General features: G+C 47.9%; 1 protein-coding gene and 1 pseudogene across 1 annotated transcript; one reads left to right on the top strand and one right to left on the bottom strand.

Annotated features, from left to right (window-relative positions):
- The first annotated feature begins 32,092 nt into the window (after positions 1 to 32,092).
- On the top strand, positions 32,093 to 35,389 carry LOC146206803 (uncharacterized). Its single transcript, XM_084575656.1, has 3 exons — positions 32,093 to 32,520; positions 33,252 to 33,401; positions 35,263 to 35,389. The coding sequence occupies exons 1-3, from the start codon at positions 32,093 to 32,095 to the stop codon at positions 35,387 to 35,389; spliced, it is 705 nt and encodes a 234-aa protein (XP_084431782.1).
- Positions 35,390 to 36,368: 979 nt separating this feature from the next.
- LOC146206802 (uncharacterized) lies at positions 36,369 to 38,803 on the bottom strand (annotated as a pseudogene).
- Between the last annotated feature and the right edge of the window lie 33,286 nt (positions 38,804 to 72,089).

The raw sequence follows: 72,089 nt of genomic DNA, 5'->3' as shown, positions 1-72,089 counted from the left end.
CACCGCGGGCGACCAGTGGAGTTTTATGGCAGCTGAGCGGCATATAGTAGGCGTGCAGTCCGCGGCCGACCATCAGGTTTTTCTTGCGTGCGGCTAATCGGGTTATAAACTCCCAGGCCCACATACGCCCGAGGTTAATTCAATTGTGTAGCTTGATAACTTGTTTAGACCCACTTTCGATGCTGCCTTGGGGCAGTTTTTTGCGCACTGCGACGACGGCCAGCCTTCGCTGGTAGCCTTCAATGGAGCTCCCATTCACCAGTTATTTAATCGCACCGGTGACTTCAAATCCAGCAGCTCGGAACGATTGATAAATTAACTTTTTGGATCACAACCTTCAAGCAGCGCTCCAATGAGAACAAAGGCGGATTGAGATGCGCACTTGGGATGCATGGCGGACAAGTGGTTTAGACGGCAGCCGCCTCCGATGATTTTCGCAGTCGTGATAAAGGGAGTTGGGCTGATAATGAAGATTTGTTCGTAGAGAACTTGCGCCTCTGCGCAAATATCCTTTCATGAAGAAAGACTACTGAGCCGCGGTACTGTAAAACAAACCAGAATGTAATAAGGTGCATTGTTTGCCTATGACACCAGAGATAAACAAGGAATTCATGAAATAATAAGTTCTTCTCTATTGTATGACTCTTCTACCGATTCCCCATTTCGTGTGCAGTATATGCAATGAACAAAGTTTTCTCACAAAACAGTCAGTCAGAAAAGAAGTTGTGCCGCTAAATAATAAGCCTGTAGCACTTAACTTTTCATTGTTGAAAAAAGCCCCAGCTTTAGCTTCGACCTCGGCAAAGTCCCGTGAAGATAGAATTATCTAATGCCATATACTCGTGTGGGGTGCCGTGGAATAAACATCAAATTACATATTAGCAACGATGTTAGCGAATACATGTTAAGCATGGCACTTGATAGTTTGGTAAAAGCAGCTCAACTCCGAGCACCTCGTGGCGTGTCATACCTGTAAGATTTAAGGAAATTAGGATTCCAAAGCCAGTTAAGCGTTTACCCCTCTCTATCCGCCCCATCGTTCTGACGTCGCGCACGTTGGTAAGACTCCTGAGCGGTTGGTTTTTACTGGCCTCTCTCATTTTCTCGAGATGACAGTCGTGCCCATAATTCACGTTCTGGTGACCGTCGATCGCCACAAGGCCTCAGGTGGCGGGTGCTACAATATGTTTTCGACCTCCATGCCGGTCGCCGTCACACGGCCGCATATGTACCATTTCCGCTTTTCAATACATTAAAGAGCAGCTGCATCACTTTTCGAGAATTTCGCGACTTTCAAGGATTAAAATCTACATAGGCTGTAGGTAACGCATGTAAAGTGTTTTTGCGCTAGCATTCAAACTGATGGCGTAATCGAAGATTAAACCTTGGGCTTCTCCTCAAAGCACTAGAGCTTTGCGGAGAAGCTTGGTGATGACGTCCCGGACGGTACTATTTGTGCAGCCTCATGTCTGAGGGCCATCTTTTTCGGCATTGCTGGACGCTGCGCCAGTAAGCCGCGCAACGTCTCTGTCTCTGATAAAGGAATGCCTGCCTGAGCTTTAAAGGAGTTAATTTGTTAACCGTGCAGAACGTTCTGAGTTTAAAAACTATACGAGAAACCTTTTGCACTCGAGCCTATCGTGCGACATGCCTACACTTGTGGAAACGTCGCGAGGGTTTTTTTTTAATGGGCAGCCGTTGATCTTTCTCTCTTGAGCTTTACGGCAATTACAGTTTATAGAAGGAACCCAGGTAGCACAAAGTGGGCTATGGAGGGTGGGCCCCGGTGGGCCCGATGTAGGCAATGCAGGACAGCCCCAGTGGGCTCAATGTGGGTGCTGCAAGAGGGGCCGACGTAGGCCCGAAGGGGGCTGTCGACAAAGCCCCAATGGGCCCCACCAGGGGCCGATGCAGGCAGCCCTTGCGAGGCTGCCCACATTTTTCCGGCATTGTTAAAAGGGCACATCCCGCCAACTACCCGTGATGGTCCTACTTTGGACCGATTTGGGCAGCCGCTATGGAGGAACATTTTTTTTTTATTTCAGTTAGCCCCTCAGATAATGACATAGGACCAATGCGGGTTCTATAGCGCTAGCCTCACTTGGGCTTGCCCACATTATTCTCATAGGGGTCCGACGCAGGAAATTGGTGGAAAGCCCTAGTCCAAGTTTTCCCAATCAATACCCTATTGCAAAAACCAGTGCCACTGGGTGCCAGCGCCCCAGCGCCATACCTGATTATGGTCCCAGTATTACGCTGGAAACTGGGCGCACTGGGACGCGTCATACTGGGACGCTCCGCACTGGCGGCACTGTTCGCACGGAGAAAAAAGGCGTGGCATAAAAATTAAAAAGTAAAAAGTAACGAAACAAGTTAGACACATAAAAAAACCTAAAAAAAAGTAAAAAATAGAAACAAAAAACGGGTGCACCAAGCGCGCCTCGAACTCAGTCCCTAGGCACATATCAATCACTAGCTATGCACGCTAACCACTCGACCATACCGAGAACTGGATTTTGTTGAAACATGTTTGCATTTCATGTCATGACCAGCATGTATAAGGTTGGGACTTCGTGTTTCGCAGTCTACAGGCCATTGCTACCGCTCTAACAATTGCAACTTCTTGATCATTTTAGCTTGCTGACTGCTCTCACGACTTGCAACTAATGTTCTGGGTGCCTACGCGCGCTATTTTGTGCACTGGAATCATTTTAACATGTGGAGTTTGCACCGCTGGCAAATTTACCAACGCCGGCTCTTGGGTGGTGCTCTGCTACCGTGGGCGTAATTTTTGCTGAACACGGAGCTTTAGTAGGAGCCTTCAAGGGAAAAAGTGCGACCATGCTTCAATACCGGCAAGCGCTGCAGCGATGACCCTAATTGCGTGTAACTAAACCTTATTTGCATGTAAACATTGCAGGAAGCGTTGCGATGACCGAGGACTCGGATGCTTGATACGCAGAGTAAGAAGGAGCGCAAATGCTTGAGAAACACGCCAAATATTATGTATTACAAGCGCTGTATGTTGTTGCTTTTTCTCTCATGGGCCCATCGCTCGATAAACTACTCTCTTCCTGGTTTTAGTTTTTCTTTCTGCTGTTTATACTGGGCCGTGGTGCAGGCTACGCTCGCCTGCGATTGAGCCCGCATTGAACATTTTGGCAGTAATCATTATGTTAGAGTGCCCTTAAGATCAGCTGTGAAGTTGGTTATGCATGGTAGCCCACATTATTCAATTCCAACTTTAGTTGTGCGTTAATCACCAGTGTGTCATGAGATCGAGGCGCGGCGGTCGTTGTCTCTCTCGAAACGCTCGAAACAACCTTTGGAAACATGGAAACTCTAGAAAAAAGATACCGCCTTTGTTTTCTTACAAATGCGCAACGACTTCGCAGCAAAAAGCGCTTGCTTGAACCATATTTTTCATATGCCCACCGATGGTCGATTGAAAGTACGCTGTTGCCGTGTTGGCCCCTGAGGGATGCTACTCCGGCTGACGCCGCAGGCCGCACCGGCTATACTGGGGCACTGGGACCAGTGCGGCCCCAGCGCACATACAGCGCTTCTCCCAGTGCATCGCGGATGCCAGCGACTCACCCAGCGTCAAAAGGCTAATCCCAGCGTTTTTCTTCCATCGCACCAGTGCAGCCAGTGTCTTCCCGTTACTGCTCCAGTGAATATCGCAGACCTCCAGCGTGCCCAGCAGATCCAGTGCAAAACCAGCGCGAAAATCTGACTGGTTTCGCACTGGAGGCGCTGGTTTTTGCAATAGGGTATTTATACACATAATTAAGTAATTATTTTATACATGTCTGCACTTTCTAAACCGCCACAATATTAAATTTTACAATAATTCATAACATTCATCTAGCCGAAATGACTTCATGTACGTCTTGTTCAGGCTATGAAGATGTGCGTTCTGAACAGCAATATTATGCTGCGAGTTGCAGGCTGTCCAAAGCAACCACATAAGAGGCAACAGTTAGCAATCAGTTTGTTTTAGTATTTGTAGCGCAATTTGCATGAGCACGAGAACTAAAGCCATGTAAATTTCTAATCGACTAAACATGGCAACAACTGTTATACAAATCATCTATAATAGAAATTTAGGGCAACATCTAAGGCAAATAAAGGTTGGAAACAATGATTACGCAAAGGCACGCATGCCTTCTAGCCCCGTTACGGCCGATGTGGGACCTACAGCGGTTTTGTGTAGGCAGCCCCAATTGGGCTGGGTGTTGGTTTTGAACCTAAATCCCACTTGCTGTTGCACGTGCCTTCAAATTCCCCACAAGGGACCAATTTTAGTATCATGCGGGCCCTCCCGCCTTCCAGCCCTATTACGGCCCATGTGGGATTTAAAGCAGTTTTATGTGGGCAGCCCCAATTGGGCTGGACGTTGTTTTTGAACCTAGAGCCCATCTGCTGTTGCACGGGCCTTCAAAGTCCGCACAAAGGACCGATTTTGGTACCATGCGGGCACATCCGCCTTCCAGCCCCATTACAGCCTATGTGGGACCTAAAGCGGTTTAGCTAAGGCTGCCTCATTTGGGCTTCACGAGGGCTTGCCCAAATTGAGTCCTTATTCATATTTCACCTGCCCTCAAGTAACCTACAAGGTACCGATTGGGCAGCACGTGGGTATGTCCGCTTTCTTGCCCCACTACGGCCGATGTTGGTCCCACAAAGATTTAATGGGGGCGGCTTCATTTCGGATCTATGAGGGCTTTCCCATATAAAGCCCACATTTAGGTTGGATTGCCCTCAAATATCCGGCAAGGGACCCTTGTGGTCTGGGTGCAGGAATGGGCTCTGCATTAGCCCAAGAAACGGCGCTATGGGACCCATGCAGGAGGAGCAGGGGCAAGCCTAAATGGGGCTTGCCCACTTTTGCCCCATCGGGGCCGATGCAGGTTTTATGATGGTTGCCCCAGCCCCACTTGCCTACATCGGACCTACTGGGGCCCCACATTCTATGCTACCTGGGAACGGCTGTGTGCACTGTGCAGTAGCTACTAAATAACGAAAGGTTTAGTACTCTCCTTAAGCTTTGACAGACCAGGGCAGCACCTTGGGCATGTTGGTTATGCATATGTGACCGAACAACGCCGAACAACCGGGCAAGAAGGAGATAAGAGAAAAAACTCAGCACTTGTCTTTTTCTTGACCCGCTGTTCTGCGCTTTTCTGGAACGAATTTGACATACCGCCGCCGTGAAACTGTTGGGCTGTGATCTCTGGTGACTGCAACGCCTTCTTTAAACAAAATAGGCATACTTTGAGGTCATGCAAGCCGCAGGCTTTAAAAAAATTCGAGCTAAGCAAAAGTAAAATGAAAAAATTGTTATTGCTCTGTCCTTACAGATATTCAAAGGCTCCTCAGAACTTCACTGAATTATTGACAGCGAGATAATGCCAAAGCTCCACTAGAGCCATGTAGCACCTTATAGTGCATGATACTGAGCTTATGTCTCGCACTGAAAGCTCTTAGATTATCATATTCAAGTAGCTTTATACCCACGCTTGTTAATACAGTGATAGCCATAAATTGAATCTATGGCATCATGCTCACATGCAAGGCTTCTGATAGACGCAGGGTACATGATGTAGGCTACAGCAGAAACCTGTACCTGGTTATCTTACAAGCATTTGTGCAATTGATACATTTAGTGTTGGTTGGTTGGTTTGTGGGGTTTAACGTCCCAAAGCAACTCAGGCTATGAGAGACGCCGTAGTGGAGGACTCCGGAAATTTCGACCACCTGGGGTTCTTTAACGTGCACTGACATCGGATACATTTAGTGTGTTGTAAAAGTTTTTGTGTTCTGTTTCCGTATGGCAACGCTTTCCTTATTGAAGGCTAACATTTGGCTTGCTACAGCAAAAGCCTGTACCTAGTCATCCTAAAAACAGCACCGCAGTTGGTGACTTTAGTGTGTTGTTGAAGTATTTGTGTTCTGCTTCTATATGGCAATTCGTTTCCTGTTGAAGACTAGTATGTGGCTTCATTAAATTGTTCCAGATGCCATTTGCTGTAGACGATTTCGTAGGCCAACATGAAGCAGCACTTTGAGCATGGATAAACTGTCATCCATGGGGAAAAACAGCAACATTCCTTTGCATTCTCATTTATTTGCTATGGCTAAAAGTGAGTATTGTACCATTATCTATATTAATAATATTGATTCATGATTGTCAGTGTTGAAGTTGTTAGAGCGTGATGATTTTAAGCACACAGGACTTCCCTTGGACAGTAATGTTTCTAACTTGTTTACATGTAGGATGTAGAACTGGTTTAAACAATCTTTATACAGCAAATTCCTGTTACATTGCCCACCATGTTACTTTTTGGCATTGTCCTTTGAAGTAAATAGCTACTATTTTAGGCTTACATGGTCGTCCACTCTTAGCTTAAATGGGAATGTGTAGCATGAAGTTTGCGAAATGGTATTGCATCCGTCACAGCCGTGCATCAAGGCTTAGTGGCTTGGGCGTAGAGGAACCAGCAACTCCAGCTTAACGTCATCTGCCTCTTTGCTCCAGTGTGCACCACCCAGGTAGCACAAAGTGGGCTATGAAGGGTGGGCCCCGGTGGGCCCGATGTAGGCAATGCAGGACAGCCCCGGTGGGCTCAATGTGGGTGCTGCAAGAGGGGCCGACGTAGGCCCGAAGCGGGCTGTCGACAAAGCCCCAATTGGCCCCACTAGGGGCTGATGCAGGCAGCCCTTGCGGGGCTGCCCACATTTTTCCGGCATTGTTAAAAGGGCACATCCCGCCAACTCCCCGCGATGGTCCTACTTTGGACCGATTTGGGCAGCCGCTTTGGAGGAACATTTTTTTTTATTTCAGTTAGCCCCTCAGAAAATGACATAGGACCAATGCGGGTTCTATAGCGCTAGCCGCACTTGGGCTTGCCCACATTATTCTCATAGGGGTCCGACGTAGGAAATTGATGGAAAGCCCTAGTCCAAGTTTTCCCAATCAATATTTATGCACATAATTAAGTAATTACTTTATACATGTCTGCACTTTCTAAACAGCCACAATATGAAATTTTACAATAATTCATAACATTCATCTAGCCGAAATGACTTCATGTACATCTTGTTCAGGCTATGGAGATGTGTGTTCTGAACAGTAATATTGTACTGCGAGTTGCAGGCTGTCCAAAGCAACCACATAAGAGGCAACAGTTAGCAATCAGTTTGTTTTAGTATATGTAGCGCAATTTGCACGAGCGCGAGAACTAAAGCCATGTAAATTTCTAATCGACTAAACATGGCCACAACTGTTATACAAATCATCTATAACAGTAATTTAGGGCAACATCTAATGCAAATAAAAGTTGGAAACAATGATTACGCAATTGCACGCACGCCTTCTAGCCCCATTACGGCTGATGTGGGACCTACAGCGCTTTTGTGTGGGCAGCCCCAATTGGGCTGGGTGTTGGTTTTGAACCTAAAGCCCACTTGCTATTGCACGTGCCTTCAAATTCCCCACAAGGGACCAATTTTGGTATCATGCGGGCCCTCCCGCCTTCCAGCCCCATTACGGCCCATGTGGGATATAAAGCAGTTTTATGTGGGCAGCCCCTATTGGGCTGGACGTTGTTTTTGAACCTAGAGCCCACCTGCTGTTGCACGGGCCTTCAAAGCCCCCACAAAGGACCCATTTTGGTACCATGCGGGCACGCCCGCCTTCCAGCCCCATTACAGCCTATGTGGGACCTAAAGCGGTTTAGCTAAGGCTGCCTCATTTGGGCTTCACGAGGGCTTGCCCAAATTGAGCCCTTATTCATATTTCACCTGCCCTCAAGTAACCTACAAGGGGCCGATTTGGGCAGCATGTGGGTATGTCCGTTTTCTTGCCCCACTACGGCCGATGTTGGTCCCACAAAGATTTAATGGGGGCGGCCTCACTTCGGATCTATGAGGGCTTTCCCATAAAAAGCCTACATTTAGGTTGGATTGCCCTCAAATATCCGGCAAGGGACCCTTGTGGTCTGGATGCAGGAATGTGCTCTGCATTAGCCCAAGAAACGCCGCTATGGGACCCATGCAGGAGGAGCAGGGGCAAGCCCAAATGGGGCTTGCCCACATTTGCCCCATCGGGGACCGATGCAGGTTTTATGATGGTTGCCCCAGCCCCACTTGCCTACATCGGACCCACTGGGGCCCCACATTCTGTGCTACCTCGTGCATTGAGGCATAGTGATATAGAAACCAGGAGCTTCTGTGTCACATCTGGTTGTTAGTAACGATGTGCAGATGCGCATGGAGGCAAAATGGCTGATGTGTAGAGGAACCAGGAGCTGCTGCTTAACTTCCTTTGCCTCTTTACTACGGTGCACAGCCGTGCATTGATGCTAAGTGGCTTGTGCACGGAGGGCCCAGGAGCTGCAGCTTCACGTCTGCCTCTTCGCTCAGGTACGCGGGTGCGTATTGAGGCAAAATGGCTTATTCATACAGGGACCAGGAGCTGCTGTGTGGCGTAGTCTGGATATTTGCTATGGTACGCACCCGCACATCGAAGTACAATGACTCATGTGTAAAGGTACCATGAGCTGCTGCTTCATGTATTCTGCCTCTTTACTATGGTGAGCAGGCACGCATCAAGGCAAAGGGCTTATGCGTAGAAGGATCAGGAGCTGTTGCTTCACATCTGCAAAGACACGCAGCTGTGTATCGTGGGTGGTGGTGGAAAACATTTCCATCAGATACCAATGCAGGAGGTCACGCACTAGCTGACCTTGAGGGGGCCTGCCCTGAAAAACACAAGGGGTCCCTAGTTCGGGACCCCAGTGGCGGTAAAGGGACTAGAGGCTGCTACTTCACGCTGTCTGCCTCTTCGCTACGGTGAGCAGCTGCGTTGGACGCAGTAGCATCTCGAAACGTGCATACCACGCACCCGCATGTTTAGCCTATGAGTGGACGACGTTGTACCTGCTATAGCTATATTATGCATAGAATAAAGCAAGGCCAAGTTGGATAAATTATAGCTCACCTCCTATGTTGCCAGCAAAGATAAGCCTCTCCAGAAAATCAGATGCATTTACTGTCGTAAGATCCTTATTCATATACATGCTACAGACAAGTCAGATTCTTAATTCACCCTCAGAAATGCCAGACAAGGAACCAAGTATGCGTCTGTAATAGCCAGCTTGTTCTCTCTCTGCAGACTTGAGTCAGATGTGTGTTCCATCGCTGTGGATGGGACAGGTGTGAAACTGAATTAAGCTTGCAACAAGTATGGTATTGTAGTTTAAAAGCAAAATGGTACTAATAATCGTAGCCCCCCGTAGCCTTTATGCCCTTTTAATAGTGTTGCCAGACACTGAATTATTAGTTTACTCTGTATTGTTTCTGTCTAGTTGATGTGCAGAGATGTATTACTTGAAGTTGTAGACTGTACTTAGAAACATTGTAACGTTATCTGATGTGTTGTTTTCATCTCTTTAATAATTTCTGTAAGGGATCGGTGGGTATGCTAGGCACCATTAGGACCGTCTACTCTCTTTGGGTCACTTGTTCAAAGCCCAGCTGCGGCCGTCTCCCACTTGCCCTCGGGCAGGAGTCAGGAAGACGCGTACAGAGAGGCAGCTACAGCAGGGTCTGAACGGAAACGTAGGAAGAGAGGGAAAGCAGTCCCTTCTTCCGAGGACTTTGCGGTCGCACTCGAAGACGCGGGGACAGGAAGTTTGTTCTCGTTGCTGCGTCATGCAGGGGGCTCATTTTTATTTAAGGAGCTTCACGAACAGTATACACCGACGACCCCTTAGTACGCTGACTGGACCCATCGCCCGGAGGCAGCGCACCTTTGAAACGAGCGCCTGTTTTGGAAGGATAGCATATCGTTCAAAGACCAAACACTGCCAGGCTGAAGGGTGCAAGGTCCTCTTCCTTGACGGGGAGCCCATAAAAGTGACAATTATTCGGTGCAGGTGCGCTGAGTAGGTCTCGGTGGCGATTCCAACCCTGAATGCCAACAATGGTTGGAGATGGCGGCGTTGAAGCAGGGCAAGTGTGTAACAGTGATGGTATGATGCGGCGCGGAAGGACGTGGTTTGGCTCTTCTGATGTGGTCGCAATGGCGCTGACTCGGGCGCCGATAATTGCCCTGTAAAAGGAGCTGCCAAGGGTGCCAGCTTTGGGCAATGGTTGCGCACGTGAGACTTTGTTTTGATGTGTTTTAATTTTTTTTCCTTTTCTTTCCTAGGGGAGAGATAGTTTGTGTAACACTGCGAAGGCATTGGCATGGCATGTGGCCTATTGAGCCAATCATTTCGAGGTCCATTCTCTAAATTCCGTTTGTTGTGAAAAAAATTTGTTGTCCCTTTTGCATTGTATGTTTTAGGGAGAGGGTGAGGAACCTTATGAAAATGGAAAGACATGCCAAAATGTTTGTAAGCCAGTCATGTGTGAGTTCGTTGTTATTGGGGGAGGAAAAATGTAGGCCGAGTCCCGAAGTTAATGAAACTGGGCCCCGTAGCCTGGAGAACTCGTTCTGAGGTAGATTTTGATCCCTTGCCTCTTCGGCATTGATCATGCTCGTTTTTTCACCTGTTGTAAATATGTATATTGCTGTATAATGTTTTCAGTTCACTTTCCTCTCAGAGTGCAAGTTGTTGCGGCCAGATGCAGTAAATTCACTATTTTCATTTCTATATAACATACCTTTCTGAAGATGGTTAGCTCTGTTGTCCAATCCTGCAAGAAAGCAGCAAATGGCTCCCAAATCTTTCACAAAACTGTGTGATATTTTTAATGCTAAGTGTGGCTTGCTATCACAAAAAACATGTAATTGAGGTAGCTTTCCTTTGCCCCCCCCCTCTTTTTGTTCGTTCAAATGAGGACCAGCCGACACTAACTCTTGCTTTTGTAATGCCCTAGCCCTGCCTTAAGGCAGTACTCCAATGTCAATACCATCCATACTGTCTTTTATACACTTATTACTAATCTCTTACCCAAGTGGTGGCTTATACTACGGGGGCGAAAGTCTCTGGACTGTGTATCTGGAGATTTTGGAATAGAATCGCGATGTGAACGAATTGTGACCTTATTTCTCTTGCACACATGAAAGAAGTAATGCAACTTTCATGTCTACAAGTATGGTCCGAGATTCCTGGTCGTTGCGAAAGTTATGTGCTTTGATTGCAGTTTGTGTGCTCCACACTCTTTTGTCCCCGATATTACATAGGGGCAAATTATGGACCGTCCTTGGACAGGGGCAGTTTATTTGGCCGCCACTACCCTCCCCCTTAAATCAGGTACAGTGTGTCTTGTGAACAGCTGGCAGCATCTATACAGACCATAATTTTTTTTGTAATTTGTGGTGCGTAGTTGAGAAATCCTTGACATACATGCACAGCTGGTTGCCTAATTATGCAACCATATTTCAGTAACTATTTAACATCCACTGAAGTATGGTCGCATAATTTTGGCAATAATTATTTAACATCCGCGGCGTCTCGCATAGCCTGAGTCGCTTTGGGACGTTAAACCCCACAAAACCAAAACTATTTAACATCCATGCTGTATACTGCCGGTAATACATCAGGAGCTTGTGGTTGTCAGCTTTTTTGTGTGTTTTGTGTAACTAAGCCTTGCTATTGTAATGTCCCATATAGCGCTGTGGGTAAACAAATAACTTTACTTTTAACCCTTGTAGAAGCATGAAAACTGCGCAATCACTGCGGCGGGCTCTGCTTCCACATTGGGCTTAGCCACATGTGAAATATCTATCTTTATTCTGCTGCTGCAGCTTGCATGTTATCAGTTACACTAACATAAGTTACTTCGTCACAGCTGCCATAGGCGACACTCTCTAGACGCTTGTAGCCTCGATGTTGATGTCGATATACCCCTGGCATGCTCAGGAGTATCTTCGGAAAGGGTACATAGAAACCAGCGAAACATTGTGCAGTTTACAGAACAAAAAGGTAACAATTTTAAATGATGTTATTATTGATCACTTGTTTTCTAAGCAGGAACAATAACTTTAGAAATTTGCCTGTTAACCACTGAAAGGTTTCCGCCACCAATGCGTACCTGTGTAATACTGCAATGCTCTGGATGTGCTTTATGTTAGTATACAGCATCCTTTATGCTTAGTCCCTTTGCATGTGCACTGCATGTCTTGGGCATTGCTGAGGGCTCATAGCAGCAAACATTTATAACATGCTATGTTTGATCACAGTGGCATGTTCAAAAAGACGGCATAAAAACATTAAAATACTGAATGCCAGATTCTGGTGAAACTACGTTTGTATCTTCTGGTATTCTGCATGGGTTTTACGGCAGTTATATGGCCTTTCTATATAGTATGTGACCGTTCTGAATGGAGATGCACGTATACAGTGCCATCTGCACAAAGCAACTGAGGGAAACTGGCAGTCGCCCTTGGAGATGTGTAATCAAAGTTCAGCACACATAACTTGAATTTCATTTTCTCTTCTATTGCAGGAGGAGCCCAACCTGCTCTTTCCAGCTTAGGCCTGCAAGACCAGCAACAGCTGATCGAGCGAATGCGCAGGATAGTAGCGGCTCCTGGAATCCCGGCCTGCGGAGGCTGCCCACCGTCGAGCTCGATCATCTCTTCGCTAATTCCCAAATATTAGGTTTAAATAAATGCATTTTCCTGCTCCACTTCCGCAAGAAAAAAGCTGTCACGGCCAAGGATCGTAAATAAATTATTCAAGTAGATTCTTATACAGCAGTTGGCCTGCATTTTACCATGCCATTCCGTCTATTTTTTCATGCAGCTTTAATGTCAATATTTTTGGTGTAGACTATTTATTTATGCAGTTTTTGCAATGAAGCCTAAAAAAACGAAAATGCTGTTTTGAAACCTCACATGCTGGTATGCCTATGTACTTCGCGTGTTTTCAGGAATGGTGCATTTGTGTAAAGCTCAGCTAGCATATGTGCCTCTTTGGTGGAAGTTTTCATTGCACACTGCTGTTCAGTGCTTTGTTGCGTGACAGTAAAGCCGAGGAAACTTGAACTTAATGCATATTCTGTTTGCTTTACTCTCACAACAAAGGCATAGAGCACTAGTATGTGATTGAAATTTCCATAACACATGCTTGGTGAGCTTTACATGAATGTTATTGGCAAGTTTTTACACCAATAGCGGGCCCTGCAAGCAAGTTCTGGTAAACGTCCGAATGTCCGCCTCCGGCTCTCTGTCGGACGTCCATGGGACGCGATCCGTATCCACGAACGCTGGTCCGACGGACATCCGCTGTACGTATATCGAACATAACTGGATTTCCATCGGACGTCCGTCGGTGGTCCGTCGGACGTCTATGGCCATCTGGGCTGCGTCAGCATGAAGACTCCCGCTTTTGTACACCACGGCAAAGTCATATTCCTGTAACCGGAGGGCCCAGTGTGTGAGGCAACCACATGCGTCTCGAATGTTCCGCAGCCAACAGAGTGAATGATGGTAAGTTACGATAGTAAACGACGTCCATACAAATATGAATGGAAACACTGCGCAGCTAAAACTACAGCCAAGCATTCCTGTTCGGTGACTGTGCAGTTTCGCTCCGGCTTGCTCAGGGTACGACTTGCGTACGCGATAACATGCTCTAATTCATCGTGTCGTTGGACAAGGACTGCCCCGAGACCAATTCCACTAGAATCCGTGTGAACTTCTGTCAATGCAGCAAGATCGAAGTGACGTAGGATGGGTTTCGATATTAACAGAAACTTCAGTTGACGGAATGACGCGTCGCAGTCTGGTGTCCAGTCAAAAGTGTAGTTTTTGTTGAGAAGGCACGTCAATGGGTAAGCAACGTCAGCAAAGCGATGTATAAAGCTTCTAGAATATGAACACAGCCCATGAAAACTTAGCAACTACTTCACTCTCTGCGGGGGTTTAAAAGACTTGTAAAACAGGTATTCGGCTCTGATATGTTCAGCGCCTAATGCTCTGAAGAGAACGACAACCATGTTCAACGCGCGTGACGGTCAGGAAAGAAAACGACAACGAAGCTCTCTCTCCGACGCTCGGGCGTGCGCTTACAGAAGTGCAACGACTGATCGCAGAACGCTCCATTGACTACTGACGGCGCAGCGCCCTGTTCAAGGACTCCTATTACAAGTGGTGGAGGTGACAGCAATCCCCTCAACCTGGAGCTTCGCAGCCGAGCGTTGCCTATCAATTCCGCGATGCCTGAGACCGCCAACCAACCGCCAACCCCATCGCCTGTCATCTGTCCCAGTGCAGCGCGTCAGCGCGACCCAGCCATCTTCAGCGGCACCGATGACACGGATGTAGAAGACTGGTTGGCGTCGTATGAACGCGTAAGTGCGTACAACAAGTGGGACGACAACGTGAAGCTCACAAACGTCAATTTTTATTTTAGCGACGTGGCCAATCTATGGTTTCGCAACTATGAGAGTGGCGTCCCTACCTGGGAGCCTCTAAAGACCAGCCTGACCGAAGTTTTTGGCCGTGCCGCTATACGTAAGCTTCGCGCCGAGCAACGCTTGCAAAGTCGGGCACAACAAAGCGGCACAAACCGGCGAGAACTTCACAAGTTTCATAGAAGATGTCGTCGACCTCTGCAAGCGCGTCAACCCTACCATGAGCGACGCCGAGAAGATCGGGCACATTATGCAAGGCATTGATGACGCCTTCCACATGCTCGTCGCCAAAAATCCCCAAACTGTGTCCGATGTTATCAGCTTCTGCCAAAGCTTCGATGAGCTGCGTAAAAGGCGGCTTTCCACACGACGTGCTGGCCTTCAGCAGGCCACCCTTTCTAGCTTGGCTCCCTCCGGAGACGATGCCCTGGATCAGCAGTCGCTCAGTCAGCAGATTCAACAGTTTGTTCGTTAGGAAGTCGCACGCCAGCTTTCTTTGTCTACCTACCCCCCAGCACCTGCGCCTGCGCCGCCGCTCAATCCCACCCTTCAGCGTGTTATACAAGAGCAGGTCGCTGAGGTTCTGCCTTCACCTCCTCAGCAGCCCCTGGTGGCGGCTCCTCTCACGTACGCTGATGTTTTGGTGCGGCCACCACCCCCTGTCGCCCCTGTATACAGCCGGCCTCCCCTCCTATACGAGCCTCAGGGAAGTCAGCAACCTCAGCAGCCTACAATCCCCCCTTATCGTCCGGTTCAACGCCGTCGATTACAGTCACAGCATTCCAACCCCTGGCGCACACAAGACAACCGACCCACGTGCTACGCCTGTGGAGTCGCCGGCCATGTGGCTCGTTGGTGCCGCAATCGTGGCCATCGCCCCTACGACTATACACGTGAGATACACGTGAGCCGATGTACAATCTTACCCCGTCCCTCTCGCCCGTGTTCCCTGAGCCTCCTCCGCAGTCCTCTTCAAGTTACGATCGCCGATCCCACCGCTCGCCTTCACCTGGCCGTCGTTCCCGTTCTCCGATGCCAATCAGTCGTTCACCCGGAAAACTAACGGCCGCAGTTCCGGAGGCAAGAACTGCGCCATCAGGGACTAACACAAGACCTGTTTCAGTACCAGCCAACATTATTACCGTATTCATTGAGGGAGTTCCTGTCGAAGCGCTTGTCGACACTGGCGCAGCCGTATTAGTTCTTAATTACACCCTCTGTCGCAAAGTCAAAAAGGTAATGACGCCGCTTCCTACCATTTCTCTTCGCACCGCCAGCGCTCAGGACATTCGACCATTAGCCGCCTGCACCGCCCGCCTTGTCATCGACGACGTTCAATACACAATAGAATTCCTCGTCCTCGCCCGCTCATCACACGACGTCATCCTTGATTGGGACTTCCTCTCCAATCATAACGCCATAATAGACTGCGCCCATGCTCAACTTGAGTTATCACCCCTCAGTGCCACTTCTTTCGATGCATCCGCTGCTGCTGCCGCTACCGTGCACGTCGCAGAGGACACCAAAGTTCCGCCTTTCTCCTCAGTGCTTGTGCCTCTTTATTGTGCTGCTCTTTCTGACGCCACTGTTATCTACACACCCTCGTTACGATGCGCTGACCAAAAATCCGTGTTGCTGCCCCATGCTGTGCTAACAATTTTTCGCAGCTCAAGTGCTATTTTTGTTTGTAACCCGTGCCCCTGCCCAACTACTTTGCTCCGTGGCCAGTCACTGGGTAGCGTTGCTTTGCTCGATTCCACTCCCACCTATCCCTTCATCGATAACACTGCCTGCCTTCACATCACCGCCATAACGTCTCTTCCTGTCGCCACTCCATCTTCCCTCGAAGTTTTCCACCGGTCCATCGACGCCGGCCTGACGTCCTTACAAAGAGCCCAGCTTGTCGCCATCCTACAACGTTTCGCGGCTTCGTTCGACTCCCAGCAACCTTCGTTGGGGCGCACAACTGCCGTTACTCACCGCATTGATACCGGCACGCATGCCCCCTTGCGCCAGCATCCGTACCATGTTTCAGCCGCCGAGCGCCGCATTATTGACGAACAGGTGACTGACATGCTCCAGCGCAACGTGATCCAACCGTCGCACAGCCCTTGGGCGTCTTCGGTTGTCCTGGTCAAGAAAAAAGACGGTTCCATCCGATTCTGTATAGACTATCACCGACTGAACAAGATTACGCGCAAGGACATTTATCATCTCCCTCGTATCGACGACGCCCTTGACTGCCTGCAGGGAGCTGAGTTCTTTTCTTCAATAGACCTGCGTTCCGGCTATTGGCATATGCTGATGGCAGAGGCCGATCGCCCAAAAACCGCTTTCCTCACACCCGATGGGCTCTATGAGTTTAATGTCATGCCATTCGGACTATGCAATACCCCTGCCACATTCGAACGCATGATGGACAACCTACTCAGAGGGCTCTAATGGCACACTTGCCTTTGTTACCTGGACGACGTTGTCATCTTTTCGCCAGATTTCCATCTCACCTCCAGCGCCTTGAGACAGTTCTGGGATGCCTGACCGACGCTGGCCTCCAATTAAATTTAAAGAAGTGCCGTTTCGGAGCACGACAGCTAACCATTATCGGGCATGTCGTCTCCAAAGATGGCGTTCTTCCCGATCCGGCAAAACTGCGCGCTGTGGCAGAATTTCCCAAGCCAACTAATGTGAAAGAACTCCGCAGCTTCGTCGGCCTCTGCTCGTACTTCCGCCTCTACGTTCGCAATTTCGCCACAATCATCAACCCTCTCACCAAGCTTTTGTTCAGCCACGATCTTTCAGCCTGGTCTGCACACTATGATGATGCCTTCGCGACACTCCACCACCTTCTGACGACTCCGCCAATCCTGCGTCATTTCGACCCTTCTCCCACGGAAATCCACAGTGATGCCAGCGGCGTCGGCCTCGGCGCAGTACTTGCTCAGCGGAAATCTCGCTTTGATGAGTACGTTGTCGCTTACGCCAGTCGGACCCTAACAAAAGCTGAAGCAAACTATTCCGTCACCGAGAAATAGTGTCTCGCTATCATCTGGGCAATAGCAAAATTTCGCCCCTACTTGTATGGCCGTTCTTTTGATGTCGTCACCGGTCACCACACCCTCTGCTGGCTGTCTTCTTTGAAAGATCCTTCTGGTCAACTGGCCCGTTGGGCTCTGAGGCTCCAAGAATACGACATTAACGTCATCTATCGCTCTGGCCGGAAACATGCCGATGCTGATGCTCTCTCACGTTCTCCATTGCCGTCTGAAGCCACTCCTGCTATATCCGTTCTACATCCCACCGATATGACTTCCGAGCAACGCAAGGACGCATAGATCGCTTCACTCCTGGATGTTTTATCTGGCCGCGCTTCACGACCTCCTGGCCGCGCTCTCCGTCGCCAGTCTCACCATTTCGCCATCAGAGACGAGCTCCTCTACCGTAGGAATTACCTTCCGGATGGTAGAAAGTGGCTGCTTGTAATTCCGACCCATCTGCGCTCTGTGATTTGCTCCCATTTCCACGACGATCCCCAGTGTGCCCACGCAGGCTTATTGAAAACCTTCACTCGCCTGCGATAGCGGTACAACTGGCGTGAGATGTACCGTTATGTTCGTCGGTTCGTCCAGTCCTGCCAAGAGTGTCAGCGCCGAAAACACCCACATCGCCTGCCCGCCGCTCCTCTGCAGCCGCTGACCTGCCCAGCTCAGCCCTTTGAGCGCATTGGAATCGACCTGTACGGCCCGCTTCCTAGCACATCAACAGGCAATCGCTGGATCATCGTTGCAATTGATTATCTCACACGCTACGCCGAAACGGCGTCTTTGCCACCTGCTACAGCCCAAGACATTGCCTCCTTCATCCTCCATTACATCATTCTTCGCCACGGGGCTCCCAAAGAATTGCTGAGTGACAGAGGTCCCGCCTTCCTTTCTGAAGTTGTCGAAGCTGTTCTTAGAGAATGCAAAATCGCTCACAGCGCCAACTCCGCGTACCATCAGCAAACAAATGGAATGGTTGAGCGTTTTAACCGCACCATGGGCGACATGCTGGCAATGTTTGTCGCTTCCGACCACTCCAACTGGGACCGCGTTCTTCCATTCGTCACATTCGCTTATAACTCTGCCACTCAAGCAACCACAGGATTCTCGCCATACTTCCTTCTGTACGGTCGTGAGCCCTCTTGCACCATGGACACCATTCTCCCTCACCGACCGGATTCTTCCGAATTCACGACTGTTTCACAAGCTGCAACTTTGCTGAAGAATGCCGCCAGCTTACCCGGTCCTTCACTTCTCACTCTCACCAACAGCAGAAAACCACACGAGATCAAACTGCACTTCTTCCTACTTACCGTACAGACTCTTTGGTCTGGCTATGGGTGCCTTCCTCCAGTCCCCGCCTTTCATCCAAACTTCTGAGCAAGTATTAGGGCCCCTACCGTATTGCTAAGCAAACATCCCCCGTCAACTACCTCATCGAACCCCTTACGCCATCCACTGACCACCATCGCCGCAATCGTGAAATAGTACACAATAACCGCCTGAAGCCTAACTACGACCCTGCCATCGTCACATCGCCATAATCCGCCAGGTTGGCGTCTTTTCGCCCGGGGGAAGTTGTAAAACAGGTATTCGGCTCTGATATGTTCAGCGCCGGATGCTCTGAAGAGAACGACAACCATGTTCAACGCGCGTGACGGTCAGGAAAGAAAACGACAACGAAGCTCTCTCTCCGACGCTCGGGCGTGCGCTTACAGAAGTGCAACGACTGATCGCAGAACGCTCCATTGACTGTTGACAGCGTAGCGCCCTGTTCAAGGACTCCTATTACAGACTCAACAGCGGCCGTTTTCTGGGGATCCGGCATTACACTATCGCCATTGACAAGATGACCTAGCACCAAAGCTTAGCGCTCTCCAAAGCTGCATTTTTTCGAGTTTAGAATTAGGGCGGCGTTGTGCAGACAATTCAAGACGCGCACTAGACGGTCATGGTGTTCTTGGAAGGGCTTCACAAATATGACGACATCGTCCAGATAGCGAAGACAAATGTACCATTTTAAGGCACGCAAAATTGTGTCCATAAATCATTCAAATGTGGCAGGCGCATTGCACAGCCCGAATGGCATAACATTAAACTCATAACATTACATAACATAAGACTTGGTCGCTTCCGAGAATCAAAGAATCGGCCCGTTATAGTTAAGCTAGCCAATTACAAAACAAAGTGTAACATCCTCTCTGCTGGGCTCAAGTTGAAAGATCTGCCGTATTCAGTACGCGAATATTACTCGGCGCGTGTTCGATTTGCCCGTGGAAAACTATTTGCATATGGGCAGCAGAGCTCTTCTAATTTCAAGATGCGCTTTGACAAGCTTATGATTGGCAATAAAGTGTACATGTATGACGATGACTCCGACTCCGTGCATGAACTAAAAACATAGCAGTCACCGCGAAAACACCGGCACCCGGTCTCGCCGCCATATCAGCCTGTTCAAGCTCCCACCAGTGCACCTGCGTGTCGAACTATGTCTGTCGTGCTCGCAAACGTTCATAGTTTCATACCGAAGAAGGAAACTGTGGAAACTATCCTAAAAGACAATCAAAGCAATATTGCGGTATTCACCGAAACATGGTTGACTCCGGACATCAGTAATGATGAACTGCTTGACGACATGTCATCTTTCACCGTTCATAGGCTCGACAGGGCCGGTTGTAGGGGCGGTGGCGTTCTTGTACTGATAAAATCGGTTATACATTCCTTCACTATTGATGTTACATATCACCATGAAATTCTCTGTGTAAACCTTTTGCCTCCCGGAAGCACAAATATACTGATTGCCTGTTATCGCCCACCGGATTGTGATACCTATTTTACTAACGATCTGCACTTGGTCCTTCTTGATTTGAATTTTCGCTTTCCTAACGCCAATTATATTCTTTGTGGCGATCTTAACTTTCCAGATATTGATTGGATGAGCTTATCTGCATTCTCCTGCTGTTCTAAAGATTTTATTGACCTCGCTCTTATGTTTATTCTTGCCCAAACTGTAAGCATGCCAACTCACAATAATAACACACTGGATCTAGTTCTTTCCACCAATCCTGATTTGATACGGTCAATGCAATGTGTCAGTGGTGTGAGCGATCACCCAAATGCTGCTATTTGACTTATCCTTCCCAGCCTCTGTTCGACAGAAATCCATAAAACACATACGTAACTACAGGCGGGCAGACGTGTCTGGTATTAACGAAGAGTTAGAAATATTTTACCATTCCTTCCGTGAAACTGCCTCTCTAAAATCTGTGAACGAAAACTGGCTATTATTTAAGCACAATCTTTTATCACTCATTCATACGTACGTTCCTCTCGTTTCTATTCGCGGTAATACAGAAAACCCGTGGTATTCGAACGCTTTGAGTAAGCTATCCCGAAAGAAAAAACGCCTTTTTCGTTCAGCGAAGACATCACATTCTGAACTTGAATGGGAAAAATATTTTACTTGCCTGAAGGAATACATACAGCTTTTGAGACAATCAAAGAAAAAGTTTCATCACCAGGACCTACTCTGCATTCTTCGTACCAGCCCCCCAAAATTCTGGAATATTCTTGCACCTACGCGTAGTAAAAGCCATAACATTTCCTTAGTTAATCACGACAACTCCCCAGTGCCGATTGATCAGTGTTTCGATGTCATGAATTCATACTGCTCTTCTATTTTCACTCGAGAACCTACCCTGAACACACCCAACCTACCTCCTTTAAACTTTGCTCAGATGCCCCCCCATTCACATCAATTCTGAACGAATTGAAAAATTGATCTACAGCTTAAAGCTGTCAAGTAGCCCTGGCCCTGACAATATACCTGCGAAGGTGCTTAAGTTCACCAAAGTTATTTCCAGCCTTATCTTTCAGATCATATTCACCCAGTCCTTAGCAGTTCGATTCCGGATGACTGGAAACTAAGTAGAGTATCCCCAGTGTTCAGATCAGGAAACCACTCCGATCCATCCAATTATCTCCCTATTTCGTTAACTTGCATAGCCTGTAAAATAATGGAACACATCATCTACTCCCAAGTTGCAAGCCACCTCGATAATAACTCATATTTCTTTAAGAACCAGCATGGCTTCCGCCCGGTCTTTCCTGCGAGACTCAGCTCTTTGAATTCCCTACTGACCTTCACTTTAACCTTGACTCATCTTTCCAAACCGATGTCATATTCCTGGACTTTTCCAAAGCATTCGATCGCGTCCCTCACAAAAGACTGATGTTTAAACTTACACGCCTTTGTATTTATCCATTAACTTTATCCTGGATTAACTGCTTCCTCAGGAACCGCTTTCAATACACCGTCATCGGAGGGCATCATTCCGCCACACACGAAGTAATCTCAGGCGTACCGCAAGGATCCGTGCTTAGGCCATTGCTGTTCCTTATCTTTATAAATGACCTCCCCTCTGGCATAGCATCATCTATTCGCCTGTTCGCCGGCGACTGCGTCTTATACCGTCGCATTTCTTCTGACGATGACCAAGTAACCCTTCAAAACGACTTACGTAAAATTGATACCTGGTGCTCAGACTGGATGATGGAACTGAACGTAACCAAATGAAAATTCATGCAGGTGTCACGTAAACGTTCTAATATTTCCTATACATATTCACTAAATGCAACTATCATATCACAGGTTGAATCTTACAGGTATCTCGGCGTCCTAATCAGCAGTTAACTAACATGGAATGAGCATATCACCAAACAAGCTGCTGACACTTCGAGAACTTGGCTTTATTAGAAGGTCACTTTCACTATCACCTCCATCCATTCGCAAACTTGCGTACGAAACTTTCATTCGCCCGAAGCTCGAATACGCATCTGCAATTTGGTCCCCTGATCAAATGTACTTTATTAACGAAATTGAATCCATCCAGAATCGCGCTGCCCATTTTATATCTTAAAATTATGACTTTCGTTCAGCATCAGCAGTATTAAGACATCTCTCGGTATCAGCTCTTTAGCCCTAAGACGCAACATTTCTCGCCTATGGCTGTTTCATAACCTGTACCACAACTTCCACCATCTCCGTGATTCTCTGTTAGTTCCACCATTGCGCACATCATCTCGTCTGTTCAACTTCATGAGCATCCAGCGCTTACATGGATCTACTAACGCCTTTAATAAGTCTTTTCTACCAGCCGCAATTCAAGAATGGAACCAGCTTCCCGAATACATTGTAACCGAACGTAACCCTACTAGGTTTAAACAACACTTCACATGTCATTTCGCTTCATAACCGACTGTTTCCTCTTCCTTTTTATTTGCAGTGCCTCCTTCATTCGAATTGCTGTATTTGAGCATTTTGACTTTTTGTGCCTATGTTTAGACCATGAACGATTGTTATCTTTATGTGTTACCTCCCCCCCCCCCCTTATGTAATACCCCACCCGGGGCCTTTAAGGGTATAATAAATTATGATTAGAAGAATTAGAAGAAATGGACATGGGCAGAAGAAATGGACATGGGCAGGACATGTAGTGCGAAGAGAGGATAACCGATGGTCGCTGAGGGTAACAAACTGGATTCCAAGGGAAGGAAAGCGCAGCAGGGGGCGGCAGAAAGTTAGGTGGGCGGATGAGATTAAGAAGTTCGCAGGAGTCAAGTGGATGCAGCTAGCACAGAACCGGGTTAAGTGGAGAAATATGGGAGAGGCCTTCGCCCTGCAGTGGGTATAATCAGGCTGATGATGATGATGATGATGATGAAATTATGATGATAATGATGATGATGAAGGCCATCTGGCGTTACAAGGGCTCTTTTTTTCTTATCCGCAGGGTCCATTGGAATCTGCCAGTAGCCAGATCTGAGATCAAGACAAGAAAAATAGGACGCACCAGAGAGGCAGTCGAGGGTGTCGTCTATGCGAGGAAGAGGATAGACGTCCTTTTTCGTACGAGAATAACAGGGGCAGCCCAAGGGCTAGATGACTCTTGTATCACCTTTTTCCGCAGCATGTCCTCCACTTGCTTACGTATGACTTTGCGCTCAGATGTGGATACGCGATATGGCTTTTGACGGATGGGGCGAGCCGAACCAGTGTCGATGGTATGATGGGTCCGAGGTGCAGGGCAAGAGGGTGGTCCGAGGCGAAAAGGATAGAATAATATCCACAAGAGTACGGCGTTGAGGAGAGCTGAGATCGGCGCTGATCATGTGGAAGATCGAAGTGTTATCAGCAGCCGCAGGCACGGTGGCACTTGTAGTATCTGTTACCAAAGCAACGACGCAGGGCGCATCGGGTCCACAGGAGGCAAGCTTCCATCCGGTTGGTAAAGCTGCGGGCTCGGACGATGGATTGATTTCCATAACGAGGCACTACCGTGATGCATGGAGATCATACAATGAGGAATAATAACATTTTTCTTCAGGCATGCGGAATGAACTGGGTGCACCACGGCCTGAAATGAAACCTGGTCAAGAAGTGGAGCGGACACGGGGACGAACATGGCAGACAAAGGTGGAACTACTGTATGTTCGGTAATACTAAAAACTGTTTTTTCATTACGGCCGCTTTCAAAAAGAGTCGGCAGATGCGAGCCGTCAAAATGAACCTCTTGACTTCGGCAGTCCATGGTAGCGCCACAAAATTTCAAAAATTCCATTCCTAAAATGATGTCATGCGTTGAGTGGGGTAAGACGACGAATTCGGCTTGAAAAATTGCACCATCCACAGACACTTCCCCACTGCACACACCCAGAGGCCGCAACGCCTCTCCACTTACACCACAAAACGTTGAAGCATGGTCATATTAAAACATCACTTTGCGTCCCAACAAGCCCCTAAACTGATTACTCATCACAGACACAGTCGCACCCGTATCCACCAAAACTAATGTACACACACCATCAATGAACACACGAATTTTTTTTGAACATCACAGTTGGAGGGATGTTGGCACACAGCACATTTCCAGTGGCCTCACCCCCATTGCTCGCGCTGGTTAGCATTCCTGCCGAGGCGACATAGAGCGCCACCACGGTGATGGAGAACGACGCGCACAGAACGCGGCTGGAGGAGTAACACTTCTATCAGATGCAGGGGAATGGTCGCGGAGATTCTCGTTATGGATGTTGCGGTAATACCCACGCGGAGTATTTGACTGCTGAAAAACGGGGCTGTATTCCCGATTGTTGGGTACTGTTGGAGGCGCCGGGAGGTTATAGCGGGGCGGGAACCTACTGCGGCAGTACCTGGCGATGTGACCTTCGACGCCACAGCGGTAGAATATCGGTGGGGAAGTTAGAAAATGCTGTTGTGGATAAGAACCAGCTACAGCAGGGCGTGTCGTAGGTCTGGCGGAGTGCTGATACTGCTCAGGAATCCTAGTAAATCGAATTGAAGATCTAGGTGCACTTGAGGCGACATCATATCTTTGGGCGTCAAGCATCGACGCATTCGGGTTGGCAAAATGCATATGCGGGTAGTCAATAGAAGCTGCAACCTTGTGAGCTTGGGAGAAAGGCTGCACTGCAATTGCTTGTGGTGGTGAAGCCGGCCGTCTACTACCCTCTGGACAGAGACTTCAGCAGATTTATGCAGGGGTACTGTGTTGAGCCTTAGAAGTTCTTCCCGCACAATTTGCCGGATAGTCGACGGAAGATCTAGTTGGGCATGGTCAACAAGGCTGGCCACGGTAGGCACGTTGGCCAGCCGGCCAAATGTCGGTGCAATTCGACGTGTTTTGAGAGCTTGAAACGTGAGGATGTGTCTAATGACATCAGAGACAGTGTCAAGGGTGCCTTTGGCGATCAAAAAGTTGTACACGTCATCCGCGATACCCTTCAAAATGTGGCTGACTCTGTCTTCCTCGGGAACGTTACAATTGACACATCTGCATAATCTGAAGATTTCTTCTGTATACGTGGTACACGCTTCATCGGGCAATTGAGCTCTTTGAGCAAGGGTCTGCTCGGCGCGCTTTTTGCTCGGAACCAAGTCGCCAAAACGCTGTTTTATCTCGGTGGCAAACCGTTCCCAAGTCGTCAAGTTGTCCTCGTTATTTTCAAACCAGGTCATCGCCGTGTGAGTTAAAAAGAAAACATTTGTTAGCATGGTGACAGGGTCCCACCGGTTGTACCGACTTACTCGTTGATAATGAAGCAGCCACTTGCCAACGTCCACACCTTCTTATCCTGCAAACGGTCGTAGTTCCCGGTAAAGCTGGGACGGAATAAGGCTGGAGGGGGCAGACCTGTCGCCAGCGTGGTTTGCAGTGTCGCGGCTTGCACAGCTAGTGTCGGTGTGTTCCATGATGGTCGGGAGCGGTGGCAATTCAGCAAGGCGGCGGCTACGTCGAAACTCCAGTTGGTCTTACTGCGCCGTAGGTAGGGATCGAACGGAGCACCTTCCATCAAGTTTTTACGGTAAAGTAAGAAAGGGGGTGTTTATTTACAGTGCTGTTGCAGCGGGACAAGGTGAAGGCTACTAGCCCCCAGAAACCAATGCTTCTTCCTCCTCCTCCTCCTTCTTCTTCTTCTTCTTCATCCTCGTTATAATGGCAAATGCCCACAATGGGGGATTGGCCAGAATTCGTTGTAGGTGACATAGTATAATTGGTAATGCCGATTTCACTGTATGATAGATAACCTAATAATTAGGAGTTATTGTTGCTCTCCTGACACAATCACAATCCTTCATCGTCGTCAGTAGCGTGACAATATTATTATTATTATTATTATTATTATTAATATTATTATTGTAGTAATCCCGATCGCCATCAGCTCGCGCGCCAACCCGAAGAGGTAGACGAAGTGTAGCCGGAGCCTTGGTGGCACTGCACTGTTGGCAAGCTGTTGGTTCGAACGCTACCCCCGTCGCTTCGGTTTGCGGACGTTGCATACGGTCTTGGCGCTCCAATAAACACCTTACACTTGGTGGAGGTGCGGGGTAGCGTTCGAACCATTACCAAACTTCGTGCCGTCGCAGACTTCCCCAAGCCCACAACCTGGAAAGAACTTCGCAGTTTTGTCGGTCTATGTTCGTATTTCCGCCGTTTTATCCGCAACTTCGCCAGTATCATCGCCCCTTTAACGCAACTTCTCGCCGGAGGCCCGAACTTGTCCTCTTGGTCACCAGCCTGTGATGCTGCGTTCAGTACACTACGCCGTCTACTGGTCTCTCCCCCTATACTCCGCCATTTTGACCCTGCCTGCTCGACCGAAATACACACGGATGCAACCGGCGTAGGTCTGGGCGCTGTTCTTGCTCAACGGAAACCTGGATATTCCGAGTATGTCGTCGCGTACGCCAGTCGGACCCTCACAAAAGCGGAATCGAACTGTTCTGTGACCGAAAAGGAGTGTCTGGCCATCATATGGGCCATTACCAAGTTTCGTCCTTATATTTACGGTCGCCCATTCTACGTTGTTACCGACCACCACGCGCTCTGTTGGCTATCCTCCCTCAAAGACCCCTCCGGCCGCCTCGCCCGCTGGGCGTTACGTCTTCAGGAGTACGGTATCCACGTCATCTATCGATCTGGACGCAAGCACACCGACGCTGATGCCCTTTCCCGTTCACCGCTTCCTAACGACTCGACGGCTTGCTTCGTTTGTGCCTACGATATGTCGCCGCTCAACATTACCAACATGAAATCTGAGCAGCAGAAGGATCCATGGATACCCTCCCTCTTAACATTCCTGTCTACGCCCGCAGAGCTGTCTCCATCACGTGCACTTCGTCGTCAGGCCCTCCACTTCGCCACTCGTGATGGACTTTTATACCGCCGCAATTACCATCCTACAGGGCGAAAGTGGCTTCTCGTGATTCCGCGACATCTCCGTGCTGAAATCTGCGCCTCTTTCCACGCCGATCCCCAATGCGGCCATGCAGGTGTCATGAAAACCTATTCTCGACTGCGTATGAGATATTACTGGCCCGGTATGTACCGCTTCATTCGTCAATACATCCGATCCTGTACCGCCTGCCAACGTCGCAAGAATCCACCCCTCAGCCAGCCGCTCCGTTGCAGCCATTGCCTTGCCCCAGCCGCCCTTTTGGCCGTGTCGGTATCGATCTGTATGGCCCGCTTCCGACCACTTCGGCTAACAACCGCTGGGGCATCGTAGCCGTTGACCACCTAACCCGTTACGTGGAAACATCGGTCTTGCAGTCTGCCACCGCACGGGATGTTGCTTCGTTCATTCTGCATCGCCTCGTCTTTCTTCACGGCGCACCGAAAGAATTGATCAGTGACCGCGGACGTGCGTTTCTTTCCGACACTGTCGAAGCCCTCCTCAAACAGTGCCAGATCATTCACCGGAGCACCACAGCGTATCACCCCCAAACGAACGGCATGACTGAGCGATTTAATCGCACTCTGAGTGACATGCTAGCCATGTACGGTGGTAGCGCTCACTCTAATTGGGACCAAGTGCTGCCTTTCGTAACGTACGCCTACAATACGGCTACGCCGACTACGACTGGGTTCTCCCCCTTCTTTCTTTTATATGGTCGTGAACCCACGTCCACCATGGATACTACCTGCCCTACCACCCCGACGCTTCAGAGACCACTCTACTGTATGAAGCGCACACATTTCCCGAAGAATGCCGACAATTGGCGCGCTCCTTCACAACGGAGAACCAGGCTCAACAAAAGCATAACCGGGACCCTACAAATCCAGCGCCGCCTTCATATCCCCCAGGTGCCCTCGTTTGGCTCTGGGTGCCATCCTCAGCACCGGGCCTCTCATCCAAACTCCTATCGCGCTATCATGGACCTTACCGCATTCTCGAACAATCTTCTCCCGTCAATTACGTAGTAGAGCCCTTGAACCCATCTCCAGATCATCGCCGCCGCGGCCGAGAAACTGTACATGTCGACCGCCTCAAGCCGTATTATGATCCCCTTACCCTTTCCTCACCATGAGTCGCCAGGATGGCTCCTTTTCCGCCGGGGGGTATTGTAGTAATCCCGATCGCCATCAGCTCGCGCGCCAACTCGAAGAGGTAGACGAAGTGGAGCTGGAGCCTTGTTGGCACTGCACTGTTGGCAAGCTGTTGGTTCGAACGCTACCCCCGTCGCTTCGGTTTGTGTTCGTTGCATACGGTCTTGGTGCTCCAATAAACACCTTACACTATTATTATTATTGCAGAATGCAGAGGCTGTCTTCACCTTGACATCTTCCAAAACTCGCTCTCTTCATTTGGACGTTCGTAGCTTTGTATTCTAAACTGTACTTATCACATATAACTTCCACTTTCTAGCCTAAATATTGTATTTAATTTACTTCACGTTCTGCTTTTTCTCCTGCTCAGTGCTGTTTAAAGTATCTTGTACTATTTTTTATTCGTTTCTTATTTATGATGATGAACCGATTTTTATGGCACAAGGGCATCTTAGGCCAAAGGGCGCCAAACACAAGGTGAAGTGTCAACTAAAGTTAATAAAATGTCCGAGGTGTGGTTTACCAAGATACTTAGTTGGGCGAGTTGGTATTTATTCATTATTAATTTAAACAGCGCGAACATCACGACAACGGACAAGATAAAAGAAAGCCACAGTACAAGCGCTGACTCACAACTATGCCTAAGCCCTTTACTCCAAGGCCCAGAAAAAACAAACATAAAGAAAACGAAACAATCAAGTGAAACAACCCCTGGGTTCACCTTCTGCACAAAAAGTCACTCAAAAAAGACACCTCTTTGCTTGAAAGAGCGAGAGAAGTCTTGCTGACACACTTATTGTCCGTTGAAATAAAATATGATTCCACCATCTCTCTCGTCATCTTTTCTTTGTGGCGATACAAAATCCTAACCTGGTCAAACTTAGGAGTGCACTTCTTCTTCACGGTGTGATGTTTATTGATGTATTTAAAAACGGTGGTGTATAGGGCCTAAAACATTGAATTGCGGTGTATAGTGGTCTGAATAAAGATTAAAAGGAGACATGTACGAGTTAAAAGGCTAAGCTGCCTCAGCAACGATTTCTTTAAAAGAAAGCCATTTAAGTAAAAGGAACGAGCTGACGCCCACGTTCATAAATGATGCCATATAAAAAGCCCACTTTTATAAATATTTAAAAAATTTCTAAAGAGAACATTGGGTGATCGACAAGAAAGATGGACGGATGTGTGGGTATTTGTTTCATGTGTAATTCGGGAAAATGACGTCTCCTATGCTGCTCAAGTCTCGGTCATTCAATTAAAACATGGAGCACTGTTAGCCGGTCACCGCATCTCGAACAATGTGGTGCAGGAGAGTTTGTTTAAAAGTATGAATGTGTTGTATATGCGTGACCTATCCTCAAACTGCATAGACCTACTTCTTTGAATCTGTTTTTATGTAGTGTACCGGCCTATCCTTGGTTTTATTGTGTGTAGTTTATTCTCAGTTGCTGTGTCCCACTCCTCTTGCCATTGTTGTCGAATCATGTTTTTGATGTGTGAATTGAGGGCCTGATATGATATGTTGTCAATGTCTGTAGTGTTTCGAATGGCAGCTGATGCAGCAAGCCTATCAGCTGTCTCGTTACCTTGTATACAGGGGTAGCCTGGCACCCAACAGAGTCTAATTTTAAGTTCTAGTTTATGGACAGACATAAGGGTGTTATAAAGGGAATTCAGGACTGGGTTCTTATTATGCCACTTCCAAAAGGATAGGGATGTTAAAACACTGAGGGAGTCTGTGTAGATGATCAATATCTGTATTTTCTTTTCTATAATGCGTCTCGTAGCTAACAGGATACCGTGGCATTCAGCGGTAAATATACTTGTGTGTCTGTTCAGTGTTTTTGACTGTGAAAACTGTGGTCCATGTGTTGCACAGGAGACTTGAGCAGACTTTGAAGCATAAGTGTAATACTCATTGCATATATACTTTGCCTGAAGTGACATGACGTGCTGCTGTATGGCAATAGGCGACTCATGTTTCCCGACTTCAAGGAATGATAGATCACAACTAATAGCGCGTATTTCCCAAGGAGGAATTAGGTCTTTCATGGAAGTTGTATGAAGACTGGTAACCGGAACATCCAGATGTTCAATATGCGTGGCAACTCTGATTGGATATGGTGGCGTTAATGATGGTTTTCTTGAGAAATGTTATGTGCTAGTTGTGTCAAGCAAGAGCCGGCGACATGGATGACCCAGTTGGCATAGTACCTTCGTGGCATAGGTTACACAAGTAAATTCTCTTCTTCGTTGCAGTCACCATCGGTTCGCCTCGGAAGACTAGCAATTGGGCTAGTTCAAAAAGCGCCCGTGGCGAGGCGAAGACCGAGGTGGTGCACAGGGTCGAGCAATTTTAGAGCAGAGGATGACGCTGACCCATAGACCATCGGGCCATAGTCAATGCGTGATAGAACTACACTATTCAGAAGGCTCAGAAGGCAGTCGCGGTCTGTGCCCCATGACCGGTGAGAGAGAATGTTTAGCAGATGCATTGCTTTGAGACACTTCAGTCGCAACTGTTTTATGTGGGCAATGAAGAAAGGTTTTTTGTCAACAACAACGCCAAGAAATTTGTGTTCCTTTTTAGAGGCAAGGCTCTGACCATTCAGTGTAATGTTGGGGCCAGGTCTGATGCCACGCTGCTTAGAGAAAATACACAAACATTCTTTTCAGAGGTAAATTTAAACCAATTGTCATCAGCCCACCTGGATAATTTGTTAACACCTGGCTGAATCTGTCGTTCACAGATGGCCAGGGTGCAAGATTTGAAGCTCATCTGGACGTCATCCGCATATACAGAACATGAATAGTTTTTGGCAGCACGCTTTTTAGAGAATTCATATTGACTATGAAAAGTGTGCACCTTGCAACTGAGAACACCACCTTGAGGGACACCATTTTCCTGTATGTACTGCTTTGAGTATGCATTGCCAACACGAACTGTGAAGGTGCGTTCAGACGAGTAACTTCGTATTGTATTCAACCTGTTCCCTGTGATGCCAAGAGAGAAAAGGTCGCAGATGATACCATAGCGCCAAGTGGTATCATATGCTTTTTCAAAATCGAAAAAGACAGATAAACAATGTTGTTTATGTGCAAAAGCATCTCTTGCATAAGACTCAAATGCAATGAGCTGATCAGCTGTTGACCGCCGAGCTCTAAAACGAGATTGGTTTTGATGAAGAAGACCATTGTATTCAAGGAAATGGAGAAGGCGACGATTTACCAATTTTTCAAAAGCTTGCATAGACAGCTGGTTAGTGCAATAGGCCGATAACTAGCAGCAAGTGTGGGTTCTTTGCCGTGTTTTAGTATCGGGGTAATGATCACTTCCTTCCATGATTTAGGAAAGCGTCCTGTGGTCCATATTTTATTATACAGTCAGAGTAAGGTTTCGAGCGTATCCGCATGCAGGTGCCTGAGCATTCCATATGGGGTCCTTTCAGGACCTGGTGCTGTGTTCCCACATGTGCCTAGTGCAATCTTCAGCTCCTACATGGGGAAAGGACTATTGTACCCTCTTGTACATGGTCTTTTATCATGTATTGGCTTCCTCTCCTCAGTTACATTGTGACGCAAAAAGGTATCTGTATAGACACTTTCAATGTTTGTAAACAAACCGCGCTTGGCGCTGATTTGCGTCCCTGAGGAAACTTCCGGCACTACTACTTCCGGCATGCCTTCGCAGTGCAGCGGGCTTGTTGATGCCGCGTGCGTCAGTGTGTTTATTTCTACTCCGTGCGCTGAGCTTCAGCATTTTAGTGCGTCGTGATGTCAAGTGAGTATTTTAAGAAGCTTGACACGGAGGCGCAGAACCGCTATCGAGAACAACTGATGTTCAAGGGTGCGGAGCTGCCCGATATACTCGACGATGCCGTGCAAAGGTTCGCCTTCACGCCGGGCACGCGCAACCTTCCCCCTGTGACAGTGACGGATATTTTCGTCTACCTCGTTGAAGGTGTTTGCTTCTACACAAAGGAGCAGTTCAAAAGCCACAAGATGAGTGCAGCTTACAACGCATTTTTAAGTGGAAAGGTGAAGCGGCTGATGTCGTTCAGAGCAGGCAAGCGTCGCGATGGCGTGGTTCTCGTCGCGGGCACTGTGGATGCCAGCCAGACGCTCACGAAATTATACGAGGCGTGGTGCGTCGTCAAAGATGACGGGAATGTTGAGAGTGCTCATTGCACCTGCATGGCGGGGTAGGTAATACATCCTCCGTACTTCGTAAATAGATCCTTCGGCTGCTTCCGACTGCTAGCAAATGTAGAAGGGGGGGGGGGGGGGGTTGTGACGCGAACACCAAGTTCCAGCGCGATAACTTGAGTGTGAGAATACCTCGACAGCGTGGCGAGAATATCGCATTGATTCCGGCTAACTTACAATTCTAAAACACTTCCATAGCCCTACGGCATTGTTTTCTGCAGAAGCGTTGCAAAATTAATTCATTTTCTTCTTTAGTACTTTGGATTATTCTTGTGAACCAGTTTATGTTAGGCATAGTGTTGGAACATTCTTGGTGCCCAGGAAGAAAGGTTGAAGGGATGTGGGAAAAAATTAAATACTCTGCAGTCTGCAATATGTCCTGTAGCGTGTTGTGCCGCTCTGTTATTTCATGTCCCGTGGGTTGCGCTGTTTCCTGTTCTTCATATTATTTTCATCTTAAAATTTTTTTTCAAACAGTCTAGGACAGGGGGCTATGCCACACAGCTTGTTGGTGATTTTATGGCAGTTAGCATGTTGCTGTTATGCACCATTTCTTCTATTGTTTAACACGTTTCGTGCTATTTATCATTTAGAATGAAGCAAAAAATCACACTAATGTCAGAAAAAGAGAACACGAGACAGCCACTACTCTTGATAAGTTGTTTTCTTGTGTTTCGCCAGTTTTAAAGTGCCGATAAACTTATGTGTACACTGCTGTGATTCGCAGCCTTGGAGAATGCTGCACCCATGTTGCTTCACTGCTGTTCAGTATTCAGGCAAATGTGCACTACTGCGACACATCACCAACTGATGCCCAGTGCAAGTGGATTGAAGTTTCAAGAAGAACCACAGTGAATATTTTTTTTTCATTGCATCAGTGCAAAAAATATGTTTCTTGTTTACACGGTATGCTGTGTAAACAATGATTGAGCACTAAATTTCTTGCAGCCTGCACCAGTTAGAAACATCAAGTTTGTTAAGCCCAAAGTGGGTCATCCAGTTCCTAAGATTGTCCTAGGCCACAGAAAACAATACAAACTTGGACTGATCACGAGGTCCGCGCCTTCATGCAGCAAGTCAAGGTGAATCCTTATATTTAGTAATGCCTGTTGTCTTTATTGGTTTACTGTAAACATTTTATATGCTTTTACAGAGATTTGCACCGAGCACTCTGCTGCTCAGTTCATTAACAGATAGTGAAGACTCATTCTGCCTCCGAGTCATCCGAAACAGCTGCCAGAGAATCTAAGGAATCAGCTGTGCTCGAAGAACTATCCTTGCATTCTCCACTGCAAGTTTTGTATGGTGACAGCTACTTGCCAAAAGCAAGACAAGCACAGATGTCGCACGAGCAGTGCATTGCAATCGAGCAGGCAACTCATGGACAGTCCAAGAACGCGAGATGGGTAGAAGAGCGCCGTGGCAGGATCACTTCCTCTGTGTTGCACCGTGTCACAAGATGCAAAACAGGGGCCGAAGGTCTTGTGGCGGAAATCATGGGTTACGTTAAAGCGCCACATGTACCCAACGTGCGCTGGGGCTGTGAAGCAGAGCCTCAGGCGAAACAAGCTTTTGTGACTCACCAGTCACCGCATCACAGCCAGCTTAAAATTAGCGACTGTGGTTTATTTGTACTCGAAAGGCTACCATTCTTGGCTGCATCTCCAGATGCCATTGTTTCGTGTGAATGCTGTGAGAAGGCAGTGTTAGAGGTGAAGTGTCCTGCATCAGCAAAAGGTGCTTTCATAACACCTAAACTGTGACCATGCGTACTACACACAAGTACAAGCCCAAATGGCTATTACTGGGCTCCGCAGAGCCTATTTTGTAGTTTATACAGTACAATCAGTGCTAGTTGAGACTATCAGCTTTGATGAACACTTCTGGGCTGACACAGAAGCCCGAGGAGAAAATTTCTTCTCTAAGCACATCTTCCCAGAGTTGCACTCAATGCAGATTTTAAATAAAATAGAATGTGCGAAATCCACTCACCACTGCCATGGTGCCAAGTCTGGACGCATTGTTGAGTGCACCCAATGCTTACACGGTTTTCATTTGAAAGGTGTAAACCTAAAACGCACACCAGTCATGGACATGCACACAGTGCCGATACAGTATGCAGACTGATGATGTGCTTTAACTCCTAACACTCTGTTGCCGTATTCTGCTGCAACAGGGCACATTTCGAATTCTAGAACTTGCTTCTGTTCTGCAATTTTATATCATATTTATGGGTGTTACTTTTTTTCCAGACATCAAAACCACTGAAGGCTCACGTGCCAAAATGTTTATGGTGAAATATTAGACATGCCATGATATTATGAGCAGCCAGTATGATAGCCAATTTCATTTTATTGCCTATTCCAGTGCTGTCTTACACGTCATATTATTAGAATTTCAGGGAACATCAACAATGCTGTCTTACACGTCATATTATTAGAATTTCAGGGAACATCAACAATGCTGCTGTGCATCATAGAGAATTTCAGGTATACTGCAAGATGCAAAAAAGTGTTCAAAAACTTTGATTATAGTGAAACATCACTTGAATGAACTTGGGAAAACGTTTGTTAATGTGAGAGTTTGAAGAACTGAATTAAGTAATTGGAAGCTTGCTTCCATTTGTTCCAAGAAACGTGTCGTTAAATAATACCTAGACCCATTTATTTGTCACTGCACTCATTTACAAGCGAAGAATGCAGTAACCTTTTGTATCACTTTTTAACTTATGACTGCAGTGGCCTTGAACTCAGTCACTGTGTCCAAGCTCTTGTGAACCTTGTCCGGCACGACTGTCTGCTGGCCAGCAAAGCCCTCGACTTTCTCCAAGCAGATCATGCATACGTGTGCCTTTCTTGGGGCTGAAAGAGCTAATAGGGCTGAGGCTCTGCTGTGGCTGGCTATGACTGTGGAGCCAATTAAGCATGCAAAGCCAGCTATGCATTCGGCTGGCTGCAGACTTGTTTAGATAGCCAATTAAACTTAAAGCTAAATAATGGCAATGTTTCATAACATGCTAATGAAACGTGGGTCTCAAAGTAAAAACACTGAACAAAAAGTGTTGGTTGTGAATGTTGAAGTACTCAGTATGACATTGGAGGCACAGAATGATACCGAAGAAAATGTTCGTAGAACTGAAATGAGCAGTAACCGAATTTCGTTAAATGAACGGCGCTTGCACAGCATTCAGTGGAGATTCGGTGGGGGATTTAATAAAGTTCGTACAAATGAATACTAGGCTAAAATGTTCGTTCAAGTGGTATTCTAATGTATTTGGCACCGGTGCTTCGTTTACTGTAAATACTCAAGCGTAGCTTCATCTACTATTAACTTGCAATAACAATTGTTCACTACATGAAGGAGCACTGAAAAGGGGTAAAGGGGTACGCCTCAGTTCGCAGGTCGAGCCAACGTTTCGACAAGTGGATATGTCTTGACACGTCCACTTCTCCACGAATGTCGAAACGTTGGCTCGACCTGCGAACTGAGGCGTACCCCAATTACTTTTCTTCAGTGCTCCTTCATACCGTGTAAACCATCTTCTTCCTTTAGTTCTACCTGAATTGTTCACTGCGTTATACATGTGCAATAAAAAAGAGAAGACAATATTTAAGTTTTAGAGCAAAATAACAAAGCCTTCACATGCAATAAACCTAGTCTTGACTTTCACTTGGCATGTGATAAAAATACAGGTACAATATTGCCCCACTCCGTCTCTAATAAATATGTTACTTTCATAAAAGTCAAGTCTTGTACTCATTAAAACTATCACATCACACCACGGGATCACGATTCACAAAAATGGAGCAAGTGTTCATTATGCTTCATGATCAATCACACCGTATTACCCAGAGTTGTTAATGATTGGAGTTTGCAGGTTGACAAGCCCACTGCGGACGACCAAAATCTTGTCGATTGTTGAACAATACGTATCATTTGCCTTTTTTCACAAAGCTCACTGGCAGCACACTTTGGAGAGCTCTGAATAGCTTCAGTCGTTGAATAGTTCTTTCAACATGAATGCGGACCCGCGAGAGCTTTCGTGATGTCGTGACTTCTTCTCCTGGTAGCTGGGAGCGTTTTTTTGTTAATGAGGGCATCAATATTTTGGCACCTCAAGCAGCAAACATCTCACACCAGAAGCCTCTGTCCACAAGAAAACAGTCGACTTCCTCAACCATATCGAGAAGCCCACTAGGCAATGTGAGCTCTTTGTCTGAAACCCTTCCACCCCATGCCTTGGAAACAAACGTTACGGAGCCTGAAGGCGAGATTACAAGTACCTTCACAGTATTATGGTGTTTGTAGCTTGAATATGTTTGACTCCTAGCTTCCATGGAAGTTGGACGCTGAATAAATATTTCAGTACAATCAATGATACCTCTCCGGTCATCGAATAACATGTCTTGAAAAGCCGGCAGGCGGCGAGATTTCAGTGTTCTTTTGGAGGGCCAAATCATGAATTTCTCAAAATTCTTGTCTAGAACAATAAGCCATGAGTGAAAAATTCCACTCACAGAACCTACTGAAATGCCGAACCTGCATGCAAGATCATTAGTGAGCCACCCCAGTCGGAGCCTCATTAACACAAGCAGCAGCTGCAGCTCTGCATCCAGGCATGTTCTTGAGGTTGAAACCCAAATGGACAGTACAAACTGCAGCAATGACTTGAACATTGTTAAGGAAACGATCCCTGTGTGGAACTTCAATGTTCTGTCTGACTGCATTACCACAGTTCGGGTGATCTTTGCGAGGTCAATTAGCTCATCCTCCTTCGCAGCAGGTCCATCTTCAGTAGTTTTTTGCTCCATTTCGGTGAGGCGTTCCTTCATAAACAAAATTTCTTCCAGCAGAGCTTCAATGTTCTTTTCTGTGAGGGTTGTTTGTGTTTCGGCATCACATGTCTTGCTAGGACTGTCGTCAGGGTCAGTACAGTCAACAGAGGACGCTGAAGGGCAGAATCCAGTAGAGCCATCTCCTTGTTCAGAACACAGTTTCTTTTGAGCACGCTGAAACCTGGCAATCTTTTGCTTTGAGTTTCCTTGTATTCGGTAAGAAAACACCGAAGGAACATAGTCCGGGTGGGTTGAATCGAGAGATGGCTGGCCTGCAAAACAAAATAATAAAAACTGTCATCAGAAACACTAAGTCTTTCTGCAACTAGAAATATTTTAATGCCACTTTCATTGCTGCAATATCAAAGATGAAATCAATGAAAAGAGGTGCTTGTGTGCACACACTTGTGAAAGGACAAAATTATGTGTGCATGCTCTCTGTGTGATCTAAGCCCCATTTATCAATACGCATTCACACAAGATGAATTTCTCAAAACGTCCTTTCAGTTTGAAACAGCAAAATCGATTGAAAAGGGATCAACTTTTGCCAAGCCTGCAACGAAAGGAAAACTGCAGCTTTTCAGGAGTACAACTAATAATTAGCCTGTCTCTCCAAAGTCGTAAACACATTTACATAGCAATCGAAATTTCCTGCATGCATGTATAAAAACCACTGGTTAATTGTGGGATCATGCTCTGCGTTAAGTAATATTGTCAATACGGCTGTACACATGCCGCTAAGACACCGATACCTCAGTCTAAATAAGCTAAGTTGCAGCAAGAACAGCATACTGCTTCGGATACAAAAAAAGATACAGTGTGACTAGGGATAAATGCCGACGTAAATATCTCTACACTGTGGCATTGCTCTCAAGACAAGAACAATTACTGGTTAATTTTCGAATTCTGCTATGCGCTAAGTAAGATCGTCCATAGGGCTGTACACATGCCGCTAGGCACCGGTACATCTGTCTAAATAAGCGAAGTTCAAGCGGGAAAAGCATACTGCTTCGGATACAAAAAGATATACAGTGGGACTAGGGGTAAATGCTGGCATAAACATCTCTACACTGTGGCGTTGTTCTCAAGACAAGAAAAATTACATACCATGCCTTTGTACTCAACATCTTTAAGAGTGGGCAAGCTCCGGATAAGTGAAACTGCTAGCGCGTGGATCGCACGAGATGTGAAACGAACCTTCATAAACTACAGGTGTTCATTCGCGTGAGAGCACCGGCACTACTGTAAGTATCAACGCACCTTGAATGAGGTCAGCAGAGTAAATCTTGGAACTCTTTGTAGGCTGCCAGTTGTCCCGGCGCACCGCTGCTATCCAAGCGTTTTTCCTATCGGCCTCGGTGGGGAACCTGAACGTCCGCACTGCCGAAAGAAGGTTTGTTCCTGAACGAAGGCTGCACCCAGGTACGACACAACACGAACCCATTCTTGAGCGCTTCACAGGTGACCTGTACGACGTAGAAAACATTTCCAACCGAGGAACAGCATGCACCGCATACAATCAGAGAAGCGATACCGCCGCTAGAAGAGCGAACAGAGAAAAAGGTGTTGCTCCAGCGAGCCACTGGACACTCAACAATACACGGAATGCCACAATCCGCAATAATATGGATATGCTGAGAAAAGTCGCACAAAATATGCACAGGACGCGCGCGCGTGCACACAAACTTCAGCAAAACAATCCACAACCGGAAGTTTCCTAAGGGCACCGGATACGGGAGCGCAGTGTTGCCAGTGCGCGGTAAGGGCTGGATGAAACCGTGTATAGTGCGCTGAGCTGAATATGTATTCAAACTGTTGCCCTAGTGTGTCTGCTTGATGTTCAAGAGAGTCACCACTAGAGCTGACAAGGGGTGTTGGGAGAGTGCTTTATCCTTTGAGGGCTCTTATCCTGTTGTTGTATACTTTGTTTGCATCAGAATAAGGGTTCACAGAAGAAAAGAATGATGACCAGCTTTCTCGCTTGGAGATGTGTTGAACACGCCTGCCATTTGACTTTGCTCGCTTAAATCCTATTAGGTTTTCAGCCCTGGGGTATCGGCGTAACTTCGACCATGCCCTGTTTTGTGTTTCACGGGCAGTCTTACATTCTGCATTCCACCAGGGTTTTCGTTTGTTTCGTGGCTTACTTGATGTTTGTGCAATGTATTTTTCTGCAGCATCTACAATGTGCAGCTTGATAAAGAGTTGAGATTCGTCAACGCCTAAGGCAGTAACTGATGAACAGGGGGGCAGAGCGGAGTGTTCCCTGAACATCTTCCAGTTGGCCGCATATTCTTTAAATTTCCTGGGACTAGACGCATTTACATCTTTATTGCCTGTGTACTTCACAGAGATGGGAAAATGGTCGCTTCCATATAGATTGTCAATAACAACCCATTCTGTAGCTGCCAAGAGCATCGGGGAGCCAATAGCTAAATCAATGGCTGTGTACGTATTATGAGCTGAGCTGTAGTATGTTGGCTGTTTTGAGTTGAGCAAACATGATCCTGAGGACAACAAGAACTTTTCAATTAATGCACCTCGGAAGTCCGTTCTTGTACATCCCCATAATGGGTGGTGGACATTAAAGTCGCCGACCAGCAGCCATGGTTCTGGAAGTTGGTCAATCAGCTTTTCAAAATTTTGGCTAAATAGTGGTGGAATATACAGCGAACATACTCTTGTTATTTTACCGAATATTAAGTCTTTTATTACCACTGCCTTTAAGTCTGTGTTAAGCGAGATGTTTCGACAAGCGATTGACTTTTGAGTTACAATGGCAACGCCACCGAAGGGGTGAGTACTGCCTTGCCTATCTTTCCTGAATACATGGTACTGCTTGAGAACACTGGTGTCTGTTGGCTCCAATTGTGTTTCTTGCAGACAAACTATGTTTGGTTGGTGTTCTGCGAGGATTTCATATACGTCGTCCAGATTTTTTAGGAGTCCTCGAAAGTTCCAATAAATGATTCTCTCGGTAGCCATTTTGGTATGTATAGAAAGAATATAGAGCAGGTTTAAAACTCGCCGCCTTATTAGGTGGCTAAATTGGTGTATGTTTTTTTTATTTGAAGTGGTCCAGCAGGCCCCGCCTCTCATTGGCGGACTCCCTAGGCACCACTGACGCTGCAGAGTTCATGCTCACCTCCATCGCCTCTGGTGAAGGCATGGAGGCAGGAGATTTTTTCAAGAGGAATCAAGTCCCTCTCAGGTATCTTTGGTGTCCCGGACCCGTATTTGGGTTTGCTCGGTATGGTGGCTCCGCAAGAGAGAAAACGACAGAAGAGACGAAGAAAGCGGGATGTTCCGACTAAAACCCCTTGATACTTTGAAAGTTACGCCAACGATTGAACTTTGCCGCCGCCGCGCTACCTCCTCGCCTCCTCCTCGCTCCTTGCGCGCCCCTTCGCTGAAGGCCGGCTCTCCGCCCGATTTCCTGAGCGACGATTGGTCTCCCTGCCGTTGCCCTTGGAAACCGACGCGCGTCCGGCGTTTTCCTTGTGTTTTCTTTTTCCTTAGCGCCATTTTTCTCCTAGTCTCGACGAGCGAATATTGCGCGCAGTGCTTTTATTGCAGCGTGCAAGCTCTATGCCGTGCTGTTGCGCGTACAACTGCAGCAAGCGGCCTGAAGATGGTTATGCGGTAATCATGATATCTCAAGGCAAGGGTGATGGCTTGCGCACGAGTCAATTGATTCACAAGATTAGTCGAAAGACGTTTATTCCTAGAAAGAACAGAGTTGTTTGCGACGAAATGTGCCTTTCTCACTCCCCGTAATAACGCGTCACCTGACGCTGCGTTTTTTATTCCTGCTTGCTCCTCAATATTTTTGCGCCGGCAACATGTTCATTGTATAAAAATAAGATTGTCCTCTGCAGCATGCTGAATCTTCTGCGAGGCTCCAAGGCTCCATCATTTACCACGCTTCGACTTCTATACAGTCAGAAATAGGGCGCTATAATCTGCTTTTTGCTGTCAAAGATAACTGGAAAATTATAGTCTCTCGATTGCATTTGTCGCGATTATGCTAGGATCCCTGGCCTCCTTCACTACAAATCAAAATTCGGGCTTGTAGAGGAGCTAGCCTTTCCAGCTTGTACTTGTAGTGTGCATCGGTTACTCGGGAGCAATGCATGCTGGCCCTGAACAACTCTTTGGCAAGTAAACCCGAGGTATTGCTGGTAATCTTCACTAGTTAGGTCGTACGGCATGTTTTTTTTTCAATTCTTGAATGTGTCTTGCCATGCTTCGACGCACGCGTGGGTTAAAAGGTATGCGTTCGTTTTATCAGGGATACGGGCAATGTACAGGAGGTGTTCACATGATTACACACGCTTCACTTTGACCATGACTACTAGGCGTTGGCAGGTTACCTTCGCTTTGAAAGCTGGAGCTCTAAAACCGCGATTCCGCTTATTCATTTACTGCGAGAAAAGTTTTCCCATCGATTTCAAATCAGCCGGAATCATTGCATCAATTTTCTGTATTTACGAAACTTAAACAATCAATAATGATTATAGTTATGATGTAAAAATAGGGGAACATTTTGCGAGCAACAATTCTTAGCACTGTAACATATTACTCATTTCAATTGTACGCAAGATTTTTTTTTTCACCTAGCCTGAGTGATTACCTCATCGCTCTATGTTCTAGCTACATTTCACTGAAGACCAGTTCGAGCCGCCAATATTACACGAACTCGAAAAAAAAAACAGGCCCAACGCAGTTCCATCAATTTTCTCTCACCGACCTGTCCTGAAGTAAAGGAAGCCTCCTCGACAGACATTAACCTCGCGCTGATAATAGTCAGTTATTTCTATGGCTTGCTCTTTTCCCACCTCCATTTATGAGAAAACAAGAAAGTATAAGAATTAAAAGTCAATGTATAGTTGTCTCGTCAGATATTATAATAGAGATATGACATAACGTAAGTCAATGAAAATTGAAGTATATCAATGGGTTATGGGACGGCATCAGAATAAATAGTGATGGTTATGAATAGTGATAGGTAATGATGGTGACTGTTACGGATAATAATAGTACAAGATAGTAATAGGCCCGGATAGCGAGGTGATAGTGTTCGTTGCGGATAGTGACAGTTACGATAGGTCTCTGGCATTAGTAGATGTAGTGATATATAGGATAGCGATAGTTAATGAATTGACAGTTGCTGGAACGATAACAAGGGCCGCGGAAACGACATACAGTGCGGATTTCCGGACATGAACGACCGGCATTTGATGGCCATATCGAAAGGGTAAAGATACGCATAACAAAAGACGCAAATTATTCATCGACCTATAGTGAAGTGGTGGAAGTAATTGAGACGGATATAGTTTTGGTACTAAAGAAAACCCATGCAAAGGCAAAAAAATATGCTTGAGGGACATAGGTGCTAAATAGGCAATAGCAAGCAGGTAAGCAGCTTCCAGGGCCCATCAAAGCAAAAAAAAAACCCCATGCCTGAACATCAACCAAAATGGGGCGGATCAAAAAACAAAAGAAGCATGCCCATTTATTGGCACAGAAAAGAAAATGCTACTGCCGAGAAGTGGACAGTAGATATTCAAAGAAACAATAAACAGGCACCAAACAAATTCTGGAACTATGTGAAAGCCCTTGGCGACAATTCAGAAGAGACGGGACGCTATATAAGGGACTAAGACGGTAACGTAGTGAAAAATGAAGAGGCCATTCAATTCATCTGCGCACAGGTAGAAGAGGCTTTTAAAGAGAGTGACGGTGAGAAAGAGAGGGAGACCCTTTAATGTAAAACAGAGATTTTAGCTGTTGTTTAAATTTCGCTTACAGCTACTCTGTGTAGGAAGGGGAATTGGGGAGGAAAACCTGGAAAAGAAACCGTGCGGAGATTAAAATGACAGTGGTGTTTGGCTTGATGCAGGCCATTACAAAGGAAGTTTTTACCATCTACGTAGACAAATTACATTGCGAAAGAAACGAAGGTGCCTTTGCATAAAGCAACGAGTTTGGACGCAATAATAATGAAACTAATTGCAGTGTTTGGTAAAGAAACAGAAACCCATGTACGCTGCTCTAAGTGACGTATTCAAAAATAAAGAAATCTCAACAGGCTGGAAAGAGGGCAGAATGAGCCTTTTATACAAAGATAATTGAGAAAAATATTGCATCATGCCGGTAACAGGGACCACGGCGTTGCATAAAATAGCAGTGTAAGCAATGAAAGGTCAATACTGATTATCAATACTGAGGTAGACTGAGGAGGCGGAGATGCTACGAGAACTGCAGAACGGCTTCAGACAAGGTCCTAGATTAGATGATAATTTGACGCAGTCACAAAACGTATCGCAATCCAGGAAATTGAAACATGATCAATGTGGATAGCGTCTTTAGATATCATATGGAGCTTACAACACGATAAATCACGCTCTGATGTTGGAAGTTCTGAAAAAAAAAGAGGTTATGGGCAAGGAAACATCAGTTTAATGAAAGAGATTTACACGGAGAATAACGCAGCAGTGAACTGGCAGGACATGAATGGTGCAAAAGGAGTTTCGGTCCACAAGGAGACTTGAGCTGGGATGTCCATTATTACCACTTCTATTAATGATCTACGGTAGAGAGGTTGAAGGGAAGTTAGAATTGAACGAAGACTGACGGCAGGGGTGAATTGGAAACATACTGCATACTGGGATTGATGCATGCCGATGATAATGCCGCGAAACGTTCAAACCTCTATTTGTTGCTTTTGCAGTTTCCGGCATTCTGCCTTACCACTCTGATTCTCGCACGCGTATCAATTCTGTATTCTTTGTTTGCTTATGGTCTATGTCGCGGGACGCACCTTTATCAGCGTCTTTGTCGCGCAAGATGCGCCGAGATATGTCTCGAAGATTCCAGACACTCGCGTATGTTTATACAATGTTCCAGGTTTTGCTAGTAACAGTTTGCGACTTTATCTAGTTTATCTAGATGTTTCTGAGCTGCCTTTAAATTGAGCGTTGGCGTGTGCGACAGGCTTCTTTGTTCGGCGACCAGCGAACACGTTTGTTGTGACCGGAACCGCAAAATCGCTTAGTTCTCTTTGTGGGCGCAAGTCAGCTCAATAAAAAGTTTAATCGAGTGAATTTCAAGCTTCCTCATTTGTCGCCAACGACCTTGTCACCACTACGTGACATCTGGTGGCGATGCTGACTCCCGACCCCAAACCTACCCGCGACGTTGGCATCCGTTGAACAGCCTTTGGTTTTCATCCAGCCTTGTGAGCCTCCCTGCATCCAAGGACGACTGGATAAGGAAGCGGAAGACTGGCTCTACCTGTTTGAATGCGTGTCAACATATAACGCCTGGACGGAGGAAAAGAAGCTAAGGCAAGCCTTCTTTACTCTTCAAACGTCTGCCCGAATTGGGTTCGAAAATTGTGAATCGTTTATGAAGGATTGGGAGACATTTAAGACAGTTTTTGACGTCTTTTGCAAATGTCGTCCGAAAAGAAAAACACCAGACCCACCTTCAATCTCGAATACTGTCTGGCGAGGAGCGAACATTGTAGAAATAGACATACACTCGCCAAAATGTTTTAATAGAGGAAAACACGACGTCTCGGGGCCCGTACAGGTGGTAACCTGCGGGAGCTTATCCGCGATATCGTCCGCAAAGAATTATGACGACTCCTGCCATCATCCCAGCCTCCCCAAATACCGACGCTTGCGGACGTCGTCCTTGAAGAAGTCCAACAGGCCTTGGGCGTTCCTCAAGTGATGGCTCCGTCTACTGCAACGCAAGGGCTCGCAGCAATCAACTACGCTGCTGCATTACGTCGTCCTGCGTTCCGACGAACCACGCCAAGCCCCCCCCCCCCCCCTCGTCAAGAACCGCTCCTGAACGACGCGTTTTGGCCCCCGCCAGCCAATCCTACATGCGACCCTCAAGCACCAGGAAATGCGACGCCTGGAGGACTGCAAGCAACCATCAACTATGCTGGCGATGAGGCCGGCCACATTCTACGCCACTGGCCATACAGACGCATCGGCCTGCACAGATTCGCCATGCCCCACGACCCCGTCCTGGCTAACGACCACAAAAAATCGACGACTACCTGCGCAGGGCAGAGTACGCGTCCTAAAGCCGTCTATCCCGCTCTCCATCGCCGCACCGCTCCCGATTTGAGTCGCGGGGTCGCATCTACGATCGACAAGTGTCGGCTAGCTACATAGGGGAAACTAAAGGCAGCAACTCTTGGAGGTGGCCTTGCTACACAGCGAACTACCGAAGATCCTCCGCCGACGAGTGACGACGATGCAAGGTTTACACCCCCGCTACGCACGACGACAGCATCCACGACGACGCGACCAGACTCCAAGCTGACGCCACCGCCCAGCGAAGTATCGACGTTGTGCCATGGCAGCGATCTCAGCACAAGACGAGGCAGAGATCGAACACCGAAGACAACATGCAATACGAGGACGCGAACAAGTGACCTCCAAGTTACTGTTGACGGTCGCGCAATTACCGCCTTAGTGGACAGCGGAGCTGAGTATTCTGTCATCAGTGGAGCGTTCGCCGCTTTGCTAAAGAAACTGACTACTACTTGGGATGGCCCGCTAATCGGCACCGCTGGTGGTAACCTTATTACGCCTTCCGGGAGATGCATCGCAAGAGTGACAGTGAACAGACGTACTTATCCTACGAGCTTCGTGGTCCTGCAGAACTGCTCTCGAGATATTATCCTGGGCATGAATTTTCTCACTGAACATCGAGCGATCATCGGCCTTCGATCAAAGCTCATCAAGCTTTCGACGGACAACGGCATACCTACTGCAATGAATTCGCCGCAATCTGCCGCTCTGAACGCCCACGACGAAGCATTGACCGTGCCGCCGCGATCAAGCGTAGTAGTCTGAGTGGGTAGCACAGACATCGAAACGGCCGAAGGCGTCGTCGAAGGAAACGAACAGTTGCTCTTAGAACGAGGTCTCGCTATCGCAAGAGGCATCGCCAAGTTCCGGGCTGGACAAGCTAAGGTCCTGATGACGAACTTCACCGGAGAACACCGGTACCTAAACAACGGGACAAAGATCGCTTTCCTCGACGCAATAGCAGACACTCGAGATGTCTTCGCAGTAACCGACCCGCCCGCAGACGATGCACCCTCATGAGAAAATCTGCCGACGTTAGGCGTCAACCCTGCATTACCACAGTGCAGACAAGACCAGTTCGCAGTATTGCTAAGAGCTACAGCGAGTGCTTTTTGTCAGCATGAAAGGTGCGACAAACTTCATTGGCAAAGCACCGCATTATCACTGAAGAACACATCCGACCTCTTTGTCAGAGCCCTTATTGAGTATCGCCGCGGGAGCGCCAAGCCATCCGACAGCAAGTAGATGAAATGCTTCGTGACGGCGTCATCCAGCTATCTCAGACACCCCTGGGCAGCACCCGTCGTCCTGGTGAAGAAAGACGGGACACTTTGTTTCTGCATCGATTATCGCCGCTTGAACGGCATAACGAAGAAGGATATTTACCCACTCCCTCGCATCGACGACACACTGGACCGGCTCTGCAACGGAAGGTACTTCTCATCGATGGATTTTAAGAGGGGCTACTGGCAAATTGAGGTCGACGAAAGAGACCGCGAGAAGACCACGTTCATGACACCAGACGGCTTCTCCGAGTTCAAGGTAATCCCATTCGCCCTCTGTCCGCACCCGGGACCTTCCAGCGAGTTGTCAATACCGTACTGGCTGGCTTGAAATAGAATATATGTCTGGTGTACTTAGGCGACGCCGTAGTCTTCTCTTCGACCATTGAAGACAACCTGAAAAGGCTTCGCACAATGCCCGACGCAATCAAGTCATCAGGGCTAACGCTGAAAGCAGAGCAGTGCCACTTCGCTTACGAAGAGCTGTTTCTCCGGGACCACATCGTAAGCAAGGACGGTGTTCGACCAGATAAAAAAAAAAACTGCGATCTCGCAGTTTCCCCAGCCAGTTGATAGGACAGCTCTGCGCCGATTCCTCGGACTGTGCGCGTATTATTACCGACGATTCGTCAAGAGCTTTTTGCGCCTCGCTGAATCTATAACGCTGCTTACAAAGGTAAACGTGCAATTTAAGTGGAAAGCACCGCAAGCAGAAGCCTTTCAGGAACTTAACCGCCTCCTACAGTCCCCATCTGTCCTTGGGCATTTTGATGAAAACGCTGAGACTGAAATTCACACCGGCGCAAGCAGCATGTCCCTAGGCGCCGTCCTTGTTCAAAGAAATGCCGGAGTAGAAAACGTTATCGCTTACTCTAGCAGGTGCCACTCAAAAGCCGAAACCAATTATTCGACGACAGAGAAGAAATGCCTCGCGATCATCTGGGCTACGTCAAATTTCCGTCCATACTTGTACGGTCGGTAATTCAAAGTAGTAAGCGATCATCATGCGCTCTGCTCGCTCACCAATTTGAATGACCCCTCCGACCACCTTGATCGATGGCGCTTACGTCTTCAAGATTTTGACATCACAGTGGTCTACAAGTCCGGTCGCAAGCATTTCGACGCAGACTGTTTTTCCAGGGCCCCTGAGCACGCGCCCCCAAAAGACGACCACGAAGACGCCTTCTTGGGGCCGGTAAGTGCCAGCAGTTTGGCTCAAGAGCAGCTCTCGGGCCATCAGTTGAAAGACCTAGCGGACTACTTAGAACGGAAGCACTTCCCGTCCTGCTGTGTTCAGACGTCAGTTGTAATCCTTCGCTCTGCGCAACGACGTCCTCGTGAAGAAGAACTTCGCGCCCAATAGGACCACATACCTCCTTGTCGTACCTAAGGAACTCCGAAAATAAATTCTGCACGCTTTCCACGATGATCCGACAGCTGGGCACCTAGAAGGCACGCCCGTTGCAGCGGATCCAAGAGAGATACTACTGGCTGCGGTTACCTGCCGTCGTTGTTCATTACGTGAAAACGTACTGTGAGTGCCAGCGATGCAAGACGCCTCCGATCAAACCAGCTCGTCTATTAAACCCCCACACCGCCCCCGACCAAACCCTTTCAACAAATTAGATTGGATCTGCTTGGCCCCTTTCCGATTTCATCTATGGGTAACAAGTGGATCGTCGTCGCCACTGACTACCTTACCCGCTACGCTGAAGCAAAAGCCCTGCCTAATGGCACCGCGGTAGAAGTCGCCAAGTTTTTTGTTGAATTAATTCTCTTTCCACATGGCGCACTAGAAGTGCTCATCTCGGACAGGAGAACAGCATTCATAGTGGCTTGTATGACTGTGGGTCATACAAGCCATCGTCGTACAACCGCATACCATCCCCAGACCAACGGACTTACGGAGCGCCTCAACAAAACGATCGCAGACATGATTTCAATGTACGTCGACGCCGAACACAAGACATGGGACCCTATCCTGGCATACGTGATCTTCGCGTATAACACGGCCATCCAGGAGACGACCAGGGCTACTCCGTTCCAGCTTGTGTGTGGCCGGGATCCAAAGACCTCATTCGATGCATTACTGCCGCAAAGTAACAGACGAGGAGAACCTGGACGTTGCATCCTACCTTCAGCGTACAGAGGAAACTCGACGACTTGCACAGTTGCGCATTAAGGACCAACAACGCACGACGCCCAACAATACTACTTGCAACACCGCCACGCAGAGTGCCTGGAGACCAAGTCTGTTTATTTATTCATTTAATTATTTATTTATTCAACATACGCCTAAAAGCCCTCATTCGGAGGTATTACATAGGGGGTGGGGGGAGGTCCGTGTAAAAAAAAACATGCAACAGGAACATTATTAAAAAGCAAATAAACAATAAACAGACTAAATATAACATGGGAAAATAATTAAGCACCAGAGGATAAAGAAACAGGCTATAAAAAGCAATAGAATACAAAGTATAGGTTTAAGAAAACAATAAGACATAACAGAAATGAACATACTACAGCGTGTACATATTATCAAAAAAAGTACATTTCAAATGTGAACGTCGCTGCGGATGAGATCGTGAAATATGGAGGCATTGGATTCAATGGCTATGTGTGCTGGTAGATCGTTCCACTCTATGATAGTGCGTGGTATGAATGACTTCGCAAATGCAGATGAACGACACGCGATGCGCCTAACTTTGTGCGGATGGTCGAGCCGTGGAAAGAAGGCTGATAAAATCGTGGTGGAGTGATGTATGGTGATACAGTTTTTTCGCCAATACCAATTCGCCGTCGCGGACTCATTGAGTGAAAGGTTGTTGCGTGGATACCTTGGGCCATAAAAAGTCCTTCACCGCGTCGGTCAACTCGGCTATGAAGTCATTACCGACGGTACGAGAGCATCATAACGGCTACTCGCACGCCCAGAAATCGTACATGTTCGCTGAAGCCATATTACGCGCGTTAAAGAATCCGTGGCTTTAACTTTGTAATGTTTATGTTTAAGTTGCTCTGGTTTATTTTGGAATATTGCGGCAATTTTTTTTATGGGGGGAGTAATGCCGCGAAACTTTCAAAGCTCTATTGTTTGTTTTTAGCAGCCGCCGGCATGCTGCCTTATCACTCTTATTGCAGCACGCGTATCAATTCTGTGCTCTTTGTTCATGCTCCATGCCGCGGGACGCACCTTTATCAGTTTCTTTGTCGCGCAAGATGCGCCGAGATCTGTTTCGAAGATTCCGACCACTCGCGTATGTTTCTAAAATGTTCCAGGTTGTGCTAGTAACAGTTTTGCGGATTTATCTAAATGTTTCTGAACCGCCTTTAAATTGAGCGTTGACGTGTGCGACTGGCTTTCTTTGTTTGACGACCAGCGAGCACGTTTTTTGTTATCGCCGCCGCCGAATCGCTTAGTTTTCTTGTGAGACGAAGTCATCTCAAACAAAAGTTTATTCCAGTGAATTTCAAGCTACCTCATTTGTCGCCAACGGCTTTGTCACCACTACGTAACAATATTCTTCTAACAAATAGCCAGAGAGGCCTCCGACACTTGGCAGACAGTTGCGGAAAAGAGGCCGAGGTTCTGGGACTAAGATTTAGCGAGCAAAAATCGACAAAAGGTCGGCCCAGTCACTCTACAAGACGAAGTTACCTATAGTTAAAACGTACAAGTACCTTTGTATTTGGGTAGTTTATGGTAGCGAGTCCTTTCTTGAGCGCAAAAATAAAATTGAAAAGAAACTCAGCAGTCATGCAAAAATTACAGGGATTCAACGCTGATAAACCTAAAGCGGATCTTTGGCTGGGGGGACCAAGCGTTGTATTGAACCCTACCAGCTTTCCGTTGAACGCATCAAAGTTCACCGGCGTTATAAGCAGAATCCACTTTCAAGGGATGTCGGCAGACACTTTCCTCCTCCACTCGGTCAGCTGTCTGCGGCGCCGCGCGCATGTGCAGTGTGTGCGCATCTGCTGGGACGTCGATAGCCTCTTGATGAGCCACTGGGTGAGCGACGAATGCGTATGCACTTTGAGACTGCAGAACACGGGACATGACGATCAGCGGCGCTGCTAGTAGCCACGGGGCATGCGCAGTTCCGGTCTAGGACAGGCACGGCGAAGCTCGCTTCTACTAGCTTCACAAACTCTGAGGATATAACAAATATGAATTAATTCGAGGAGTCTGGAAATACCTAATCGTACCAGGCCTGATGTTTACAAACACTGTGCTGTGCTTGGGATTTGCCACAACTTCGGCGCTTCAAATAAAGAAGAGGACAGTCGGTGGACTTAATCGGGGGCACATGGAGCCACCACAAAGGAGGCAGTTCAAAGTGATATGGGATGTTTGACGTTTGAATCGCGGGAGGCGGACAATAAGGCGCAGTATGAAAAAGGGTTGAGGCAAAGGAATCAGAAGCGCTGGGCAGCGAAGATCTTCAAGTATAACCGATGCGATATTGATACGCCATGGAGGAGAAGAACTAGATGGCTTGGAAAAAGATAGAAATGTCATGTGGATGAAAACGCTAGAAACCCCACCTTGAAACAAAAAGCACAATCATCTGAAAATATGCATTGGCAGAAGAAAGGCTGGACAAACCGTCTATGGAGCTGTATATATAGGAATAATAAACTTCAGAATAAACTTCAAAGGGTCCAAAGGTTGTGGTTTACGTTTCGAGGATAGGGCTAAGTGCTTGAGGATGAAATGATACGGGGAAAAGTTTAACAGCACAGATGACATTTGCTGCTGCTGCATCCCAGTCGAAAAAAACTACAGAACTTTGTCAAAAATACGACAAAATATCCTGTAGTTCTGTCGTAACCATCAGATTTTTCTGTAGTTCTGTAGTACGTTTCTGTAGTTCTGTAGTTTTTCTGTAGTATATTTCTGTTGTCTGTAGTTCTGTAGTAATTTTCTGTTGTAACTACCGAAATTTCTGATGTTACTACAGAATGTTCTGTTGTCACAACAGGTTTCCCGTCAAAAACAGCACAGAAATTCTGTCGTAACATCAGAAAATTTTCTGTAGTTTTTTCCGACTGGGATGCAAGGCAGGGAAACGATTGAACATATTGTTACCGGGAAACACGGGACCAAAGTGATGTGCTCACTGACAAAGACGACGATCGAGGAACGCGGGCACGACGAAGCGTTGAGAAAGAGGACGACGCTGAGAGAGTGGATTCTGCACGGCTACTGAAGTCTTAGCGTCGAGTTCAGCCCATCGCAGTGCCGTCACATTAAGTGCATCCCCGTAACATCTTGGTGGACGTTGCGGGTTCGACACAATCTGACGTTGGATCTCCGCAGTGGCAGTCACCTCGGAACCGTCACGATGACAGCCGACGCGGCTCCATCTACCTCCGCAACTCCAACTGTCGTCGTAGCCCACCCCCGTGACCCTGGCCCATTCTGCGGTACAGATGAGGTCGATGTCGAGGACTGGCTTTCGCTTTATGAGCGTGTTAGCCAGCACAACAGGTGGGACGCCAGGCTGATGCTGGCCAATGTCATCTTCTACCTTACTGGCACGGCACGCGAGTGGTTCGAAACACACGAAGCAGATATACCCTCTTGGGATGTTTGCAAACAAAAACTCCGTGACCTGTTCGGAAAACCGGTTGGCCGTCAACTCGCCGCCAAGAGGGACCTCGCCACCCTTGCTCAGACATCTACCGAGCCTTATATTACGTATATACAAGACGTTCTGGCCCTCTGCCAAAACGTCGACAAAGACATGACAGAACCTGATAAGGTGGGGCACATCCTCAAAGGCATAGCTGACGATGCCTTCAATCTTCTACTCTGTCGGGACTGCTCTACGGTTGACTCCGTTCTGCAAGTTTGTCGACATTTCGAGCAGGCCAAACACAAACGCATTGCACATCGCTTCAATCGGCTCCCCAACACTGCCCCTAGCTCCACAAGCGAGGATCTGCCGACCCTAAGGCAGCCTTCCAACACTGAAAATGTGACCCGCATCGTGCGTCGTGAACTGGAAGCGCTCGCTCCTGGTGCATCCAACCCGCCCTCCTCGGACAGCAACCTAGCGACGATATCCCTCATTCAAGCCGTCGTTCGTCAAGAGGTTGCTAATTTGGGCGTCCCCTATAGCCACACCGTGGAACACCACAGTTCGAGCCCCATCCCTCCCATGGTCGCCACCGCTACGCCCCGCAACACCTACACGCCACGCTACCGATACCGCAATCCTGATGAGTGGCGCACCCCTGACGACAGGCCGATCTGTTTCACGTGCTCGCGTATTGGCCACATCTCTCGCCACTGCCGCAGCCGCTGGACATCACCACCTCGACGTTTTCCTTACGTTGACCGCTACTCCGATTACGGTCACCGCCGTTTCACACCTCGTTATGAGCCGCCCCACACCGATACCACTCCGCCTACTCCTGTGTCCAGTCGCTCTCCTTCCCCGCCAGCCTGCCGTTCCCGTTCACCTCTTCCTAGCCGCAGTTCCTCGCCCCTCCTCTGCCGGCCGCTTCACGGGAAACTAGCCAATGCAGCTCCCAGAGGTGATGCTGCATTGGTACCCCGACTTGGAAATCCTCTACTGCCCATTTCTTCGCCCTTTAACCTCCTCTCCCTGCTCGTGGATGGTGTTCCCGTCTTTGCCCTCATTGACACTGGTGCCCAAGTCTCGATCATGAGCTCATCGTTTTGCCCCCGCCTCAAGAAAGTACAGACCCCCGCCGCTTCGCCCACCGTTCGTGTTGCCGATGGCAGTACTGCTGCCGTCACTGGGCTCTGCACTGCCCGAGTCACCCTTGCCGGTCATCACATCCCTGTTTTGTTCACCGTCCTCAACCAGTGCCCTCACAATGTGATCCTCGGCCTTGACTTTTTAACGGCCCACTCTGCCCTTATCGACTGCTCCAGCGGCCTTCTTCGTTTGGACCTACCTTTCTGCTCAGAACATCCTCCATCTACACCCCCTTCGCTCCACCGAGTTCGCTCGCCTGCCCCCTGACTCTGCTGTTTACCTACCTCTGTCACCTTTCCCACCTGTGTCTGACGGTGACTATGTTGCTTGCCCTATCACCGAGGTCTTTCTTGACCGCAACGTCGTTCTTCCTCATCTCATCGTACGCGTTACACAGAACAGCACCTGCCTTCCTATCCTGAACTTCAGTCTGTCACCCCAAGTTCTCCCCGAAGGAATATCTCTTGCTACCTTGTCCCCTCTCACAGACTGCACCATTTGTGCACTCACTCCTGGCCCACATTCAAGCGTCCTTCCAACACCCGTACTCCCCACCACAATTACCGACCCTATTTCCGCAATGATTGCCTCTGACCTCAGCCCCGAACATGCTCAAGACCTGCACAACCTTTTGTTATCCTTCTCCGACATTTTTTACTTTGCTGCCGGTTCTCTGGGCCAAACATCAGTTGTGACTCACCGCATTGACACCGGCGATGCAAAACCTGTACATCGGAGGCCTTATCGTGTGTCCATTTCTGAGCGCCAAGTCATCCAGCAGGAGGTCGACAAGATGTTGGCCAACGATATCATCGAAGCTTCGAACAGCACCTGGGCATCTCCTGTCGTGCTCGTTAGAAAAAAGACAACAGTTGGCGCTTTTGCGTCTACTATCGACATCTGAACAAGATTACAAGGAAAGATGTTTACCCGCTGCCGCGAATAGACGATGCCTCGGACTGTTTACATGAAGCCCGCTACTCTTCCTCCATCGACCTTCGTAGCGACTACTGGCACATTTCTGTTGACGAACAAGACCGCGAGAAGACAGCTTTTGTCACATCCGATGGACTTTACCAATTTAATGTTATGCCTTTTGGACTTTGCAACGCCCCTGCTACGTTTGAACGAATGATGGACTCCTTACTCCGCGGCTTCAAATGGACGACTTGTCTATGTTACTTGGATGACATGATTGTCTTCTCGCCCTCGTTCGAAAGCCATCTTCGTCGCCTTTCTTCCATCTTCGCACTTTTCCGCCGTGCCGGACTTCATCTGATCTCAAAGAAGTGCAGTTTTGGTCGCCGCGAACTTAAAGTGCTTGGCCATTTGGTGAATGCCACAGGCGTGCAACCCGATCCCGACAAAGTTCGCGCTGTCAGTGCTTTTCCATCCCCCCGTTCACCCCGTGATGTCCGCAGCTTTATAGGACTGTGCTCTTATTATCGCCGGTTCGTCCCAAACTTTGCCGCTGTTGCTCGTCCTCTCACCAATCTCCTTAAGAAAGGCGTTCCTTTCGCATGGGGACCAGAGCAGGCTAACGCATTCTCCCCCCACATTGCTGTTCTCACCAATCCTCCTGTGTTGGCCCATTTCAATGCGTCTGCCCCGACGGAACTTCGCACCGACGCCAGTGGCCACAGGATTGGTGTCATTCTTGCACAGCGACAACGCGGCCAACACTGCGTGATTGCCTACGCCAGTCGTCTCCTGTCATCAGCGGAACAGAACTATTCTATTACGGAACGGGAGTGCCTGCCTCTAGTCTGGCCCGTTGGAAAATTCAGACCCTACTTGTTTGGCCGACCATTCACTGTAATTCCCGATCACCACGCCTTATGTTGGCTCTCTTCCCTCAAGGATCCTGGTGACCGCCTCGGCCGCTGGGCACTGCGCTTGCAGGAGTATACCTTTTCCGTTGTATACAAATCAGGTCGGCTCCACCAGGATGCAGACTGTATGTCCCGTTATCCCGTCGATCCCCCTTCCTCTACTGACCACGATTCGGACCCCTGTGTCTTCTCTATATCGGACTTTTCCCAGATAGCCGACGAACAGAGCTTGGACCCAACCCTCAGTTCTCTTATCGACCGCCTCCGCACACACAGCCGTGACTCTTCCCTCGCCCTGTTCTTCCTTCATGGGAATACGCTTTACCGCCACAACATGCGACCTGATGGCGCTGAGCACTTGCTGGTCGTTCCCCAACACCTACGCTCTGCCGTTCTCGAACAAATGCACGACGCCCCTACAGCTGGCCATCTTGGCCTCTCACGCACATACGACCGCGTGCGCCGGCGTTTATTCTGGCCTGGACTCTACCGCTCTGTCCAACGTTATGTAGCCGCTTGCGACCTCTGTCAACGCCGGAAGAAACCCCCTGTGCTACCACTTGGACACCTGCAGCCGATTGCTATCCCGACTGAGGTATTTTCTCGTGTTGGCCTTGACCTCCTAGGGCCCTTCCCCGAGTCCTTGTCAGGAAACAAATGGATCACTGTGGCCACCGATTATGCCACGCGGTACGTGATCACTCGCGCCATTCCAACCAGCTGCGCCACAGACGTTGCTGACTTCCTTTTGTACGACGTCATACTTCACCATGGTGCTCCCCGTCAACTACTTACCGACCGTGGCCGCTGTTTCCTTTACCGAGTTGTTGAGGAAATCGTTCTTGCTCCGTTCGGCACAAGTTCACCACTGCGTACCACCCTCAGACGAACGGCCTTACGGAGCGTATTAACCGCACACTCACCGACATGCTCGCAATGTACGTATCCGACAGTCATCGCGACTGAGACATTAGTCTGCCATTTGTCCCCTTTGCATATAACTCTTTGCGTCATGACGCTGCTGGGTACTCTCCATTCTATCTTCTCTTTGGAAGAGACCCCTTACTGCCCTTCGACACTTTGCTTCCCGCCGCTGGCCCCGTCACAACCGATGCCCGCGATACCATCGCCCGAGCCGACGCTGCTCGCCAGATTGCTCGTCACAATCTCACCGTCTCTGAAGAAGCTCAAAAACGCCGCTACGACGCTCACCACCGCGATGTGCACTATCCTCCCGGATCTCTGGTGTTGCTCTGGCTTCCATGCCGTCGTGTGGGGTTGTGTCAAAAACTTCTGCCCCACTACACGGGTCCTTACCGTGTACTACGCCCAGTGACCGATGTGACCTATGAGATTGCACCGCTCCACCCAAAGTCACCGACTGCTACACCCACTTCCGAAATCGTATATGTCGCCCGCCTTAAGGCATATTACTCCCCTTCCACACCGCACGCCTAATACACACCGGGACGTTGCCTTTTGCCGAGGGGGGTAGTGTTACCGGGAAACGCGGGACCAAAGTGATGTGCTCACTGACAAAGACGACGATCGAGGAACGCGGGCACGACGAAGCGATGAGAAAGAGGACGACGCTGAGAGAGTGGATTCTGCACGGCTACTGTAGTCTTAGCGTCGAGTTCAGCCCATCGCAGTGCCGTCACATTAAGTGCATTCCCGTAACAATATCGTAGAATGTAGGGCCCATCAACAACCAGTGCACAACGTCGACGCAGGGATTAAAGAAGCATTGGTGTTTCGAGACATCCATGGCAGGCTAAATTATGAAACAGTAGAAGCATGTGAGAGATTATATGAGGAATGTTTGTAAAAGGCCAGGAAAGTAGTTTTTGACTGTGTAGAGGAAATAATCTTTTAGTTTAAAAATATTGAACACTCAACGTATTAAGGGTAGGCGACACTTCTCATCACCTCGATCAAAAGAGGACGCTTTGCCGGTCTAACTTCCGCATTACCGCACCTAAGCAGACTTTTCTGCGTTCCTGAATATTTGCTATTATTCTTGCGCCAGCGAAGCCTGGGATGCGTCGCTAGCAAAGAGAGCTAACATGACAGTTGACCGTCAAGTTGTGAGATTTTTACACGAGAGCGAGAGGGCTACATTTCGCAGAAAACCTGGCGTCATCATTTTGGAAGTGACGTGAAATGCAGCTAGAAGCAAAAGAATTGCAAAACATTTTGCATACCTACTGAATCGAACTCGGTTACACGCACGCATCAAAATTATGACGTTTTTTCTGTGACGTCATACAATTTCGCTTCGCCTTTAGCATCCAATCTGCTAGCCAATTCGGTGGCTGGTTCGCGATAGGCATTCGGACCTCCTTTTATCTGCGGATCTTTGTAATTGCACTTTGTGAAATGACGGATATACTGCGCCTTCCTTTCCCGCCAAAACTATATTTAACAAGAAATATAAAGAATTGAGGAACAGAAAGGCGGTATTAAAGTCCTCGCATGATGAAATTACGCTATTGGAGTAATGTACGACGGATGTCTGCCGTTTTCTGGATTGCTGGGCTACATACTGAATTCGGAAGCAGCTCGATAATAGACTCGTCGTGCATGTTAACCTAATGCCATCGATCGGTTTATAGCGAATTCTTTGTTTAATCGTGAGCGCAAATGTTTGTGCGCAGACTGTAAACGGTAAAGTACTAGCTATGTGACCTTTGAACAGCGTGTCTAGGTGATACACGATACCAATAACACAATAAGGAATCAAAACATCATCTGGAGATCGGGCTGACAGAGCTCATTTGCGATAGTCGCCATGCAGCCCTGATGTTTTGGAATTTCTCAACGGAGCAACGAGGCGAACATCTTCAAAGCCGTGCTCGTCCATGTGTCATTAGAGCTGTTTGGACGCCGCTCTGTTTGCTGGCTGTTTGTGTTTAGCCCGTCTCGCTGTCCCAGTCATTGAACGAGCTGGCCCGCTCGTAGCGAAAGACAGGCCGGAAATGCAGGCGCTGACGGCTTGAGAAGTTAAGAGCACATCTTTCTTATCTTCGCTTTTAAACAATGCTTTTAATTTAATGCGGTTTCTCTTCCCGAATCTAATGTTCGCTCGGTGATTCTCGCGCAAAGGCAGATTTTAATTAAGCTTGTCACTTTGAAACCCTCGTAATAAAATCGTAGAAGGGCCAGTGCCAGCCACATTAGCTTTATTTGTTCACTTGCTCTTTCCAGACCAAACGAGAGAGGAGCACGACGCGGAGAAGAGGATGCGATCGATGCTAGTGTTCTGGCCAGCGCTGATGGCCCCCGGGCGCACAGTTGCGGTGCGCCCGTGCACCGCTGTCGACATGGCGTCCATTTGAGGCCACACCAAAAACCAGACGGGGCTCAGGCAACAACGGTGTGCTGTCAAACCTTTCAAGTGCAACGGCTGCTCGAAGCGGGGTGGACCTCTGAGGCCCCAAGGAAAAGGGACGCGCTAGTCACCGCTCAAGACTGCTAAAAGGTCCATGCTAGTGCTGGCATACTAAGGCGATGAAGTTAAAGGCGCCATTCTGTAGAAACTCCAGATTTGCATGGCTTGTCGGCGTTGCCGCCCAGAGTGAGCAAAAAATCTCGGGCCTTTCAACGCTGCTCAATGGATGTCGAACAATAGCCGTGTTTATGTAAGGATCAATGATGGTTTCAAAGATCATTTTATTGCTTTCTTCCACACTCTAACGATTACAAACCGATCCTTCAGATCACTCTAAAAATTACCACCGTTTCTATGTTTATTACTAAAATTATAAATTGTTCTAGAAGAAAGCAAGGGCGCAGTCTCTGTTACACTTTGGGTATGATACCTGAACCATGCCATAAGGGAAGGGGGGATTCAAATAATAAAAGAGAGAAAGAGGTGCCGCTGAGCACCGTGACTACATCGTGTCCAGTAAGATTTCGAACTACTTCTGTAGTCCGCGCCCACACGGCGGCCATCAAACTCTTGAAGAAGAGCATAAAGGCCAAACAACCCGTGCGTGGCAAGAAGATCGTCAAGGACGCAGCCCTTCGGGTAGGAGCTGCAGAATGTCGACGCGGCCTTGCTGATAGGCCTATTGGGGCTCCGCGGAGCCTCAGCTCTGATAATATGGCAAGCATGGGGACGCCAATGGACCCACCGGTAGTCGCGGTGACTTCTGCAAGCACAACGGCAGGCTGCGGTAACGAACCTTAACCTGGAGCTAGCACTTGGCCACAGAGCAACGTAGACATTACTTCGAATACGAGGACAACGCTCGGGCCGCTACCCGAGCTAAACGATACACATCAGGCTATGGATGTGCAACAGGACGTCGTCACTAACGCTTCTCAACGGACACCCCGGCTGGTCAAACTACCTGGGCCGCCAGTCAACGCACCACCGGCAAAGAAGATAAGGGCCGCCCCTGATAAGCTAGCTTCTGCTTATCCAACACCAGCCTTGTAGCAATCCTTCAGAGTACATATCAGACCAACCGTGCAGTTTAATATCACTAAGATACCCACCAGAGCTATGCAGAGAGTAATAGACGCAGCGCTTGGTACCACAGGTTACCAGGGGTTTGTAAGCCGCAGGGCATCAATACTCACAGTACATTTAGCCACCATTGAGGATGCACGCAAAATGACGAGTAACACACATTCCAATCACGACAGAGGAGTATCTTCCTGTCCAGACGTATTTTGCGTCTGGTCCAAACACTCAGCGATGTGTCCTCTATGACCTAGACCTACAATATTCCCCGGAGACGGTGGCCAGAGACCTCATATCAGGAACACATACAGTGTTAGCCGCACGTCGTGTGGGGAACAGAGGCACTTTTCTCATCACATTACAGGGACCGCATACTCTTCCGGACAGATTTTACTACAACGGCCGCATAGTGCGACCCAAAACGTACGAACCTAGACCGGTGCACTGTTACAGGTGCTATAGAGAAGGTCATATGCAGATATTTTGTCCATATGGAGTTAACCCCGAATACATAACTGAATCTGGAGAAGCGAAATTCAAATGCGGCCTATGTAAATCTGATGATCACGATATCGCTTCATCTCAGTGTCCGACAAAAAAGCGAAAGCTCGAGTTAGCAAGGGCTGGACGACATAAACAATGTACACCATTAATGGTTAAAAACAGATTTGCAACTCTGGCCGAAGAGCTGTTTGATTACCCGCTAGAAGAAGAAGAGCCTGTTGAGGTGGTTGCACAGAACAGTGCATCTTTTGCTTCTACGCTAAAGAATGGACGACGCACAAAACAGAGCACAGTGGCATTCACTGCTGATGGTTTTCCGGACCTTAAAGACTGCACAAGCAAGCAGGATGCAATAGAAAAAGAAATTGCAATGCTTTCAGCACAAATTGCGCAGCTGTGACAATAGAAAGCACGTATAGCCCAACGCCGAAAGGAGAGCTCAGAAAAATAGAAAGAAACGCTTGCAGGCAGTACGACAGCAAGGTTAGTGGATGCTCCGAATTGTAAACCTGCCGATAACACACCTATTTGGAAGGCGGTACTGGACACACCTACGCAACTGACACACCTCATTCAGAGCAGCTTACATCATGGAATAGAAGTAGCCGAAACAAGTGGCAACCGATTACACAATGGAGCTGCAGGGGGCTCTCTAACAAAGTTGGGGAAATAAAGACAAAATTATTGTACGGCAAGCTGCATTCATGGGCGTTCTTGATACAGGAGCACAATAGTTTATATTAAATAACAGGATATATAGGGTACCAGTGTCCTTCTATCCCTGATAAACGAGCAAGAGCAGAGGCCGAAACACCAGGAAAAGCTGCGGTCTATATTAGGGCCAACATTCCCCAAACGCCACTTGACTTGAGCAAGTGGTGCAACACTCAGCAGGAAGTAGTTGCTGTACTCACGCGTCCGAACAAAACGCCCCTTATATTAGTATCCGTGTACGCTCGGCCAAGAAACACAGTACTTAATCTTGGATGGGTTAAGCATTATCGCCATTCATACCCTGGAATTGCGATACTAATCGGTGGAGATTTTAACGTTCCGCACAGCGTATGGGGATATGATTACGATTCTAAAAAGGGTGATCAAGTTCATACTGCCTTCACAGAAATGGAATTTACACTGCTAAATCATCCAGGAGTCGCAACACTACCTGCAACACAAACACGCTCACCAGACTTGACGTGGTGGAAGGGCCCTAGTGCACCACAATGGCAGGCGCAATTAGATGCGTGGGGTAGTGACCATGTCCCCATTAGTATTAGTCTTAATTTGGGACATATGAATAAAATTCGAAAGAAAGCTTCTGTTACACATTGGGATGGTGTACGAATCACTGCCTTGTCGTGGCGGAGGGGCTTGCGAAACTCGATGAAGTCGTGAGCTCTGCTGTGTAGGGCCACCCAAGATAGACAGGTCACGGCAGAGAGTTCTGACAAAATGTGATTCACTGGAGAAGGTAATGGCAACCCACTCCAGTATTTCCTGCCAAGAAAACCCTTTGGGCAGTCACAATACCATTAATGATATGGCGCCGGAAGATGAGCCCCCAGGTTGGAAGGCGTCCCACATGTTACTGGGGATGAACAAAGGGCGATTCCTAGTAGCTCCAGGACGAATGAAGCGGCTGGGCTAAAGCCAAAAGCACGCTCAGTTGTGGATGTGTCGGGAAGCGACAGGAAAGTCCGATGTTGCAAGGAGATATATACATAGCAACATGGAATGTAAGATCTATGACGCAAGGTAAACTGGATGTCGTCAAGCGAGAAATGGACAGATTGAACATTGATATCTTGGGTATCAGCGAGCTCAAGTGGACCGGAATGGGAGAATTTAACTCCGGCGACCATTATGTCTTTTATTGTGGTCACGAATCCAAGGGAAAGAATGGCGTCGCTCTCATAGTAAACAGAAGAATGGGCAAAGCAGTGCTAGGGTACAACCCCAAAAACAACCGAATGATTTCACTTCGGATCTAAGCTCACCTTTTCAACATAACAGTTATCCAAGTCTATGCACCGACCACTACTGTTGAAGAAGCTGACGTTGAGAGATTTTATGCGGACCTACAATGCCTTTTAGGCCGCACCCCAGCATCAGACGTCGTTTTTCTCATAGGAGACTGGAATGCTAAGGTCGGGAGTCAATAAATATCCGGAATTATAGGCAAGTTCGGTCTTGGCGAACCAAATGAAGCTGGGCAGAGGCTAGTAGAGTTTTGTCAAGAAAACAATACTCGAATACTCATTTTCAACAGCCCAAGAGGCGCCTGTACACATGGACTTCACCGGACGGTCTGTACAGGAATCAGATCGATTATGTTCTTTGCTGGCAGAGATGGAGAAGCGCTATACAAACAGTAAAAACAAGGCCTGGGGCCGATTGTGGCACCGATCATCAGCTTCTTGTTGCCAAAATTAAGGTTCGATTGAGGAAAACGCAGAAAACTAGAAGGCCTTTCAGGTATGATCTGGATCAAATTCCACTAGAATATGCTGTGGAAGTGAGGAATCGATTTCAAGAATTAGATCTAGAAGACAGAGAGCCCGAAGAGATGTGGACTGATGCTCGTGATATAATACAAGAAGTTGCTACTCAGGCAGTTCCAAAGCAAAAGAAATGCAAGAAAGCAAATTGGTTATCTGAAGAGGCTTTGTAAATAGCTGAGGAAAGGAGGATGGCAAAAGTTATGGGGGAAAGAGAAAGATACAAGGTTCTCAATGCGGATTTTCAGAAAATAGCAAGGAGAGATAAAAATGCCTTCCTGAATATACAGTGACAAGCAGTTGAGGACAACAGCCAATTAAGGAACACAAGAGCTCTGTATAAGACAATCAAAGATATCAAAGGAAGCTTCTGTGCTAAGCTGGGCGTGATAAAGGACAAGCGAGGCAAGGACCTCACTGAAGCCTCAGAGATAAAGAAGAGGTGGCAGGAATACACAGAAGAACTGTACAAGAAGGACCCAAATGCGCAAACCCAACATAAGACGGTTGTGATTACTGATCTCGAGCCGGGCATCCTGAAGAGGGAAGTTGAATGGGCCTTAGCCAGCCTTGCTAAGAACAAAGCTAGCGGAATTGATGGCATTCCAGCTGAGTTGCTTCAAAACCTCAACCATGACGCTGTTAGCATTGTGCATACATTATGTCAGAAGATTTGGACAACCCTGCAGTGGCCACAGGATTGGAGGAGGTCAGTTTACATCCCCATTCCAAAGAAAGGCAGTGCCAAAGATTGTTCCAACTACCGCACGATCGCGCTTATTTCACATGCTAGCAAGGTGATGTTGAAAATCCTCCAAGGTACGCTGCAGCAGTATGTGAATCGGGAGCTTCCGGACGTGCAATCTGGGTTTCGCAAGGGCGGAGGAACTAGAGACCAAATTGCCAACCTTCACTGGATCATGGAAAAAGCAAGAGAGTTCCAGAAACCCATCTAATTCTGCTTTTTTGATTATGCGAAAGCGTTTGACTGCGTAGATCACAGCAGATTGTGGCAAGCTCTCCAAGAGATGGGAGTTCCAATTCCCCTCATCTGTCTCCTCAGGAACCTGTATGAAGGACAAGAGGCCACAGTCAGAACTGGGCATGGTCTTACTGATTGGTTTCCGATTGAGAAAGGAGTGAGGCAAGGCTGCATACTGTCGCCCTGCCTATTTAACCTATATGAAGAGTGCATCATGAGGAAGGCCGGTCCGGACGAGTCTTCAGCTGGAGTGAAGATTGCTGAAAAACGTATCAACAACCTTAGATATGCGGATGATACCACTTTAATGGCAGAAAGTGAAGTGGAACTCAAGAGACTTCTGATGCGCGTACAAGAAGAGAGTGAGAAGTTTGGGCTGAAACTGAACATTCAAAAGACAAAGATCATGGCGTCTTGCCCTATCAAGTCCTGGAGCATCGATGGACAGAAAGGGGAAGCTGTGACAGATTTTCTCTTCTTGGGCTCCAAGATTACCTCGGAAGGAGACTGCAGCCATGAAATTAGGAGACGCCTGCTTCTGGGAAAGAGAGCAATGGTCAGCCTTGACCGCCTAGTAAAGAGTCGAGACATTAGTCTGCCAACCAAGATCCGTATAACTCGTGCTATGGTCTTTCCAGTTGTGATGTATGGATGCGAGAGTTGGACTGTGAAAAAGGCTCACCGCCGAAGAATTGACGCGTTTGAATTGTGGTGCTGGCGAAGACTCTTCAGAGTTCCTTGGACTGCCAGAAGATCAAATCAGTCGATATTGTCGACCATAAACCCTGACTGCTCATTGGAGGGTCAAATTCTAAAGTTAAAGCTCAGCTACTTTGGTCATCTGATGAGAAAAGATGAGTCACTGGAGAAAGATTTGATGTTGGTAAAGGTTGAGGGTCGCCGGAGAAGGGGTAGGCAGAGAACGCGATGGTTAGATGGCATCCTCGAGGCACTGCAGATGAAGTTATGTGGTGTTAGGAATATAGTGAGAGACCGGAAAGCGTGGCGTGACATGGTCCATAGGGTCACGAAGAGCCGGACACGACTGAACTGAAATCACACTTAGTAACGTTTGAATGTGCCATATGTGCGTTTAAAAAAGGTGTCAGCCAATTCTGCCTCGGCTATTCGTAGTGTCAGCTTACGTCATTCTTTTCATTCAGTATTCACGTCAGTCACGACTTTTTTCCTCCGCACTTAACTTTTTATTGATTGATATTCGTGGGGTTTAACGTCCCAAAGCGACTCAGGCTATGAGAGACGCCGTAGTGGAGGACTCCGGAAATTTCGACCACCTGGGGTTCTTTAACGTGCACTGACATCGCACAGCACACAGGCGCCTTGGTGTTCTCCACCATCGAAAAGCGGCCGCCGAGGCTGGGATTCGATCCCGCGTCCTTGGGAGCAGTAGTCAAGCGCCGTAACCATTGCGCGACCCCGGCGGGACCTTTTTTAAGTCAGTGCTTATCTCGATTATCGGAACCTAACGGCACTCGTTTTCGCCCCGTTTCGCTTCTTTCTTTTTTGGCCCTACGTGAAGCAGGCCATTATTTTGCTCAAAACGCGGTGGGAGCATGCAGCTTACCTTAGGAAATCAGCTTTGGTAGCCAAGGGCAGAAGGAACTGCGAACATGTGCAAGTCACCACGGAGAGGAGAAATGGAGCACATACTCCTACTATCGTTAATACAGCTAAGCTGAAAAGAACGTTTAAGCCAACTGGTCGTTCCGATTCCGCCACTTAACGCGCAGTTCGTTCTGGTCATTATTACATGTTCTACAACTATTATGAACCTTCACAATAGCCTGTATAGCACGAGATATTCCTGGGCTGGAATTCACATCGATGGAATTTTCATTTTTCTCTTGGTTCAAAGGGGAGAGGGATTTTTTCTCACATTTTATATTTTCACCGAGGAAAGGATAGATGACGAAAAGGGGGACGGGAGAAAAAGTTGCACAGCAGCAGCTTGACAACGCTCCGGCTACCCAGCCAACAGTGAGACGCTGTTTGGTAATGATATTTTTTTTTATGATTGTACAAAGAAAACAAAGATTACACTTTCATATACAGATGCAATATGCAAATATTACAGAATTGTACGTAAAATACGCATTGCATAATATCATCATCATCATCATCAGCCTGACTATACCCACTGCAGGGCGAAGGCCTCTCCCATATTTCTCCACTTAACCCGGTTCTGTGCTAGCTGCATCCACTTGACCCCTGCGAACTTCTTAATCTCATCCGCCCACCTAACTTTCTGCCGCCCCCTGCTGCGCTTTCCTTCCCTTGGAATCCAGTTGGTTACCCTAAGCGACCATCGGTTATCCTCTCTTCGCACTACATGTCCTGCCCATGTCCATTTCTTCTTCTTAATGTCCACTAGAATGTCGGTAACTTGAGTTATTTCTCTGACCCACTCTGCACGCTTCCTATCTCTTAATGTTACCCCTACCATTTTTCGTTCCATAGCCCTCTGGGTTGTCCTCAACTTAAGTAGAACTCTCTTGGTTAGCCTCCACGTTTCAGCGACATAGGTGAGTACGGGTAAGATGCAATTGTTATATACTTTCCTCGTTAGCGATACCGGTAAGCTGCTAGACATAATCTGCGAGTGCTTGCCAAATGCGCTCCATCCCAATCTTATTCTTCTTGTTATTTCCTTTTCATGGTTCGGATCTGCGGTTACTACCTGTCCTAAGTAGACATATTCGCCTACTACTTCCAGTACTTCGCTACCTAATGTAAACTGCTGTTCCTTCCCGATTGCATAATATACAATGAGCCAAATAAATATTATAGGGTGATTCTCAGTGGAAAAAAAATAGAGGAGAGAAGCACTGTCTTAATCTTTGAGGGAAGCTGTCCACAAAAATATTGCTAAGATATGCTTTTTGTTCAGTTACATTACGGTTATGTTTTTCTTTGCGAAGTCGTTTAGTGTGTTTGGAAGTATATGGGCAATTCGTTGACGGCCATAGTTACTGCTCGAGAAATATCCCATGGTGGTTGATGGCGATGAGGGTAGTGATGGAAAGGAATGTAATTTGTACATCGGCTTATATTCTTTTTATATTTTCGAAAAAGAATATTAGTATGTTCGTAAAACAGTAAATTTCCTATTGCTCTAACTGCTGTCTTTCGCAGCAAGATCAGTCTATTCAAACTTCGTCAAGTGGTCTCCCCACATGCCAGAGTGCTGTAGCTAAGTTAGGGGTGAAACAAGGAGTTATAAAGAAGCTGATTTATTTCCGGTGGTAATAACCACTATTTCTATTTAATATATTGTGAAAGAAGGCTAGGTTGAGACGGCAAGGTCGTGACGGCAAGGCCAGCGATGCCTTGTCTAGCGTTTTACTCCGATGACAAAACCCAGGCGCGTGCCGGAGCCGGCGCCGCGGGACGATGATGATGGTATGTACAAATGAAAGAGGAAGATCATGGCACGTACAAATTAAAGAACGTCCACGGAAGGCTCACACAATCTGCCCGGGGGGTCGGAAGCGGCCAGCCTGGCCGCTCCTAAATAACCGATGCATCGCGGCGCACAAACGGTTTCAAGCGAGACACATGAACAATTTCACTTCCACGGTGGCGTCGATCAGCCGGGGGATCAACAGGCGTCACTTTGTAGTTCACTGGGGAAGTTTGGCTTATGACCTCATAGGGACCTACGTAGCGGTGGTGGAATTTGTCACTAAGGCCAGGGGTGCGCAATGGTGTATAAAGCAGTACTTCGTCACCAGGACGAAAAGAGACCACTCGATGTGTAGAATCATAGCGAGTCTTGCGGTCTTCCTGGCACGCTGCGCCGTGTTGAGGTGGGCAAGATGACGGTATATGGCCACACAAGATAAAAAATGGGTAGGTACCGATTTCGAGTAGTCGGGCGTAGAGAAGAAGGAAGCGTCGAGAATTGTAGTGGGAGGACGGCCATAAACAAGGAAAAATGGAGAGTAACCGGTAGTTCGCTGTACTGCTGTATTACAGGCGAATGTGACGAATGGTAGAACAGTATCCCAATTTCGATGATCTGGTGTGATGTACATGGATATCATGTCCGACAAGGTGCGATGAAATCGCTCAGTCAGACCGTTAGTCTGGGAATGGTAGCTTGAGGTTGTCTTATGAAGGGTGGATGACGCGTAAAGAACTTCGGCAACGACTTTCGATAAGAAGGCTGTACCGCGGTCACTTAGGAGCACCCGAGGAGCACCATGACGCAATACAATTGATCGCAAAAAGAAATTTGCTACTTCTTCAGCGGAACCAGTCGGTACAGGTGCTGTCTCAGCGTAGCGTGTGAGGTGGTCGACAGCCTTTATAATCCAATGGTTACCCCCATCTGAGAGACGTAGGGGACCATATAAGTCGATGCCGACTACGGCGAATGGCGTGGCGGGACAAGGAAGAGGTTGTACAAGGCCAGCGGGCGAAGAAGGCAGCCGTTTACGACGCTGGAACAGAGGGCAGGATGCGACGTATTTGGCAACGGTGGAAGATAAGCCAGGCCAGAAGAATCGTTTCTTCACGCGGTCGTAGGTTTTGTCAAAACCAAGGTGACCTGCAGTAGCGCCATCGTGGAGAGCCGCCAGTATACGTGGGCGAAGCACACGCGGTACGACTGGGATCCAGCGAGTACCATCAGGGCAATAAACGTAGCGGAGTAAGATGCCATCTTCGAGCTTGAAATTGCGAAGCTGTCGGCGAAGCCTAGCATTGGGCGGGTCCGAAGCGCCGATAAGGCGGTCGATGATAGGACGGCAGTAGGCATCGGCTAATTGCTGTGAGCGGAGAGCGTGCTTGTTCTCAGAGTCGTCAAAACAAACGGTTGTGATATACGTCGGGCAAAGAGATGGTCGGCTCTGGTCAGAGGTGAAAATGCACTGGGAAGAAAAACAGCAAGTTGATTCCGAAAGGGGACAGCGAGAGAGAGCGTCGGCGTCTTGGTGTTGGCGATCAGATTTATAAATGACGTCGAAATGGTATTCTTGCAGGCGTAGAATCCAGCGGCCAAGTCGGCCTGTCAAATTTTTGATTGAAGACAACCAGCAAAGTGCATGGTGGTCGGTCACAACTGTGAAGTGCTGACCGTATAGGTAAGGGCGAAATATTTCGACAGCCCAGACGCTGGCAAGACACTCCTGCTCGGTAATGGTGTAGTTTTTCTCAGCTGGAGTCAGAGTCCGACAGGCAAAGGCAATCACTTTCTCACGCGATGTTGCATCACGCTGCAGAAGTACAGCGCCAAGACCGTGACCACTGGCATCGGTGTGCAGGATAGTTGGAGCGCTGTCACTGAAGTGACCAAGAACAGGATCTCATGTGAGGGCGTGCTTTAGGTCATTAAAAGCAGTTTCGCACTGTTCAGTCCACAGGAAAGGCTGCGTGCGTTAAGTAGCTCATGAAGTGGTGCAGCAATAGTTGCAAAATGCCTTATAAAATGCCGGAAATAAGACGCGAGGCCGAGGAAACTGCGCAAATCTATAGTCCGTTGTGGACGAGCAAAGTTCGAGACCGCGATGATTTTTTCAGGATCTGGGCGAATGCCGTCATGAATGACCAGATGCCCCAATATTCTAATTTCCTTCTGTGCAAAGTGGCACTTCTTGGTGTTGAGCTGAAGGCCTGCCGAAGTGACACAGGTGAGGACTTCATTCAGGCGCGTGAGATGGTCATTAAAGGTTGCCGAAAAGATAACAATGTCGTCCAAGTAACACAAAAAGGTTCTCCATTTTAGGCCACGAAGCACAGTATCGATCATTCTTTTAAATGTCGCTGGTGCGTTACAAAGTCCGAAAGGCATAACGTTAAATTCGTAAAGGCCATCGGGTGTTGCGAAAGCGGTTTTTTCTTTGTCGTCCTCGTGCATAGGTATTTGCCAATAACCTGAGCGGAGGTCCAAGTTCGAGAAATATTCGGAGCCTTGAAGAGAGTTAACGGCGTCATCAATTCAGGGCATCGGATATGCATCTTTGCGGGTAATTTTGTTGAGTGCAAGGTAATCAACACAAAAGCGTACCGAGCCATCCTTTTTTTAAATAGCACTACTGGGGAGGACCATGGGCTTGTTGAGAGACGAATTATATTGCGATGGAGCATGTAATTTACATTTTCTTCAATTACTTTTCGTTCAGAGAGAGAAACACGATGAGGCCGTCGGCGAACGATAGAGTTACCTTCAGTAATGATGCGATGGTGCGCAACACTAGTCCGTCCCAGTGGTGTGGAAGTGGCATCAAAAATGGCTTGGTGGTGTCGAAGCAATGTCAGCACTTCTTGGCGTTGGTTCGGCGTGAGTTTAGGATTAATCATCTTTGCGAGAACAGAAAGAGAGACGTCTGACGAAACACGTTGCTGAGGCGGAGGGGCGGTGAGCACCATCAGGGAAAAAGGTTGAACATCCACCATGCAATGCAGAGATGTTCCTTTTGGGAGCACGAGGGATTCGCGTGAAGTGTTAGTGGCCACTACTGTTGCTGAGCCGTTGTGGAACCGGACAACACTTGACGGGAAAGCAATGCCGCGTGCAAGATGACTATATGATGGTGCTATGAGTACATCCCCGTCAGTGATGTGGTCAGAAACAACAGTAAGCAGTTTTTCGCACTGAGGAGGCAAAACAGTATCAGCGGCGGCAACGAGGGGATGATGTCGTTCAGAAAAGTCAGATGAAAAATCGCTGTCTGTCATATGGATAACACGGTCACCACAAGAAATTAAAGCTGAAACGGTTGACAAAAAATCTCATCCAAAAATCAACAGATGCGCACAAGGTGAGAGCTCAGCAAACTGCACATGATGGCGGATGCCGTCGATAACAACTCGTACGGTGCACTTCGCTGAAGGGCGCAAAGGGACGTCATTGGCTCCACGGAGTTCAAGCCCATCATATGGGGTTGTCACTTTTCGCAAACGGTAGCACAAATCAGCGTGAATGACAGAAATTGCAGCCCCTGTATCAATCAAAGCTTCGACCGGTAAACCGTAAGCGATAACAGCAATCAAATTATACGGGCGACCAGGAGGACTTTTAGTAAGTTCGCAGAGTGCAGTTTGACCTCCGGAAACTGCAACACTTAGTTTTCCGGATGGCGAACAGGGAGAGCGGTTGCGGGGCGGAGAGGGGAAACTGAGCGGCCGTATGGGGATGTGGACCGGCGTCGGGATACATGGTTCCCACGAGGCTCAGAGGAAGATAGTGGAGGTGGGGAGGATCGTCGAGGTAAGCTTGGAATAGACCGGCGTTGATAATATGAGGTTGAAGGCATGTCAGTTTCGAAGGCGTCGTAACCACGGCGCTCGTTCTGAAGGCGGCGACGACAAAAGCGGGATATATGTCCTATAATACCACAGTAATAGCAGACTGGTCGGGAGGGACGCCAAGGTGCGTAATAGGGTGGTGTAGGTTGAGCCATCGCCATTGCATTGACGTGATTGTAAGTTGGTGCCGGTCGGGGCGGGGGAACAAAAGAAGGGGGGGGATGCAGCGACGTTTGCGTAGGTCGGCGCTGTGCGGATTGCAGACGGTTCGGATGTCATAGGGTGGCTGATGGTTGCTAACTCTTCTTTAATCATGTTTCGGAGAACGGCGTCATAAGAAGGTGTGGAAGAATGATCGCAGCCATGTCGACAGAAAGGATTGATGGCTTGGAGCTCCTCGCGGGTGATTGCTCGAATCATTGCCCGCAGATCAAGGTCAGCAGTGGTCGGACCAGTTGCGAAGCCGGGCTGTAATCGAGAGGACTGCAGCTGGTCGAGGCGTTGACAGGTCGTTATAATTGAATCAACGCTTGAAGGATTCTGTGCCACTAAGGCATGATAAGCCATAGAATTGATCCCTTTTAAGACGTGGTGCACACGTTCAGATTCTGTAAAATTCGATCCCCTTGCTGCCTTGGGCCCTGCCCCTCGCTGGAGCTACGTTCCGGTCGCCGTTTGGCAACTGCCACCATAACCATGTCCACCGAGAGCAATCCCGACCCGGCCGAACCCTCTACCTCGGCTGCACCGACGCCTCCGACTCCACCCAGCACCTCCACCACTTGTGAAAGAAGGCTAGGTTGAGACGGCAAGGTCGTGACGGCAAGGCCAGCGATGCCTTGTCTTGCGTTTTACTCCGATGACAAAGCCCAGGCGAGTGCCGGAGCCGGCGCCGCGGGACGATGATGATGGTATGTACAAATGAAAGAGGAAGATCATGGCATGTACAAATTAAAGAACGTCCACGGAAGGCTCACACAATCTGCCCGGGGGGTCGGAAGCGGCCAGCCTGGCCGCTCCTAAATAACCGATGCATCGCG

Source organism: Amblyomma maculatum, chromosome 1 (genome assembly GCF_055883805.1).
Source record: "Amblyomma maculatum isolate TAMU_Amacu chromosome 1, ASM5588380v1, whole genome shotgun sequence".
In the NCBI taxonomy this organism is placed as follows: Eukaryota; Metazoa; Arthropoda; class Arachnida; order Ixodida; family Ixodidae; genus Amblyomma; species Amblyomma maculatum.
Note: the sequence above shows the minus strand (reverse complement) of the source record. Positions and strands in the feature narration are given on the sequence as shown.

Bases quoted from the DNA above. Each gene is read 5' to 3' on its own strand.
- LOC146206803 (XM_084575656.1), top strand. From the start codon at position 32,093: ATGTCAAGTGAGTATTTTAAGAAGCTTGACACGGAGGCGCAGAACCGC. The intron at 32,521-33,251 runs GTAGGTAATACA...TGTGATTCGCAG, and splicing joins CATTGCACCTGCATGGCGGG to CCTTGGAGAATGCTGCACCC. The intron at 33,402-35,262 runs GTGCAAAAAATA...TTATGACTGCAG, and splicing joins ATTTTTTTTTCATTGCATCA to TGGCCTTGAACTCAGTCACT.